Consider the following 72,089-nt stretch of genomic DNA (forward strand, 5'->3'; position numbering starts at 1 on the left):
TCATCTTTCACTGGAGACGTCGAAGTTGTTAATCCAGTAAGTTAAAATTAAACTACAATTATATATACAAAAATGTTTGAAAAGTAATTTATCCCACAATTTTAACTTATATTAAAATACAGAGTTGGATGTTCAAATTATCTAATACTAGTGAAACAACTTGTTATGATTAGTCAAATCAATTGGTTTAATCAAATAATTAATCAAATCAACCACTTTAATTAGCTGCGAGCTATTAATTATTTGTCAAATACTCTATATTTTAAATATTTTTATGTTTATTTTTTAAGTCATAGTAATATGATTTAGAAATCCTTTTTAACAACTCTTGTAATTAATTATGTTGCAATGAAATGTGCAGAAAGCTAAAGTTTATTACAGGGGAGCTAGGCTTTGGAGGGCAATTATGGATGAGTTATTAGCTAAAGGAATGAAAAATGCTAAAACTGTATGATTTTAATAAATTTGCTACATTTTCATTTTTAGTCATTTAAAATAAGAACCTTATACAAATAGTAACTCAAATATTGATCTACAAAGTTGCAAATTGCAATATGCAGGCATTGTTTTCTGGGTGCTCAGCTGGTGGACTGGGAGCTATTCTGCAATGTGATAATTTTCGAGCTTTGTTACCTTCTAGTGCTAAAGTTAAATGTCTGTCTGATGCCGGTTTCTTTATTAATGCGTAGGTACCTTAAAAACCCTTCATCAAGTCTTGTGTATTCTTTAATTTATACACATATGTAAATGTAGCTATAATAGTTAATCGGAAACATCCAATTCATACATCCGACATCCCCTCCAAAATTTAAATTATTGCTTGTCTGTTGCGATTTCCTTATTTATACATAAGTACTAGGGTCAATCGGAAACTATTCTTTATACATATGACTCTCCTAGAACCCGACTCTACTAAGACCCTGCAAACGTGTAACGTGTGCATGGGAGTCTATGTAGATGATGGAATCATAACCTATGTGTGATTTCGCATCGGAAAATTAGAGAGTTGATGGTCAACCAATTGGTTTTAATATGAAATCTCATTGAACTTGTCTTCAATCAACTCTTTTTTTGTGCGGTCTTAGAATGTAGAAACCCAATAACTAATTTATGAGTAGAAACTAATTAATGAAATAGGGGTAATGTTATGTTTGAAATTTATTGTGAAATTTGACTAAAATTTGTCATTTATGACAGCAAAGATGTCTCTGGAGCATCACATATCCAACAAGTATTTGCTGATGTTGTTACAACACATGTATTTTCTTCATTTCTCCTTGACTTCAACAGTCATGCTTTACGTTATATGTCATTATTAGCTAAATTTTGTATGAATTTACTTTTCAACTTCCAATGAAAATCCTGTAAATTTTTTAATTGTCTGTCAGGGTTCTGCAAAAAACTTGCCACCATCCTGCACCTCAAAATTTGATCCTAAACTTGTAAGTAGAAGTATAATAAAGCTTCAGCATGTAATTTTTGTTTTTCCTTTTCCTGTATTTTAATTAGAGGCGTTTAATAGGGCAGGTCGACTCAACGGATTAAGGGTCGGGTCACATTTTAACGGGTCATTAGTGGGTCGAATCAATAATGTAGCGGGTCGTCAACGGGCCTTAGTGTAAAGGGTTGGGTCGGGCGGATAATTATAAGTATTAACTGCAAAAAAAGAATTTACTACTTATTTTTATATTTTTAAATAATATTATTATATACATAACTGGGTTGATCCAAGCGGCCATAAAGTATAATAAAAAAATTATTTTATGAACTTTTAAAAAATAGGTCAAAGTGAGTCGGACTTAAATAGGCTTTGACCGCCCCAGCCCATTTAACATTTGACATGACCCGTCCAACACGGCCCATTGAACACCTCTAATTTTAAGGTATTACCAGATGAAAGCCTAAAGTATACATTATCAAAGGCATTGCAATCCTAGGCGAAAGTTAGTTACAGCCCACCCAATAAAAATAAGGGAAACTCCACATGGTAGCATCAAACTTTCATGAAACGCCAATGCTAGCACTTTTGTAAGATTTTTCCACATAGTAGTATCCTGTTTATGCCTTATCTAACTATCGTAGCATTTTATGTTGAATTCTTGTCAATTTTTGTTTAATTCACCATTTTGACGTTCCTACCCTTATTGAGTTTTAGTTGTTGTCTTTATAGTTTGCCCTGAACATTTGAGAGTGTTGATGAATTAAACGGTAAATTAAACGTCAAAATGGTGAATTAAACATTTGAGAGCATAAAAATGATTTAGGCCTGAAAGAGAATGACTCGGATCCAACAATTGTAGAATAATAGTTTGAAGATGAGTGGAAAAATAGAGCAATAAACAAGAGACACAACAACAATCAACACAATGTGTTTATGAGGTATCTAATGATACTTCCCCCTCAAAAGATGATTACTTTCATTAATTTATTCAACAATACATTAATGACTAACCAAAAACACTTGAGAACAAGCTTTTAAGATAGTGATTCTATTCAACAATGGAGATCACCTACAATCTAATATATAGAAGAAGAAACTCTCTTGGTTCTCAAATCCTAACCTTTCTAATGTGTATTAGCCTTACCACTTACTTCTAGTAATGTTCTAAGACTCTCTTATATAGCCTAGCACATATTAGAAGCCCTATGACCAAATCCTTGAAGCCCAAGGAAATCCCTCAACTAAAACAGAAACTCGTCAGAATACGTGCTAAAGCTCGCTTGACCGACCATGGTCCGCTCGACCACCCGAGCGAACTTCCAGACCCTTCTGTTGAGCTTCAACCACTTGGCTCGACTGGTCGAGCGCTTCCCTTCAGCAGCTTCTGGCTGCTGCTGCCATGCTCGAGTAACCATCACCTCGAGCCTCGCTTTGGTCATGGCACAACAAAGGCAAATTATAAAGACAACAATCAACACTTAATAAGTGTAGAAACATCAAACTGGTGAATTAAACGGAAATTGACAAGAATTTAATGGAAAATGCTACGGGAGTTTGATAAGGCATAAACTGTATGCTACCTTGTGGAAAAATCTAACAAAAGTGTTACTATTGACGTTTCATGAATGTTCGATGCTATCATATGGAATTTCCCTATAAATAAATGAAATTGTACTTTATATTAGAATTTAGAATCATAATACCCATTCGTCTTGCTCTGAACATAATACTATTGATTAAAACCGTAAACTAATTCTAGCAATTTTCGACCCCTCACTTAAAATACTTTTTCGTTATGTTACTATGAAAATTTTCTGCCCCTCCTAACATAAATGCTGACTTTGCGTATACTATCGCTCATTTTGCAGTGCTTGTTCCCTCAGTATGCTGCTAGGGGAATCAAAACACCATTGTTTCTACTGAATGCAGCCTACGACGCATGGCAGGTTCGCTCCAATATTTTTCATAGAACTCGAATTTGAATATTTATCGCGATTTGTACACAACAAGACTCGCATAAGAGGAGAGTTGACTGTACACAATTCGATAAGGTTTTATTTTAAAATCAATTGGTAACAGCCTAATAAAAGGAGTAGTTCATCAAACTTATATGTTAGTCGACCTCTCTTCAATATTTCGATATGGAATCACATATTCGTTATTTTTCTAAATGGTAATAAACATTTAAAAAGTACTAATGTTGTGATAGAATGTCATATCTGTTTGTTGTGATCATGTCTAAAATACTGAAAGTTATTCTGTTAGTTTACTGAATATAAATTGTAATGGGTGAGCTAATTGAACAAGGACTTGTGCAGAATTAGGCATCTCGTACAATTTCTTTACCAAAAATTTGGCTCAGTTGTCTATGTGGTGTCCATGAATGTTGAATATGTTTGATTTTATCTTTCTCCTAAGCATGTGCTCCAAGTTTGTTAGTTTGGCAATGAAACATACACAATTTGCAATTGCTGGGATGGTTTGTCACATACGCCGTATCAATGAATTAAAGATTACTTGCAATAATTCATTCAAGTCTTTCTCACATTGTTATATGGTTTTGGAAGTGTTTGCATATGATAGGATTTGAGCATATTTAACATGTTCAACCGCACAGAACTCTGAAAAATTAGGGCATCAATATTAAATTAGGTAGTATATATTAAGTATTTAAAGATATAAAATTATTATAAATAATAATTTTTGAAATTACACAGGACCTTTAAAGAATTTGTTAATTTTTGATCCGCCCTTATTTTGTACCTTATATTTTTGACGATGGGTCTAGCCCAATTACTCACGAATTACCTAAATCAACGATGAAAATGATCATATATTCTTTCTGTCCCGTCCATTTTGCTATATTTTTTATATTTGATTAAGAATAAATTTCATGAAGTAGTAATAAAATAAAAGTGTATAAACCTCATCAACTGATTTTCTAGCTAAATTATACTCCCTCATATTCTAACCAACTGTCTCATTTGATTTTTGTTATTATTTATCAGTCACTCTTAGTATATAATTTATTTTTCAATCTATAAGTTAAAATATAGTCAACTGGAATCTTGTATAATTTGTTTCACTATAAATTTTATTAACATTAATTTTTTATAATTTTTAACCAAATACAATTAAAAATATTTTGAAATAATGAATCGATAACTTTGCAAAATTAAAAGAAATATTTAAATTTTAATTGCTATTTTCATCATTTAATACCAGCAACTAAATAAATCATTAATAATTCAATTGGTGCAGATAAAGAACATCTTGGCACCAGGTGTTGCTGATCGCCATGGGACATGGCACGATTGCAAGGCTGACATAAAAAAGTGTTCTAATACTCAGCTACAAACCATGCATGGTAAGATTTTCAGATGTACTCCAAAAATATATTTTGGAACAATTGGTAGAATTAATAGTGTAAAAGAAATTGATTGGAAAAAGATTATGAAGAGAAGTTCAACAAGAGTAGATTTTCATTAGAGTGATCTCAATGGTACGACATTTTGTTGATACCCTCTATATTAAATGACTCCCGCCTAAATTGATGCAATTCATAATCTTATACAAATAATGGTCAACTACTATATATAGAAATAGAATAGAGCAAATTATATAAAAATATTATTTAATAAAGATTTTGTAAAATAATTCAGGATTCAGACAAGATTTCTTAGCCGCATTAACATCCTTAGGTGACTCGCCTTCTAGAGGTTATTACATCAACTCTTGCTATAGTCATTGCCAATCAGGAACTCAAGAGACATGGTTAAGGAATGACGCACCCTTACTAAATAACACGGTATGATCGAATCTCTCATTGAATCATATGTGTATTTGTTTTATGTAAAGTGACAGATAATGTTTGCTATCACGAGTCAATCGAAACAATAATTTTATTTATAAGGGTAAAAACGCATAAATATTCGAACTCTCTAAATTAATCATGCCAAGAGCAAGATGAGAGCGCAAATATGTTGGTTCATTCATGAACTTAGGCATTACGTTGTTTTTAACACTTTTTATATGCAATATGTAATTCTTGCAGATGATTTCAAAGGCAGTGGGAGACTGGTTCTATGACAGAAAACCATTTCAGAAGATCGATTGCCCTTACCCATGTGACAAAACCTGTCACAACCGTGTGTTCGAGTAACAACTAACAACTATGGATCGAAGTTTCTCTTCTTTTTGCGCGCATTCAACTCCATGATTGCATAATTTATACACACTATATACTGTATTTTTCAACATATGTATTAATAAGTTAATGGCTCTCAATTGTCATAAATCATGTCACTTAGTATGTTTTCCCATAAATAGCAAACTTAATGTATAATCATCAAATTAATACGAATACAATATTGGCCTTTGGGTTGCTTCATTCTAATCTTACTCCAAAATCATTATATGCAATCTTTTGCAATATTGTTTAACTTCCTATGCAACCTTTTTGGTACTTGGTGTAACCAAAATAGGAAATATAATAAAATAAAGATATTATTTTAAGAATATTATGTTTTAGGAAATTAAGATATGTTTAATATTTAGAATATCAACAAGGTTATTTTATTTCCTAATTATTTAGGTTTAGGTTAATATTTTATTTTCTTATTTTAATCCTTATTATTTGTATAAATAGAGGTAGTACTTCTCATTATTGTTTAATACAAACCAAGTATTCAAAAATCGAAACACAAATCTCAACTTTATTATTTCTGCATTATGATTTTCTACACAAGGTAAGCTCTTGAGGGAAGCTAGTAGCGGACTAATGACTACATAGAAAGATATTGAAAACCAAACACAAGTTGTTCTGAAAAAACAGTTAATGCTCTAACTGATATAAGACTCTATTATCGGTCTTTGCTATGGAATATAAGATCTATATATGAAAATTTTGAAAGCTAAGATTATTCATACAAGAAAATAGTTCATGCAGTCAATTTTTCTTTACTTGAAACTAAACCCGGTAAAAGCTTGTTACATGAATATATGCTGCTACATTTCCTCCATGCTCCTAGGTTCATATATATCTGGTATAGGTTCATATATATATCTGGTATAACTGAATTGCCAGCTCACATGCCAGCTTATTCTTAGCTTCTAGATGCTTGTAATGTATATATATTTTGCTTCTGTAATCATTCACATTCTCATTCAATTAATTCAATAAAAAAGGATCACTCATTCTCTCCTCTCTTTCTCTGCAAAATCCAAGAAATGACTTCCATTGAAGTCAATGTATTGATTCAATATGAAATCAAATAGTTCGACTTTGTCAAAGCTATTCTGACCTTGCTAACCTGATTGAACTTATCCCAAAATATAATTTGCGGGCTGAGTTTTTATCTTTGACCAAATTAATTCAATTGGGTGAATCCAATTTGATTTTTTTTTGTAATATGATTTGGGTAAGGTTGAAAATTTCAATATGGAAATCACTTGTTTAATGATCAATTTCAGGTTGGATCAATCCATATAATATGATTTTTTTTAATGATTGTTATTGATCAATAAATGAATTCCAGTGATGAATGAAGGAGAAAGTTGTGTGATGAGATGAGGAATGAAGGTATATAGATCACTACTCAGATCCCAATCAAATTTTGTGGAAGGATTGTGATATCGTTCATAACTAAAACGACCTTTTTCATTAAGGATATTAAATGGTGGTAATGAGAATGATTTATAATGTAAAATTTTATCAAAAGTTTCGTATCATTCCCATGGTAATGAAACTTTAATCATAAAAAAAAAATTTTGTTTACAAACTTCCATTACCACCTAATACCACCTCTCCCAATGGTAATGCATTGGAATGAATTTTATAAAAAAAAATGGGATGATTAAAATTGGACAACACAGCCATCAAGGTAACTAAAAGATTTTTCAACCAAAATTATACTAGCTTTTCATTCTCATTACTACTGTTTATTACAACAAACGAAACGGGCCGAAAATTGTATCATAACACTATGTTATCAGTTCGATTATAAGTGTCAAATGCCAATAAGTCCAATAAGTCCTGCTAATTTAATTTAGTATTAGAGCCAATGGTTCGATTAAAAATTAAAAAATGGTATGTTTGAACGTGCACTTCGTGTCTTCTCGTTAATATGCTGACATTCATAATAAGTCTAGCATAATTTAACAAAAAATAAAAGAAAAAAAAGAATAAATTTAATGGTTTTTGACGATTTGGACGGAAAAAATCTTAAAAAATTCATAGTTGTAAGAGGCTTAATAATATGAAAGTAGGATTGATGATTAAAAAAGTTAGACATATAATTAATAAAGTTTGACGTACATCATTAAAAAAAAAAATCCGTGTTTCTTCAATTTTACCTAGTTCGACCCTTTTCGATTAGTTTCGTTGCATTTTGGCTCACAGTTTCGTTCTGCTCAAAGTCGCCACTCTATCGTAGACGGCCTCCTTACACCAAGTAAGCCCTAAATGTCAATTTTATCGCATTCCATTTTAACTAATTAATTATTTTCTTATAGCAAACCCTAAATCAAATTACTCAATAATTGTAATTTTGACTTATGTGTTATCTTCAGATGAATTTTTAATCAACAGCAATGAATTTAAGTTAATGCATTGATCGGTTTGTTTTAATTACAAGGTTATTTGGAAAGTAGCCATTGTCGTTGGTATGGCGGAAGACGCTATTTTGGGATATTTGGAGAAGAATGAAGAAATTCCGGATTCTGGAAGTTTTGCTGCGGAAGTTGGAATTGACCATGACGAAATAGTCAATGTCACTAAAAGTCTCAACGGTTATGGACTTGTTGTTGCTCAGGTTTTATTTCTTCCTCTTTTGTTGTACTGAATGGTGGATTAGTGAATTGAATTTTAGTGATCTGGCTAGTTTCTTATAGCTGATTAATTATGATAATTGGAATTTTTTTGGAAGGGAGCCTATTCAAATTCCTTCATTGATAGAAAAATTTGAATTGAGGAGTTACTTTACCAGTTAAAACTTAAAAACCAGCTTAGGACCCTTTGTCGCCACCTTACTAAAACTGAAGCATAGGGGAGCTTATTGGAATTGAGCTAAATTGAGCTAAACTATTTAGAATTGAACCGATTAGATATTAGGAGTATCCAGAAAAAACTAATGACATAGGTATAGTGAAGTATATTAACGATAAGGATAAGAACATTCTATTTCATGCAAGTAAAAACAATAATTCAATTGGAGCTCATGAAGAAGAGATTAAGAAAGATAATTTTTTTATTGAACTCACAAGAATTGCTCTGTGAGATCAAAGTAAAAATGGCACTAAAAAATTAAAGTTCTGTTGAGGCTGAAAGGTGTGTATAATGTAGAATGAAAGTTCTGTGTAATTTGAGGAAAAAAATGCAATTCTTTTGGGAGTTTAGAGGCATTTCAATTTACATACTATGACGCTAATTGACAAAAGAAATTTAGTGTATCTCTGTGCTTTAATTTGGTAATAAAATATTTATTGTCAGCGTTAGCATCAGCCTGTCTGATTCCGTTTAATGAACATGTGTGCGGAGCTCGAGTGTTGATCGCAAAATCTGTCACATTAATTATTAACTTAATTAAAAAAGAGAATGTAGTAAGAAATTTTTTTTAGGACTTACCGTATTCAGCCAGTATATGTTCAACAATTTTGCAGGATATCAAGAGGGAAAAATGGGTACTCACTGATGAAGGAAAACTCTATGCTGATGCAGGCTCTCCTGAAAGTCAATTATTCTCTGCCATACCACCAGAGGGTATCTCACCAGATGAACTTCAGGTTAGCAGCTACTTCTTGCAGTACTTTTGGTACTTTTGGCCAAAAGAGTATTTTTTATTACGATTTTGAAGTGAGTTTCATGTTGGATGCAGAAAAGGGTGGATCCTGCTATTTTCAAGGTTGGGTTTGCGCAGGCTATGAAGAATAAGTGGGTAGAGAGAGGAAAGCAATTAATATCTAGAAAGGTAAAAAGTGTTAACTTAATGTTTGGTAATCAGTATCTAGTATTTACTCAACTCTGCTTCTTTTTGCTATGAATTCAGGTTTGCAACATTCTTGTAGTTCTGAACTTTAATGTTTTGTTTGTTTTGTATACTCCGTTTGTTTGTTTTTATTTTATTTTCTCAACTTCTTTGTCTTTGTTTGTCTTTTTTTTTTTTGGTTTCCTTCTTGTGTAGAGGGAAGATGCTTTGCAAATTAAGAATGATCTTTTGGTTAGTCTTAAAAATTGTAGGAATTGATTAGTTAAGATGTGGGTTTGCTGTGACATTAGTAATGTAGTGTATTAGTCCTTATTGCAAGGGAAGGTAAAGGAAAAAAAATGCATATACAGCTATGTATTCTGTTCTCGTCTCTTTTCTTGCACTTCATGTTGTAATATGCTTGTTAGTACTTGATTTACTATTGTTAACTCTCAATGAGCAATAAGATTGAACATATGATTTCTCCGTTTTACATGTGTTCTTAAACCTTGAAAAATATTCTGCATTGAGAAGTCAACCCACCCACATTTTTTAAATTCAAGAAGGTGCGAAAATTGTGTAAAACTTTTCATCAATGGTAAAAAATTGTTGATATGGTTACTTGAGATGGAGTGTAAAAACAATTGCCATCTTAAAAACCAAAACCGACTCACCTGAAAACAAACCTTTACTAAGTGTTCTTATCATGCTGAGACAGAGGCACACTTCATCATGGTGTCATAATATTCTAGAATTGGGATTTATATGCATTTTTGGTGATGTTTATGTAGTTTGTTTCATGAATCTTACTTTTGTTTTCTATTGTAGATTCAACATGTTCATGACAAGGTCAAGGAGTTTCTTGTACGGATACAAGCTGGGGAGGTGAGATAGCATCTTTATGTTGTCAATCGCTAATGCTTTATGTGATGTGGTCATAGCCTTGGAACTTGGAAGTAGCAAATAGAACGATTACAATCTGTGCATATTTTAATTTTTTTATGATGGTGCTTCTCATTTATGTGAGGCGACGATCTCACAATCATGGGTCAATTTGAAGTAACCTTTTTATTATTACAAAGGACAAGTTCGCGCAGTTTGCACATGTGACCCCCGCCCCCCAATACTGCAAAACAAAGGCTGCGTTAGCGGATTTTAAAGATTTTCAAATTTACCGAACCGATCTGCGTCGTCAATGTATGCCGGTTCAAGGGCTATCTCATGATTTTGGCCGATATTTGGCAGTATGACATTCGCATCACTCACGCCACAACTTCACTGTGTTAGTCCTACAACTGTAATCGTGACCATTACCTTATTTTTGCACAATCCTTTCACCCCCTAGAACTCACTTAGGCCGGAGCTACCTTGTGACATTGAGGTAATGCAATGTTGGACGACCATTTCAATTCCTTACTCCTTTAAGTTTGGTTCTTTTGTTTATACTTTTAGATATTCTTTAATTGGAACATCTACATGATCCACTTGTTCCATTAATTTCTTTTGTTGAATTTCTTTGCAGGTTATTTACTAGTTGATGGGGGTTAGTGTAAATTATTTTTTTGACATGTCTAGGGACTATAGACCTTACCCAGTGTAATTCATCATAGATTGTTGTTTATTGCGATGATAATGGTATATTTTCTACTTAATCTGCTAGCTTTGTGCTTGTTTGGCTTTGATGATCTGTATCTTTTTCTCTTTCTATCTTTAGGGCTTGAAGGAAATTTATGTTACATCTTTCGAGTTGATTTAACTGTTAACTTTCTTGTTTGTAGTTGGTTGAGCGTGAGGAAATTGACGCGCTTAAACGGAGAAAGCTTATCATATCTCAGTAGGGATTGCTCGCTTGCACTTTGTTTTACTTTGACATTATTTAAATGGACATTTAGTATAAGAACATTATGGTAATTATTTTGCTTAATTGTCCATGATGTAAACATATCTATTTTATCTCTTTCTAGGACATGGAAGGGATATTCAATTAGAAAGGGTCCAAACTATGCTCCTAAAAGAAAGAAAGCAGCAACAGATCTGACTCGAGAACATTTGCAAAGGTATTTCAGTCCTATGTTCTACCATAAGAAAGTGTGTTTTTTGCATGTGTATATCTGTGGGTAATGTGTATGGATGTTTATGTGATGTTGCATACATAGAGCACGTAATCAATTTTTCCCTCTAGTAAAGGTTTGATATAGGATAGTAAAAAGGGACATCTTCTGAAGTCTTTTTACGTGTATAAGTTATGTTTAGAATAATAGTGTGGTTCTTGATGGAAAATTTTCTCTTGAATATTTATTTTCTCTGTCTATGAGCAGAACAGTATATATTGCTATATTTCAGCAGGGCGTTGATGCTAGATCTGCAAGATTATATTGAAATTTCTTTATTATTTAAGCAGGGCATTGATGCCATATATTTGCAACATCTTGATCTCTCTAGTAGATAGTTGCTGGATGGTCAAATTATTTGATGAGTTTTGAGTGATGTTTGTATTATGTTTTGTGGATTGTGATCCCTTCCCATTTTTGGTACTGGTTCCCTCCTGTAAATTGTGGCATATTTCTCATTACTTTACTTGCCTTGATTTTCTGTATCTTTAGTTTTTGTGAGTCGACTTCATTTAACCAATTGACATGGTAGAAGACTTGGCCTCCATAGCCTATGTTTGAATTACTAATGTTGGCATTTTGTTTATAGTGGCGCATGGAAAGATTTGGAACTCAAAGAATACAACTTCAATGCCAAGGGTCTGCCGCCTGAGGGTGGTCATTTGCATCCCTTACTCAAGGTTAGGCTGTTGATTTCATCTGTCTGAACTCTGTTGTGCATATTTAATTGACAGCATCTCTATCTTTTTACAATTCTGCAGAGCATTGTTACTTATATTGAATTCAACTTAGAGAACTGAAGAATAATAATTGCATATTGATTGAGGCTGTTTTTTTTTAAAATTGTTTATTGATTGTGTCAATAGTTATGCTCTTGTATCTTGTAAATGACTTTGAGATGCGTGAAAAGGAGCAAAAAAAATCAAAGGAACTATAATTTTTTCTATTGGAGTAAAAGCAAAGGAACAGGAAAATACATTTCTCATATCAGTTGATAAGTTATTGTTTAACTAGTTAGAGAAACTTGAAGGTTCCTGTGCAAAGTATGCAACATAGTGTATGATCTGTTTCTTCAGTGTTATTACAGGCAACAACTGATTGCTTTAGCGAGTTGGATGTGTGCTTATACTAAGTTAAATTTTTTTGGCTTAACGTTTTCCTATAAGATTCTCATTTAGTCATTGTTAACTATTAATATATACTTTTCATCCTCATCTTGTTGAAGTGTTGAACTGTTACCGAGGAATCTTAATTTGAATTACTTTTGTTATCGTTCTTTGTTCAGGTTCGACAACAATTGAAAAATATTTTCCTTCAGATGGGGTAAGATTTTTTTTATCTCTTATTTAGTAGTGTTGTTTTTGTTTGTTCTGTTTTTAATGACTGGTTTTATACTGTATCTTAGTTGAAATTTTCTCGGCTCCTTTAATTTGTCTTTTTTCGGGTGCAGCTTTGAGGAGATGCCTACAAACAATTTTGTTGAAAGCAGGTATTTTGTTTTTTCATTTGGTTTGTGCTATAGTTTTTGTCTTGCTGGTAACTATAATATGGTCCCTCAAATATTTATTATGTTATAGTAAGTAAAATTTAGACTTTTGCATTTGAAGAAAGGCTTTCAGACCTGCCATGTCTAATTCTATAGTTATTCTGAACTTACCATAAGGCACTGTTAATTCATTACTGATAAGTCCCCTATTTTATAGTATGTTTCCATATGTTCAAATACAAGCACCATGGTTTATGACTTCCATCTCCTATTTTCACAAAGATGAAGGTCATCTAATCTCTGTGGGATAGTGAGTTGCATATATGTACTTGCAGGACTCTCAAATGGAGACTAGCATTTAATAAATAGTTCAAGTTGCCCTTTTGGTTTACATCCAGATGTGAAGTATACACATTAAGGAGTGGCCTGTTAAATATTGTTTCTATTGAAAGAAAACTTCAACAATCCATGGTTGGGAAACGAAATTTTTTAATGAACTCTAATTTGTTTGGGGCATTTGCTTCTTTTTACTTGGTGTAGTGAATGACATATACTCACCTTTGTAGTTGATTGTTGGACATATTGAAGATTTTTTACCTAAACCGAGTGGTGCACAGATGGATGAATTTGCTTCATAGTACTAGTTATCATTCCACAAAACAAACACATCTGATGTTAAGATTTCTATGTTTGGAAGTCATTTATCATCACGGGAGTTTGATGAGTGATTTAGGCTATCTTCTTTTTATATGTTCACTTATTTTAGGGAAATAAATTTCAGTTAAGAAAAGTTATAAGCTTAAATTAGATTTGTTAAAGAAAATTATAAGATGTGGAATTTATTTAAATGGAACACACCCTTTGAGATATTCGCATGCTCATCCATAGTCCATACAACTCTCGTCATGAAGCTTCCCGAAAAGATTGTATGATGGTTTTTTCGTTTTGAATGTGGGTGTGAAAGACAATGATTGCAGAACATGGGAATTGGTCCTGTCGTATGGGGATAGCCCAAAATAGAAAATGAGGCTTTTGTTTAGGGATGGGAGAGTATCCCATTAAAAATTGTGCTTCTTGAAGATTGGGTGAGTTTTGGATTTACCGCAATTATGGTCAACTTTGATGATTTGTGTTTTTGAAATTGATGAGTGGATATCCAGGACTTTAGCTTAGTTTCAAAAATTGAACCTTAGGCGCGCGTTCAAGACACACCATATCATAAAAACTATCTTAATAGGCTTAGCGAGGTATGAAAGGCACATGTGTGTATTTTTGTGCTTTTTGTTTTTTTGGTAGAAAAACGTTTTTTTGATAAACTGTCATGGAATAATTACACAGAAAAAGTTATTTCTTTGTTGAAGAGAGAGAAATAAAGGGAAAATAGAATTTACTCTTTTCTTCGAACCAGGGAAACGAGAAAATTTGAAAAATAAAGATTTATCTGTTGTCCTAAAATTAATCGGACTTCTGGTTCACTGCGTCCACCACTAAGTACTTTGTTCTCTTCTCTTATCTTTTGAATTCTTTATTCTTTTTTTCTTCTAGATTCATCTTCTTAACTTTTGGTCATATGGCTTCTTCATTTTTCCATCTTTTTCTTTCTTTCGGTTTTTTCTATTCAATTTTCTTGATAATTAGACCGTTAGGTACCCTCTTGGCTCTTGGGCTATGTTCGTGGCTTAGCGCAACTTTTAGCGAATGCATAGTTCGTTTATGTACATATAATTATGAAAATCATATTGTTGAGTATCAAATATGCTTTAGAATGATTTATAAGCTTTTGAGCTAAAAGTGTGCCTTGCCTACGAAAAGATCGTACTTTTGCATTGCACTCCTCGACTTTAGGACCCATATATGCCTCGCACCTTTTTAAATTAAGGACTTTAGAAAGGCTCAGTACATAAATGTAGACATTAGCAATGGAGTGTTAAATCTTCTGTGGATTTTTCTTCAAAGCCATTTGGTTTTTGTTATCTTTGTTTTTGGCTCCGAGTCCTGTCTATGGTGCCATTAATTAATTATATAAACATTCAATATCCGAATTTCTAAGTGGAGCTTGTATCACCTATTGCTTATTAGCGCATTCCAAATTGCTTTTGTAAAATGTTACACATCAAAGTCACATAGATTGTTTTTCAAAGTTCATGACTTGCTTTCTTATGTGCTTACGATAAAGCTTTGTTCTAAAGAAAGCAGAATACTGTTCTTTTCACCTAATTGGGAGTCACAATTAAACCTAAAGTAGCAACATATTCTTGTTTTGTTTGAGCTTGGAATTTATTTAAGCACCGGAAAATGAAGAATTAATCCTCTTAATTTTCACTTCTAGCTTTTGGAATTTTGACGCCCTCTTCCAGCCACAACAACACCCTGCTCGTGATTCACACGACACTTTTTTTCTGCAAGGTTTGTCTTATTTATTTGTCTTTAATACATTTATTATTGATGTAGCTTTCATCAGTTTATTTTTGTAACTATTTCTCCATCACCAAATAAATTCATCATGTAGTCAGTTTTCCCCGATATATTATGATTTGGGAGACAGGTCCAAAAAAATCTTATAATTCCTTATTTCCATACCCTTTTAGAGCCTGCTTTAATAGGATTTATGTCAGTGGTTAGTGTTGCTATGTTGTAAACATGTAATACCATAAAAACACTATTTTGTGATGTCTAGCTTATTTTATATGACACTCATACTAGAGACTAGAGAGTATTGTTTCATATTGATAGAAAGTATATGATGTGCTGGGATATTACGAATGTTGGCAGGAAGCTATGATACTTATGCATTTATTGATCTATTAGCAGAATGCTTTTGTGACACAATGGGTCATCTTGAGTTTTTTTTTCCATAAAATGACTTCAAAGTTTACGCTGAGGCAGATTTTTGACCTGACCTATTATGGAATCATGTTGGCTACTTACATGTTGCACCATTAGCATTTTCAGAAATTTGTTTTTCTTGCTTATTCAATATGTATTTGCTACTCTGCAGCTCCTTCTACTACAAATTGGCTTCCTGAAGATTATGTCGAGAGGGTAAAGTGTGTTCATGAGTCTGGTGGTTATGGATCCAGAGGGTATATATTTATCTCTTAAAATTTGCCTTTTTACTTCCAATTTAAGCAGGGTTGGATGTACTATCATTTTATTTTTGTGCTGGCCTCCTAGGGTTCTGATATGCATTTTCTGTTTCCCTATGTTTATATATTCAAGAATTAAAATCTTGCTATCTTTGAAAGAGGTCATATCTTAAATATCTGGATGATTTAAATAATTTATCTTTTTTGGATTTCACTAGATTAAACAATTGTTTGGTAAATTACTATTTTGTTTTATGCTTTCCGCCGTATCATCTATGTATGGATAATTTGTTTGTAGGTATGGGTATGACTGGAAACGGGAGGAAGCAAACAAAAATCTTTTGCGTACACATACAACTGCTGTTTCTTCAAGAATGCTATATAAACTTGCACAGGTACTTTATTCTGGTGATGACTTGGGCTTGAACATATTGTTGCTAGCTAAACCATATAAAGTGTTTCTTCTTTTCTATTTAGAATGTTCAGCATCATATGCCCTTAAATTTGCGTCGTATGAGATACTATAATAGACTGGGTCGTCTCCGATAGAGATTCTCGTCAATGGCAGATCGATGACTGGTGTGCTACTAATCTAGACAATAACCCCAAGAATTTGTTGATACAATGTAGTGTAGCAAAAATGTAAGATAGATTGTAAGAGAAATGTAATGGATATTGTATTGATGTGATTCAAGAACTACAAAGATATTGACACAAGCATTCGAGAGTCTTGCACACTCACGAGAATGAGTTTAGAACTCAACATGTAATACAATATTCTCATAAGTTTCTCTACTCCCCCTGCCTTATTTATACTAGTTTTCCCTTCCCTATACTAACTAGCTAACTAATATTTTAATCCCTAAGATACCCTTCTAACCCATATATGACAAGTACTCCTGATTTATGCTGTCCCAGGATAGTAAAACTTTTTCAAGATTAATGTCCATACTACCCCTGCATTTCCTATTCGTGTTTTCACTATTACTAATAGTTTGGAAAGAACTACTTGCACCACTGAAAATTAGTGTAACTGCGACCTTGCCAAACATTGATGTTTACTTGTTTTATAGTGTTTTGACCTAGTCAACAACAAAAAACTATTCAAACTGGTATCTTTATCCCTATCCTTGATGGGTTATATCAACTTAGTTGGAACTATTGATTGAAATGTTGTTCTTGGTTCTTTGCCTCACTTTGTCTCTCTGACTCCCCTTTTTGTTTCTGTCATGAGTTCGTGACCCTTCGTCCTGCTATGCTTCTCTTACAGTTACATGCATCTTGTGCACACTATGCAGAATTCTGAATAAACAGAGTGTATGCATGTACATCTCTACATGACTTGTATACCTTACAGACGTGTGTTTTTATGTGTGTTAATGTATAGCCATGTATCTATGGTAGGTAGATGTATCTGTGATACATGTATATGATTTTTATATCCCCTATCATGGTCTAAGTAATGGGTATGTGTCGAAATGACTAAAAGGTTTCAGACGTGAAAAATTCTTAGGTAGTTGTGATATGATGAATTGTTTTGTAATTTAATTTTTCGCTATGTACTTTGTTGTGCATATTGTGATTATTAATTTTCTTTATGTAATATTTTTGTAAATATATTCCTTCTCTTATGATACTTCATTTTCTGAGCTTGTAGAAACCATTCACTCCCAAGAAATACTTTTCAATAGATCGTGTTTTCAGAAATGAAGCTGTTGACAGGACACATTTGGCTGAATTTCATCAGATAGAAGGTGAACGTAGTTATTAATTTCTTTACACCTTGTTGATTGGGAGTTTGGGACCTTTCACGAGGAATTTTAACATGATCCTGGCTTCCAGCTACTCTTCACTTTAGTAATGAATTTGTGATGAAATTTCTTATTTCCCCGTAGTTTCTGAAAAACTTTTACTTGTAGCATTTTGTCTGCAAATTCTAGTCACCAACTATATTATTTTGCAATTTTTGTATTTTTGAGTAAGTACACTCATCTCAACCAACAAGTTCTACAAGATCGTTTGCTTATTGTATTCGGGTATATATTAAAATCCGTGGTTGAAGTTGTCATTATATACTCTGGCCTATTGCATTGAAACAGAAATAATTTGAATCTTAATAGCTTTCATTTATTGCTCTCTTTTGTTTAGGTCTGGTTTAGCCCTATCAGTAACATATCTGAAGAAATAGTGATTAGCTTCTCTCTTTATCAATTACTAACCTGATTGTGTATTTTCTCTTTTCAGGCCTTATATGTGATCGAGGCCTCACCCTAGGAGATCTTATTGGTGTGCTGTATGATTTTTTCTCTCGTCTAGGTAGGATTTGCATGTTTCTTTGACCTTATTGTCTAGACTGGAAAGATCAAATGACACATGACATTTGTTCAGAGGTTACTTTTGACAGAATTTTGGTCAACTTCCATGAATTTAGAACATCCATTATAAACAAAACTGTGGCAGGTTGCTATCCAGCATATTTGTAGACATTTTGGATAACTTAATATTCAGAAAATGGAAATGTAGCTTTAAAGCTATACTTTGATGTAAAACTGGATGAAGCGTTTCCTTAATTTGTGCAGGAATGACCAAACTTCGTTTCAAGCCTGCTTACAATCCTTACACTGAACCTAGTATGGAAATATTTAGGTAAAAGATTTTCGTAGATTGTTATGATGCATCTAGAATTTGTTCAAGATGTTTACTCTATCTTTAAAATCTTGTTCTCAATTTTACTTCATAGAACTCAGATTTCAGTAACCTGTTTGGCAAGGGATAGATTGTTTACTTCTGCTTATATATTTTTTGATCTTTAATTTGCAGTTACCATGAAGGTTTTGGAAAGTGGGTAGAGATTGGGAATTCTGGCATGTTCAGACCTGAAATGTTGCTTCCCATGGGGCTTCCAGATGATGTCCGTGTAGTTGCATGGGGTTTGTCCCTTGAGAGGTGAGACCAAATGACTAATCGACTTTTCTTAGTTTACCAAACCCTCGTTTCATGTTATTTTTCTGATAATGAGTACTGATTTGCTAAATTATAGCAGCCCACATTTTCTAAGAGCAATGTCTGGCAAAACCAAGTTATGATTTTTATTGCATAAATCTTTTTCTCATATAATACTTGAAAATTGCAAGCTTCATTCTATATTGAAAAGACTAAAAATTCTTTTTAACTTCCTCAATTTCTTGATAAATAATAAAGTATCTGGCAATGTTTATTAATTGAGTTTTCTAGTGCTGCTTTTTCACTTTGCAACAAAAATGACCATCAATAAGTCTATAACTACTAACTACAAAATATGTTGTTAAAATCATACGTGATGAATGAAACATTTCCTGAACCTCAAAAAATATATTCCCTTTTTTTCAACGTTAACGGCACAATAATTTTGAAGTATGGAAACTGGGAATGTTTACATATATTACGTCGGTTTATACAGGCCTACGATGATCTTATATGGAATTGACAACATAAGGGATCTCTTCGGGCACAAGGTATTGACTTGTATACTTGTTAATATAAATACCATTAGTACTGCCATTGTTTGGATTTAGTTGTTGCATTACTGCTTGAAACTATATGATTAACCTGCACAACTAATTCTGGAAAGGCGAGGATTTGTAATCACGCAGTTTTTTTGTACTAACAACTGACTTTTCCTTGCCATTTAGGTTGATCTGGGTCTGATGAAGAAAAATCCCATCTGTCGACTTGGGCTCGAATAAAATTTTAGGTTTTTTGTACTCCAAATACAAATTCTAAAATACTTCATTGGGGTTTGTTTTTGTATGAACTTTCAGCAAGTTGAGTTCGTTTCTTGAGATTTGCCCTTGAGTAACTAGAAATGTTACTTTTTTGACCTTCAGGTTTTGTAATTGATTGTAATATCAAATTTATCATTCATCTATTGTTTATACTATACTTTCTCTGTTCTGAATACTTGCTACATTACGGTTATTGGTTTTATTTATCGTTCAAGTTAATTTTATATATTGCGGCCAACGTATAAGAAATAATATAGTCAGTAGGATCTTGTTTGAATCGTCTAAACGCATATTTTTATAATATTAACTTTTTTATAATTTTTAAAAGTGAATAGTTCAATATATAAATATTCAAAATAACACATTGAATTGTATAAAAAGTCAAATGTAGCAAATATAATGCAACAGTGAAAGTATATGTTTATTCTTAACTAGGGTAAAGTTATATATCTACTATCGATTAGGCGAATACTTAGATAAAATTCACTTAATAACATTGAGTTAATATCGATAAAACGTGTTGCTGGAATAAATAAGGCAGGCTAAATAAGTTGATATAAGAAAATTGCTAGAAAGATAAAAGGGATTATTATTTTTAATAGCAAAATTATAGAGAATTCTTGTCTATTGTTACAAAGTGTAGAACCGCTTCAAACAATAACATTTTACATAATATCGCAATGATCACCTGTACGATACGACACAATCACGACTTATGCGGTTGCGGCCAAATTTGATCTCGACAATCCGCACGTCCCAATACTAGACCTTCCATTTTCATACTTACCAAAGAGAATCAATTTTCTTTGCGTTTCAAAAGAAAACACCATTAACGGAGAAACATGCAGAGACTCCGACAGTTTATCTCTCTAACTCGCCTTTCTCGCGCCTACTCACTACAATGCTATCCTAAAATGGCTTCGTCTTCACCCTCAAACTTACTTCCACTTAGAACTCTCTGGAATGTTCTCGAACATCCACAATCATCTTCTTCATTGCGTTCTCAGTACGCCTCTTGTCTTATCAATTTTACAACTTTCTCTTCTAAAGTTATTGACGATGCTCAAACTCCTGCTGCTATCGACTATCGGTACTTACCCTCAATTTCATTCTCCCCTTTTTGCATTTTGAATTTTCTAGTATTTAATGCTTGATTAGGTTTTTATTTCGCGTTAATTAAATTAAATTAGAAGTTTGTTTCTTGATTGAAAATTGTTTTAGAGCAACTGAATTACTTTTATGAATTAGGGTTTGCATTTGGTTAACATTAAGGGGAAAACAGAAAGATGGTTATTTTTTTAAATTTTGGCAGAGTTTGGAGTAAATTTTGGCTAGTTGATGTTGAACTTTGTGTATGTAATGGGTGTGTAGTTCGATGTGGATATGATAATAATTGATGTGAATACAGTTCTGTACTGCAGGAAGATGAGTTTCATCGGCTAGCTGATTTAACTATCCATCATTTGCTAGAGAAATTGGAGGTATTCCTGTAAAATGTGCTTTTAAGAATATTTTTAAACAAGTTTGTATGAAAGTTGTTAAACAAAAGATACGATAAGGAATTTAAAGATAATGGTTGTTTGGGCTATGTCACTTGGACTCTTCAGTTCCTCAACATTTGATCCTTCATTTTTTGGATAAAATAAGGGGAAATAATTCTAAATTGCTGCCTGATGTTTATGCACGAGTTCATGTAGCATTGGTTGTGCGAGAGTGGAAGAGTTAGCTGAGATTGAGGAGGGTGGGAGCGTGTTACATGGGCAAGGGGCTCTATATTGAAGATTAGAATGTGAAGTTTGGCTTTTCATTCAATCTTGTTGATTACATTGCTTTGTTATTGACTAGAATTAGATGCATGATAGGGCATCAATTGATAAAAGAAATAATTTATTTAAGTGTCAGTGTATGTAAATTTCGTATGTTGCACTGAATTCTGCATTGTGTAAGGTGAGCAATGTGGATAAGCTTGTAATGGTTGCCATGCTTGAAAATTGAAGTCTTGATGATGTGAATGAGTACACTGTTTGAGCATTAATGATATTGATCAAGTTGGTTTGCAAATTTGGAGGTGATTGACTAAGTCTATATTGTAGTAGACTATAAATTAGAGTTAGCATTAAAAGAATATGCAGTGAAACAATTGCTAGAGAATAAGATCCTTGATTAATGGAAATCAAATTATTGGAAAGAGGGGAGGTGAATATGATGGAAGAAGGGGACATTTTCAAGGGCTATGTTTGCATTAATTGTAATCGGTATTGCAGAGTGAGTATGTATGGAGAAGCACATAAAGTGCCTCTATTGAGAGAACATATAAGATTGATTGCATTGTGGAAACTGAATTACTGGAGATAAGGGAGGTGAAGATGGTAGAATAAGGGGTATGTATTTAAGGGCAATGATTTGTAATATTGTAATGGTGTTGGAGAACATTCTTGGGTCTTGGAGTCAATAGATCCTTTTACGCTCAAAATTATGGGAGGCAAGTAGGATGCTTAAATAATTGGTACAGATAGTTGGTTGTTTATTGAAGTTTTTTTTTGTATATGTTAAAAGTCTTGTACCGTCTTGAATTAATTACCATAAGAGACTGTTGGATGGAGATTTTTCTGAAATGGTTGAAATATAGAGAAATTATCTACTACCAGTAGTGGAACTAATGGGGGTTCAGCGATGTCAATTAACATCACTTAAATTTTGGGAAAAAACAAAAAGTTATAAAAGCTATGTTAGCTAAGCTGGTAGAGTAATGGAGTTTTAACCAAAGGGTCTCGGGTTCAAACCCCCTTACACTTTTTTTTTTCTTTTTTTTTTCCTTTTATTCCTCATTTCTAATTTCCAAACCACCCCCTCCCCTCCTGTTTCACCCATTTCCCATATGTCCCGTCCCTTGTTCTTTTCCCATATCCCAATCATTCCCTATCAGTTGGTAGCTCCTTATCCCGTTTCTTGCCTTCACGCACAGCCTTCAGCAGGTGTCCCCACTCCCCACTCCCCAGCCGGCAGCCAAAGCCCAGACGCAATGTCGCACCTGCCAGCCTTCACTCTTTCTCTTCAGCCGACAACCTTTCTCTTTCTCTTGTTTGGTAAATCAATCATCTTTTTGTTGTCTATTTGTTTAAAATTAGGGCTTTTTATTTGTTTATCTATTTTGGTAAATTAGAGCTTGAAAAAAAATTTAGGCTTTCTATTTGTTTACTGTTTAACAATTGTGATTATTGATTAATTAGTTTGATATTTTAAAGTTTGTATACTTGTTTGATTATTGGTAGTTTTAAAAAATTAGGGTTTTTAATTGTTTATCTTTTTAGGTAAATTGTGATTATTGATAGTTTTAAAAAAATTGGGCTTTAAAAAAATCATCTATTTGTTTTATTGTATTTATCGACATCACTTATCCTTTTTTTCTGGTTCCGCCCCTGTCTACTACTATTATTTAAGGAAATGTTAGAAGTGGTGGTAGATATGTTCAAGGAAGTTCTTTGCCTCTTTAGCTTCGCTTCCTATTCCTTCGTTGGATGTGTAAGTTTTGTCTTATTAGAGTTAATTCTTATCCTTCCTTATAAATGAATGTCGCCTCATGTTCTTTTTTCTCCTTGGCATTTGTTTTTTTGGGTATATCTCTATTCTCTGGGGTTGCTTTTTTATGTAAGCTTTTGTTTACTTGAACAAAGTTGGCAGGGGGCTATGTGCTTTGTATGATATGGGATTTCGTTTTTTGGCTATTCAATTGTATTTACAGTTTCCTAATCTATTTCGCGCACATTTTAAAAAGAAAATTGTAATTAGGGGCCTTTACTCCTTTTTACTCTCCTTTCGATTTATGACCATCCTTTCATGCCTGGCAGGAATATGGTGATACTATAGATATTGATGGATTTGATGTAGACTATGGGGTAAGGAATTTGTTTCTACAATAAATTGTCAATGTTTTCTCTGCAGGAGTTGTTAATTGTTATGCAGTTATGCCTATGTTTGCAATTATGTTTTGATCATAATGAAAATGTTAATGCAGAATGAGGTTTTGACCTTAAAACTTGGCAATTTGGGCACTTACGTGGTGAATAAACAGACTCCAAACAGACAAATATGGTTGTCTTCCCCAGTAAGGTAAATGAGAACTTATTGTTTCTGGTTGCATATTCCCTTAATCTGAAATATTAGGGATGTGAACTGCTTTTAAGCATATTAAAAATGTATTTAGTTTAGTTATAATGGGGTGAAAGATCTATAGTTTGGTTTTGGATTATAATGGGTTATATTAAAATGGCTCTTTAAATCATGTGCACTTTTTATTTTTGTGAAGTTGTTGATATGTTTGGTACAAAGGGTCAATTGGACCAATCTCTTTGTTGTCACTACCATACACCCAACCTCTCAAACTCCATCTATGGGAGCCACTTAGTGATATTATATATTGGAAAAAATTAGTTGATGTCATTATAAACTGGCATTAACTAACAGCAGATAGCAATTCCTGGGTACATACTGGGTATTGGAAATAACCTCTTCTGTTGCAGCAAACTCAATTACAGTTGATTCTAGTTCTGTGGATAACCAGAAAGCAGATGTTTCACTTTAGTCTATAGTATATGTATCACTCTTTAGAACTACTATACAAAAACAACATTTCATTTCCTTATGCCTTTGAGTGGAGTTCATCTTGGCTCCCACTCTAGAAGGTGTTTGGGGGTCAAATGTACACAACCTTAACTTTGTAAAAACAAAGTTTGTTTCCAATCGGCACTTGATAACTACCATCATCCGCAGCATCACATACACAATAAAAGCACACAGGTCCATTATGATCTGAAAAGAAAACTATAAACCAAAGAACTATCGACAAGACAACTACTAGATAATCTTTCTAAAGATTTATAGCTAACGCTGCTAGCCGATTTTCCAGTTCTGCAGCGTGTATCTCATTCAATCTATAAATAGGTGTAAATTTCTTATAATTGCTAGTAATTCCACCTTCTCAAGGAAACTTTGTTAGGAGGCACCCTTTATGTATGTTGTTTCGTCAACAGGCACATTCTATTAGAAGATTTGCTGAATGGCACCTTTTACAAATTCCTCTATTATCATTAGACACCTGATTTTTGCGTAACAAATGATTTCATATGTTAGATTTGTTTTGGTTCTTGTAGCGGACCCCATATCCTGTGACTAAGGGTTCAGCATTGTTGTTTACTTTTGACTTTACAGATATTCCCTTCAACTCAACATCTCTCATGGGTTTGCCCCTATTCCATGACAACCTGCAACGACCAATACCTTTGCCATGAAAAACTACCTCAGTTCTTGTTAACAATACTTACTCATGTATTGTATTATGACATGTCCTGATGAAGTTGCATTGCTAAAAAATTTTTTAGAGCATGATTGATATTTTCCCAACATCCTCACTTGGAATAACTTGAGGCTTCGTTCATTTGTTCTATAAATTTAAGCACTTAATTTCTATTTCTTATTATGACAAAAGTTCTCTCAACTTGTTTTTGATTGTACATTGAAACTTGTAAATCTGATGCAGTGGTCCTTCAAGATTTGACTGGGATCCCAGCTCTAGCGCGTGGGTGTATCGTCGAAATAAAGCAAATTTATATCGAATTTTAGAGAATGAGCTGGAGCAACTGTGTGGTGAACCTGTTTGCCTCTGATAATTTGCCTTAGTATTAAAGGGTACCTTCCCTTTCCTTATCCTTTTATTTTGCTTCTAGTGTCAATTTATTTTCACAAGAGACTCAATGTATAATTGTTTCAACTTTCAACTAGTCGAAATTTTAGGTGCTGGCTAAGTTTTAGTTCTATAGATGTGCATCTTTTGGTAAGTTCTATTTCTATTTTTGAGGACGCGAATTGACTTATGAAATCCAACTTATTACTTATTTATTTGTACCCAATTGTTTTGAGGATTATGAAAAAACTATTAATCAAGTGATTTTCATCAGACAAGCACTTGTATCGATTGACCGTGCTTCATGATCTTTAAGATTACTTGAACGTATTTTTACATGTGAGTTGCATGAAATATTTGCAAGACTAGTTCCAGAGAACTAAAGATACAAGGATACTATGAGTAATTTTTATGTTTCCTTTCTAAGACTAGTTCCAGTCATCACCATCAGTGGAAAAAAGCAATGTATAGCCAACTAGGGAAAAATGTAATTTATTTTCCATTTGTTTTTTTTTTTCTTTTGTAACTTGTTCCTCTTCCTAATTTATATTTATATACTCTTAATTGTACATATTTTCTAATTTGTCTCCAAACAAAAATTACATTCTCTCCTTTAATAATACACATATTAACCAATATGCAATAAATTGAAAAAAAAAATTAAGTGCAATATTATGATGAAAAACCTACAGCGTTGGAGTTGTGGTCCTTGAATTAATTTTTGAGAGGAAGAACTTGGGATTGTTCACACCTGGAAGAGAGCAGTCTTATTATGAAAGATGGCAGAGGAGAGTCACTTGCCAAATATCCCAGCACCACCACAAGAAGATCTTTGCATTAAGCCACATATCCTATGGATGTGGTTTAGGCATCACTCACATTTTCAGAATTAAGGAAAAAAAAAAAAACTAATTTTAGATCATAAAAGCTCTCATATATACATAGACTAATTTGTCAATTACTCCTTTATTTTCATGAAACTCCTTTCAACCATTTGATATTTGCTAGTTTGCTACTAATCACAAAGTACTTATATACATTCACATATATATGAAAAGATTTAACACACATATTGTACTTGACACACTTAATCTTGCGAATCGCAATACACTTTATGTTAATACTTTTACAACAATACGGGTCATATTGATTACTATTGGTGTTACAAGCTGACACCACATAAGGTGAGATTATTCATGGCTAAGTGTTACAAGTTAACACTACATAAAGGTGAGATTATTTATGGCTAATCAAATGTAGAGATTATTATTGGAAATTCGTAAAATACTACTTATACTATATTTGGGTAATTTTTCCTAAGTTTTATTAGTTCAAACAACATCGTTTAATCAGTTAGTTTAAAAGTCATTTAACAAATACTTTTTAGAACATCCCAAAAATTTATAAAAACTAATAAAAAAGTTATACACCATACACATCCAAATTTGTCTTGGGAAGAGAACCGTCTAAAAGGGCAATTGAAATGAACCTCATCTAGCAAACACCCAAACATAATGAGCAAATAAGAGACTGGATTTATGTAGGGCAATTAGCGGTGGATAGAAAACCCGTCTACGGGAAAATTGTACTCCATGTAGGGAAGGAAACATTGAAAAAAATAAGATTTTTTAATAATTTTAATCAAAAAATAAGCTTTGGTAAAACTTTATTCCCAAAATAAGCGTCCGTACATTCAAACCTAGGCTTGGTGTATACTCGTACTTACTAACAGTGAAATGAAAGAATTGGTCAAAATTTATAGTCAAGGGATATGTCACTGTTACTAACAGCGAAATAAAGGTTGACTGGTCAAACCCCTATGTCGCTGTTAGTGACAGCGACATATCCCCTTGACTAAAAATTTTGACTTTTATTGATCTTTTTGTATGATTTAAACTAATCGTTGTCAAATTGAAAAATAGCCGTTATGAAGTTGAAAATAGCCGTTGTTATTATGTTCTATAAATAACTTCATTATCTCCCTACTTCATTGTATCCAAACTCCATCATTCTTGTTCTAGTTAATCGATTTTAAAGGTAACATAAAGTATTATGTTAGTATTATTCTCAATTTATAAATGTCAATATTATTTTTGAATGTTTACTCATGTTACTATATCATAAGTAACATATTATTTTGTATGATTAAATTCATACTGCATTCTTGGCGGAATGATTCATCGTCGAAAACTCGGAGTATTTAACATCATTTCATTCATAATAACGTGTGATAATACGATAAAAATATATACATCTACATATATATTACAAATTATACACAAAAGTCCAAATGATACAAATATTGAATATGTACAAAATGTCAATAATGTTCAATATATACAAACAGTATACTAATGCTAATCCTCCTCTTGTACCCTGTCTAACTGTGATGGTTTACAACGCCTCCTACAATAGTAAGAGGTCGTCGCATGACGCTCGGGTAAAGGAGGTGATTGATACTGTGATGATCTAGCACCCTGTGATGACCCGGCGGCCGACACCATAGTCGGGGCACGTTAAGTCTACCTCCTAAAGATGAACGTCGGCATGATGAGGAGATGACCCCTGCTCGTCCATAGTGGTGTCGAGCACAGCGACTTCTGGAATAAAGTGTTGAAACTGTGTTCCTAGGAGTATGCCTTATGCAATCTCCTGTACAAGCTCCTCTTGGGTGGAGCTGATGACAGATGCAATGCCCTGTGCCTGCATTAAGACTGAAGTATTAATGAAATGTATAACATGCACTAGTGGAAAAAACCTTATTTGCTGCGGTTTTTTGGCCATAATTTGCTGCGATTTTGGCCCAAAGCAATAGTGATAGCAGCAAATGGCCTATTTTAAATGCTGCGGTTTAAAACCGCAGCAATAAAAGGGCATTATTTGCTGCGGGTTACCCAAAACTATTTGCTGCGGTTTTCTTGTGGCCCGCAACAAATACTCTTAACTATTTGCAGCGGTTTTGGATGGCCCACAGCAAATAGTTTTTTTTTTTCCTTTTTTCGTTTAATACTAATAATAATTAAAGTCCTAAAAAATCTATACTGATTACAATTTACCAAGAACAAAAATTAGCAAGATACACGGCAATCTTGTCTTTTAATTCGCGCATTTCTCCATTTCTCAAAGGGCGTGTTTCCCTTAGAATGTCGTATAAAACCTATAATATAATATAAAATTAAAGATTAATAAACATTAGATTTTACCAATAATAATATAGTAAATATATATATTATAATTTAAGAACGTAACAAATACTTATGGCATCTATATTTTCGACTCCAACCTCCTTCATGGATTTTATAATATCGTCCATGTATTTCAGCGTGTAGTAGCCGCAATCAACAAAATTAGAAGGTTGTTGAAAGCACTAAGAGAAAATAGATGTTAGTGCCAAAAAAGCTTAAAAACGCATAAAATCGCAACTTAATTAACACGTAATTTCTAACATATGACTATGATTTACAATTCTAACTACTTCAACACAATAATATATACCAAATAGTGTTGTGTGCCAAGTTTCGTGCAAAACAAACTAAGTTTGAGCTACTTTATGCGCAAAAGTGCCAAAAACGCTTAAAAACGCTTAAAAACCCTTAAAATCGAAACTTAACACGTAATTTCTAGAATATGAATATGATTTACAATTCTAACCACTTCAACACAATAATATATACCAAATATGTTGTGTGCTAAGTTTTGTGCAAAACAAACCAAGTTTGAGCTACTTTATGCGCAAAAGTTCCAAAAACGCTTAAAAACCCTTAAAATCGCAACTTAACATGATCTACTCCCTCCTCATCGACATTCTCTTCATCTGTCTCATACCCATCAACATGATCTACTACATCCTTATTGACATCAGCCACATTATTGACGTCCTCAACAACACTTTTCTCTTTGTAAACTCCCTCCTCACCATGCCAAACCCAAACATGATATTGAAGCCTAAACCCACGTCGAAGTATGTGCTCTCTAAGGATATCAAAACTATCTACCTTTGATACATTGCCACAAGTGACACATGGGCAATGAAAAGCAACTCCCCCCGTTCTAACTTGATGTTCAACCGCAATACTACAAAATTCTAATACGCCATCAATAAATTCTGACGATTCAATGCTTCCATACATCCAAGAACGATCTTTTGTCATCCTAATTAGTGTGATTAATTAATTCAAAACAAAATTAATACACAACTTTTAAACATATATACTTATTTATAACAAACATATTTAACCCTAAAAATATATACTTATTTATAGCAAATCTATTTAACCCTAAATATACATACTTCATATTCTAATTCTATACTTCATACTTCAATATTAAGCACTATATTGTAAATAAAATCATATTCTAATTCTAATAGTTAAAGACATAACTGTAACAACAAACCACATTTTTAACAAATTACACAAATATTTAACAAACTAATAACATAAACTTGAATAATGTAACATTGGCAAATAAATTGATATCTTTAGCATTAAATTACTAAAGTACATGTTAAACAATAAAGATATAAACTTGCAAATTAGTAAAATAAATATAATTACCTTGATTTCGTGGGTTATGTTATCTACAATGAAAAACAGAGAAACAAAATTAGTATACAAACAGTTGCCCTAATTTTCGAGTGTTTTCATGAATATCTTGCAAAACTTAAATGCTTAACAAATTAAAAAGAGAAAAAATACCTTAATGTCGTGGGTTTTGAAGATGAACAAGACCAAAGTATTAAATTTCGTGGGTTTATGAACCAAGAAGATGAAGAACATGTGTTTGAAGAAACTGTTACACAGTGTTTTTCGAGTGTTTTTCAAACCAGTGGTATTTCAGTTACTACTACGTTTATGAAGATGAAGCAGTTTTTTCAATGGGTTTGTATGATAGAATACAACGTAGTAGTCGAGTTTGTGAAATGAAACGTTGAATAATGGCGGGTTTTAATTTTGTGTGAAAAACTTATTTGCTGCGGGCTCATGTAAAACCGCAGCAGTTAATTGATTTTTTTTTCTAAATTCTTTTTGCTATTTAATGCTGCGGTTTGCTGCGTCTAAGGAAAACCGCAGCAAATGACAAGCAGCAAATAAGGTTTTTTCCACTAGTGATGTCAGTTCTATGGATAATAATCAACGTTGAAGAATACTTACAAAGTGTGTCATTGTCGGTGCTGTGGGAGCGTACTAGGCTGCCGCGATGATACCCCGTGGTGTCATCCATCGACGAGTGATGGAGAAGAACCACGACATGTAATCCGCCTAAGTAGGTGCGCCTACAGCCTCGATCGGCGCACCTTGGGCCAACAGCTCCAGCCTGTGATCCCAACGAGCTATATGGCGCCAGTTGATCTCCAACCAGTTCTTGGGCTCCCGACCCTTGCGTGAGCTATGATGGAGATCCGCCACTGTGTCACAAGGCGGCGGGATGCCCTGGACCATCCCAAATTGGCGCAGTACGCGCTCAAGGAGATGCACTTCGACTATGTCGAAGCATATCAAAGGTACAGAGGCTCTCCACGCCCCTGACAAGATCCCTGAGTGCTGAGGCAATGTAGCATATGCCTTAGCGGGGTAAGGATCCCATCGAAACTACACGTGAAAATGTAATTAATAAATTACGCAATATGATAGCTACAAGACAAGTTATAGTGAAATTTTTACCTGGTCAGCTCGAAGTAGATCGAGTTGATTGCTGTAGAACCCCACGCCCGATCCTGTGTGGGTCCTTGTACGTCTATCAAAGAACCACCGCGATCCATGCGGCACGTGTGGGGGAGGAAGAATTGGTGGCGCAAATGCACCACGTCCCACACTCCTCATCGGTTGTCCAATGAGAATGTGCTCCCACGCCCAAAGCTGTGAATTACAGATATAAGTAAGTAAACGACTCTTAAAAATATATTCAATCAAGTCAAACACTTTCATGAATCCGAGGGCGGAGCAAAGATATTCTTTGAATTCAGAGACGGAGTAAAAATATATTCTATAAAAGTGACATATTGCTAGAGTATATAGTATATTATGGAGATTTAATCATTAGTTTAAGTTTTTGTTGACATAGTTCTTAGATATATAGTATCAAAAACTAACGTGTTGAAAAGTCATAGATTCGATACTCATCCACATCCTACCGCTCATTTTAAAGTGAAATATTTAGCAGAAAGCATTAGTTAATTGCATGATATAACATGAGGCTTCAATAGAGCTGTGATGTAAACAAGAAAAGTGATACAAGGTACAATATTCATGCATCAATTAATTAGAATGTCTAATATGCGTCTTACCATGAGATGAACTTATAATATCAGTCTAATTCTTTAATTGATCACTTTAAATTATTAAAAATAATCAATTTAAAACCGTAAGTGATCGCTTTAAGATTATACGTGATCATTTTTAGATTATAAGTGTCAATTAGGAGAATTCAATAAAGATATTCTCACTCATTTGAGAATTTATGATAAATTATAATACGAAATTATACATTATATAATTCATAAAACTAATAAAACCAAATAATTATTACATATATAATTCAATAATTGTTATGTATAAGCTATTTTTAAACAAGCTGCAATCAGCTATCAACTGTTTTCCAAATGGCCCTTTCTAAAATAAGCTAGACTTGAAGACTTAAAGAGTAAAGTTCGAAACTAGAGAGTCTAGGAGTTGGTACAAGCAACAAAGGTTTTTGTTTTTTCACAACAATTCCAAATTTCTCAGACAAATCAACCTGAGTAACACCCTTGGGTAACTCCCATTGAAAACCATGCAGTAAAGAAGCCAACACAAGAATGGACATCCTCTCAGCAAGTGGAATACCAGCACATATTCTCCTCCCAGACCCGAATGGAAGGAACTGAAAATGGTTACCCAAATAGTCAATCACTGCAGCACTAGACCCGTTTAAAAACCTCTCGGGTCTAAACAGTAACGGATCTTCCCAAAGTTGTGGGTCCCTGTGAATGGTGTATATATTAAGAAAAACACTAGCACCCTTTGATATGCTGTATCCTCCTATTGTTGAAGCCTTGCTTGGAGAATGTGGAACAAGGAGTGGAACTGGAGGGTGCAAACGAAGAACCTCTTTTATAACTGCATTTAAGTACTTTAACTTGGGTATATCACTTTCCTCAACTCTAGTGTTTAGTCCCACCATCTCTCTTAGTTCTTCTTGGACTTTTTCAAGTACTTTTGGATGTTGTAGTATCTCCGCCATCGCCCATTCAACCATTGAAATTGATGTATCGGTTCCCCCAATTATGACATCCTGATAAATAAAAGAGTATATCTTGTATAAGGTTGTTTAGAATACAAAAAACAGAAATAAAAGAAAAAAGACATTATTTTTTGTTCACCAATTATCTTAGTATCTGAGCCGACGGCTTCCGATCAACTGAAAACAAAAAAAAATAGTCTTCCAAAAAAATACAATTTGCGGGTTCGCAAAAATACAATGCCCACCAATTTAAAAAAAATGGAATCACATGTGAGGGGCATTGTTGTAAAATAACCCACATGTGATCTCACTTCGAATAATTAGAGAAGTTGACTAACATATACTAGATGGGTTACTCCTTATACCAATTGGTTTTAGAATCAAACTCATCAGTTTATGTGCATCTAGCTCTCTTCTTATGCAAGCCTAAATTTATCAAGCATCACCGCATAGTGAGACATGTTCATTCAATTTAATCAACTTAATCGGACTATCAAGATAAATGAAAAATTAGACTTACCATGAGCATACCCTTCACTTGAGGCAAGGTCAATGATCTTTTAGGATCTTCACCTTTGGTAAGCGTCAAAAGATAACCCAAGAAATGATTTTGTTCATTATATACTCCATTAACACAATGATTTATAGCTAAATCAAATATTTGTCCACTCCTCCTTGAAATCCTCTTCATCTGGCTTGCAATTCCCTGTAAATCAAACCAAGCAAGCAAAGGAAACAAGTCTGAAACATTTGGTGTTCCTAAAAGTTCAAGTTGTTTATTTACATTACTTCTAAACTCTGAATTAATCACAGAACAGCCCTTATCATCCTCTTCGAATACATCCCCCCATACCATACTCATTATCGAGCTCATAAGCGTACCAAAAACTACTTCACCTATATCAACAACACCCTTACTAGTACTAGCCTTATAAATTTCTTTTAACATTTTATTTACATGTTGTTTTCTGAGATTATAGGTAGCATCGAGGTTAGAACGACTAAGCATTTCGCTTGCGAATATTTTCCTCATTTTCCTCCATTCATCGTTATAATCTGCGAAAGCGATATCAAGTGAACCAAACATGACGCTTTGTGCTGCTATATTTGGTACTCGGTTAGCAAATATTGCATCTTGTTCTTTAACAACTTGTTGGACTAGAGATGGTGAGCTGATTATGATGCATTCTTGTTTTCCAAGCCAGATTCTGAATATTGGGCCGTATTTATTGGCTAGATCTTTGAAACCGTGATGGAGATTTGGATTCAAGAATGGGAGATATCCGATTAATGGTAGGCCTCGAGGTCCTGGAGGTGGTGGTGGAGGTGGAGCGTTCTGATGGTTACGTTTCTTTGTCAGGAAAACGAAGCACAGAATTGTAAACAAAGGGACTAGGGTGGTTAAGATGTTTCGACAAGTTTCATCGGATTTTTTGTTGGTAGTCCACCACCATGACCATAAGCTGCTGGCTCCTACTGGGAACATGCTTACTTGCTTATGGTTTGGAAATGAAGAAATAAGATAGGTTGGTTGGCCTTAGTAAATTATACATTTCATGATTGGTTATATTTATACAGAAAGAGCTACTCTTGTGAGAGGGTTATCTCTTGGCGAGACGAAACAACTAGTCCGAATGCTACTAATTTGTCGTGTCTCATATTATCTCACGATAAAACTGTCACATACAAGAATTTGTGATATAAAAATTATGTCACATTTATGATTCAATGAGCTCAAAATAAAATATGTGGCAGCAAGCTAGGCAATTAAATGACAATATCTAATATGTGGTCGTGAATTCTAGCTTCAAACTTATATTACCTGATATTTTTTGTTGGGGCTAAGCTTCAATGGTACATCATAATCACTAGACGGACATGGACTCCTATCATTGGAATAATCTGGGTGGAGATTAGTCATTTGTGGTGAACTTTATAAACAACTTCTCGTCTTTTATGTATCAATCAATCAGTTCTTTGAAATTGCTTTATCTTTCATTATATATTCAACTATTGTTAATTTGTTATAGACTTATAGTATATTATCCCTAATTCTATTCATATTGAATCTTAGGAAATAAATTATACTCCTTCCGAACCAATTTAGATATCTCATTTTCTTGGGCACGGTTATTAAGGATGGTGTGGGGTCAATTAAAAAGGGTAAGTAGTAAAGGGTAAGTAGTGAAGGGTAGTTAGGTAAGTAAGGTATATGGGGGTATATTCGTAATTACTTGTGTGAACTAAGGATATTTAGGTAAAAAAAATTTGACAAAAATAGAAATGGGACAACTAAACAGACTTTGCCAAATAAGAAAATGGGACAACTATATTGGTTCGGAGGAGGGAGTATTTGATATTTTGTTTTATAGTAAGTAAATTAAATATGAAAGTATTGTGAACATATAATTGAGGCCCAGAGGTGTTCATTCGGGTTATCGAGTCGGTTTTGGACGGGTGTCATTCGGTTTAGTTGTATTTCAGATCGGTTATTTTTCGGATGCGTATTACGGCGGGTCACACTCGGGTCATGTCGATTAGTCACGGTTCAGTTGAAGATCAGTTATTTGAGCTATCGGGTTAGCATCGGTTCGGTGTCGGTTGACGTTCGTGTCGAATAGTCAATCGGTCTCGGACTGTCATCGATTAATAATTGGTTCGGTTTTACTGGGTACAGATCGGGTTTGGGTATTATTTTCCAGTAGAATTCGGCTACGAATTAATAATTACTATAAATCGAGTCAATATCAAATTAAGTTGTTCACATTTTTTAATTGCTGATAAGATTCCCCTTAGTTAAGGCAAAGTAGTTAAAATGCAAATCAATTAGTGATTATTACTTTATTACTTTTACTTGTTTGACTGTAAATTAAAATTAAAGTTTTATCATTTTTCATCTAAATTGATTAAAAATAGTTAAATAAACATTGACCATTGATTATTAACTCTAAATATGTGAAACCATGTATGTATAAAATTTAATTTATTAAAATTTCTATTACTTTATTAGATTAACTAATAAGATGATTGAATATGAATCGATCATACTTCTATGTTAAAAATTGATTCAAGTTTATGGCATTTCGATTAAAAATTCGTTTGGGTTAAGTCGGTTTTAGCCGGATCAAGTTCAGTTTTGAGCATGATTCGGGTCGGGTATGACTCGGGTCGGTCACTATTAGTTTCGGGTAATCTTGGTTAACGATTATATGTTGGTTATAAAAATCGGTCACAGTTTGGGTTTGATTTTACGATTTTCGGTCGTAAATCGGTTCGGGTACAACTTCAGTTCGGATAATATCGGTTCGATAAACCTAAAAAAGAAACATATTTTCGGATCGGTTAACTTTCGGTTTCGGTTCGAATTTTCAGGTCGGATCACATTTTAACAGCTCTATTGAGGCCCTTTGATATAGGACCCCTCAGCGATCAGATACCTTGCACAATCTCAAAATCACTCATATTCCTTGTTTTACTTTTATATTCATTCCCTTCCCCTTTCCCCGCCATGGCTCCCTATGCATACTGGTGCACGATATAAATCTTCATTAGGTTAATTTGAATTGTAAGACATTTTTATACTTGTTAAAAATGTTATTTAGAAGTATGTTTTATCAATGTGCATTCATTGGGTGATGCCTTATTTTCCCACAACATTCTCATGCTAAATAGACATTAATACATATACCTTTGAGATTTGAGAATCAGTAATACTAAAACTACTAAAACTATTATTTCCCTCGTTCTTCGTTGCGTTTTCAACTCGTGGGCAAACCGTAAAACATCCTCCTAATGTTCTACCCTTTCTGTCATCAATAAAGGAACCCCTTGACAACCCTTTACTACTAACGGCCCGTTTGGTAAAAGGTATAAATGGTGGCAATGGTAATGGAAATGTTAGTGTAATTTCGATAAGAATATCTCTTGATAAATTGTATGACTATACTTATCTTCCTTCAACAAGCTCATTTTCTTCACAAAATACATTCTAATGCATTACGATTTAAACATGTGGTATTAGGCGATAATGAAAAATTCTGAACAAAAAATTTTTTATGATCAAAATTTCATTATCATGGTAATAACAAAATACATATTATGAAAATTTACACAACAAATCATTTTCATTACCATCAATTAGTACCATTAACCAAATGGGTCATAACTAGTTTTTAGAAGTTGACATTCTAAAAGGGGTTCTATCCATATCATTTATCACTACTTTTTGAGATGTACATATATTTTGCCAGGGAGTGGAAACTTCAAGTATAAGATCAGAAATATCGCAGTTAATACTTGTACAAGTTGTTATGTTTAATACTTAATAGGCCAAATGAACTTAGCATAGGTGTTTCAGTATCTGAATTTGATGATGAATTGCAAATGATTTCATACCAGGGATCAGATTAGCAATTGGTACCAATCCCAAATGGGAATGGGATTTTTATGGCTGAATTTTGGCAGGTTTCCGTACATCCTGGCTTTTTTATTGGTATCCTTGGTGTAGGATTATATGATGTTAGGAGAAAGTGCTCCTATAAGATAAAATATTGATCGATAGGTGAAAAGTTCTGAGATCTTTTTCAAAATTTGATTTGATACGAAAAACTGAACCAAAATCTGAAAGTTAATTTTAGTGTTAAATAGATGTTACAATGAGAGCCATGATATTGTCTAAAGAGCCATACCTTAGTGTTTCAAATCGCGTTTTTGTATGATTTTGGATATGAAATGTTTAAATTACAGGATAAGTTGCACGTTTCGCACTTTAAAAGTTTTTAGGAGGAATCAGTTTAGAATGTTATAATAGTCTGAATTTTTTGAAAAAACGAGAACAATATGTGAAAGAAGACAAATGAATTGAAATATAGTGAGCCCAAGGAAGAACTAGTAGATGCAATTCAATGGATGTTTCCTGGTTGTTGTTGATAAAGTAAGACGATCTCAAAAAATATGCAAGTTTAGTGGAATTCCACAAAGATTAGGAAAGATTAATCCATTTTAGACCCATGATTAAAATCATCAACTTTGATCATAAAAATATTGATCAAGTCAAAAAAATATAGTTGTTATGGCAAGAGGTTGATAATAATAAAGTTATGCGTCAAACAGTTGACAGTTGGACTTTAATAGTTATTTTTCGACCATGAATTGTTAAAAGAGTGGAGTATTATTTTTATAAGAGTATATTTCTTCAGGTTGCATAAAAGAAAAAATAGATAAATTTTAAAAAATTTGTGTGTTTATAAATATTTTAAGTATCTATTTTAATTTTTAGAAACGAATTACTCAAACTAAAGCGAATAATATAATATTGATTAATTAGATCAATTGTGGACCAAGTACAAATAAATAAATGGGGTTGTGGCGTAGTTGGCTAGCGCGTAGGTCTCATAGCTAAGTTGGGTGATCCTGAGGTCGAGAGTTCGAGCCTCTCTCACCCCAATGCTTTTTGAAAAGTGAAGTCCTCAAAAATTTATGAGTATTTATTTAAGCTTGTTCGGAATTGAATTTTACTCATTTATTTTTAGTCAACTTTCGCTAATTTTAGTAATTTGTAATCATGGACAATTTTATTGTGAACGTTGCCCAAATTTGGGATCATAGCTATACAAAATATTCAATTTAAGGGTAGGGAGTGTAGAAGGAAAATTTGAGGGGACGAGAGGGTATACGTTAAAGTTGAATATTTTTTCTTTTAGGGTTGTGGTTTTGGTGTTGTTGTCTAGAGAAAAAGCTACGAAGGTGAAATTGATTCAGGAAATGGGGTTACAAACCAGTATTAAGGATAATACTGGTGTCGATTTCTAGGTTCATTGGGCAGGGATTTCGTTTGTACATCGGGGAGGAAATGTCGGTGTAAAAGATTATAAATTATTACTTTAAAGTCATAAATGATTATCTTAAGACTGTAAACGTATATTGAATTAGTGCTATAGAGATGTACTTACCGTGGCTATAAATTTGTCATAACGCATATCACAAAATGGATATCTCATACAACTCATGTTTAATCTAAGTACAGCTTCCACCTATACTATAGCCCAAAGCCCAAAGCCCAAAGCTCAAAGACCAAAGCCCGAAGCCCAAATCTAAAGCTCAAAGACCAAAGCCCGAAGCCCAAATCTAAAGCTCAGAGCCCAAATGGACTGAGTTAAACGCACCTTCCTCCTAGAAAAGTCTAGCAAATTCATAGAATCTATTCACATAAATTTGTGTAATTCTAATTATATGCTTGTGCTCAATGGTTATGCGTACCAAGCACATTTTGACTTTGAATTAAAACGTGCTAGGATTCAGTCCGTTTTGTATGAGATCGTCTTACAGTGAGACAACCATAAAATAAAAAGCCCATAAACTAAAAATTTATATTATTGAGTTATTTAACCCAAGTATGAAACATGTCTCACGATGAGACCGTCTCATAGAAGAATTTGTGGCTAGGATTTCGTTTGGCCCAAGAATTAAACGAGCCTGAAACGCGTTTGGCCCATGGTCCAAATGCGTCGCCCAATTTGTGTTGGATTTTAAATACTAGAAAACATTGTATTTTCTCGATCCAAATGGACGTAGCTCAATTATTGTCTGAAGACAATAATCTTTTAACAACTAGTCTTCTATAAGAATGTATTACTATGAGATGAGAAATTAAATAAGTTATGTTTCTATTTGATTATTTTAAGATTATAAGTAATTATTTTAAAATTGTAGATGATTATTTTAATTAATGTCATCAGTTTAAGATAATAAATGTACATTGGGCTAATTTAATAGGGATGCTTTCAACATGAGACCGTATATTTTAAATGATTATTTAATTCAATTTTACTGAGAGGGATATATGCAAGACTAAGCTAAAAAGAGAGAATAAGCAACGAAGAGTGACTAGGTAGGTAAGGGTAAAAATGTAATTGAAAGTGCTAGAAAACTAAAATGGTGACGTCAAAATTAAAATGATGAACACAAATTTATGATAATGTTCAGATTAAGTTACATTTTCATGTGAGAGTATCTATCTGATGTACTTTTATGAGTATTTATTTGATCCATTTTTTTTTGAAAGCATTTTTACTTATTAGCTAGAGAAGAGGTGTTTATTTGAATTATCGAATCGGTTCAAATTTAGCTTTTCTGTTCATATTGGTTTTTAATAATAGTAAATCTATTTTGAAATATGCTTAAAGTCCTATTCAGTTATAAGGTCGGGTCGTATGGTCTATATTAAATACCTCTAGGCGTGCTTTTAGACATGTACAAGGCAATGTTTGATCATGCAGAGTTTCCTAAATTAAGGGGCCTTAAATATTGATCTGTATTGTTTATTATATTGTTTTCACTTTAGTTCGAAACTAGGTTAGTACCTATGTAATACTCGGTAATACTAATTTTTTCCAAAATACTTTTGAAACTTTTATAAAAATTAGCGTGGCACAAGTCGGTGAATAAAATTTTCATTAATTTATAAGAATGGTTCAATATGTACTAGTGATCAGTATATTAATACAAAATATGATGATGCATGGCCAGTGAGGTAAATACTAAAAATAATAATTTCAATAATTTTAATAATAAAATTATGGCAATTTGGAAATTTTCAAAACAAAGTGACACATATATTTTTGAATGAAATTGATGTTGGCATCTTTTATTTTAGTTATAAAATATTAAAACGTATACCATGAGCCTGAATTTTCTTCTATTTGGGTCCTAATAAATCCGGTTCAAGGATAGTAAAAACTCACAATAAGACTTTAAAAACACAAAATAGCAACTGGACAATCTATAACGACCAAATGGCTACCAAATACGTTTGGTCACTATACAGACCATCGCAATAGTAAAGTGCTATTATATGTGGTCGCCAATGGTAGCCATCTGATCGTGATACTTGTACTTTTGTTTATTTTACACGCATTTTAAATTAGGGAAATTTGCAAAGAAACACCTTTTAAAACCACTTTTTTGTAAAGAAACACCTTTTATAATTTTTTTTGTAAAAAAACACCTTTTAAGAGACTTTTTTTAAAAAAAACACCTTAAATCAGTTTCCGGTGACTTTTGTCAACTTTCCGGCGTTGACTATGCCAGTCAACGCCGGAAAGTTTACCAAAGTCACCGGAAACTGATTTAAGGTGTTTTTTTTTAAAAAAAAGTCTCTTAAAAGGTGTTTTTTTACAAAAAAAATTATAAAAGGTGTTTCTTTATAAAAAAGGGTTTTAAAAGGTATTTCTTTGCAAATTTCCCTAATTATTATTATTATTAATTTTTTAAAAAAATTTTTTTTTAATTTTTTTTATATAATAATAAAAATAAATTTTTTTTAAAAAAAATAATATTAATAATAAAAATAAAAACAAAAATTTTAAAAAAAGTTAAAAAAAATTTTAAAAAATTAATAATAATAATAATAATAATAATAAATATTATTATTCTTATTTTTTTTTAAAAAAATATTTTTTTAATTTAATTTTTATTTTTAATTTTATTATTATTATTATTTTTTTAAATTATTATTATTGTTATTTTATATTTTTTTATACTTTTTATTTTTTTTATTATTATTAAATTTTTTAAATTTTTTTTAACTTTTTTTTAAATTTTTGTTTTTATTTTTATTTTTATTTTTATTATTAATATTATTTTTTTAAAAAAAATTTATTTTTATTATTATATAAAAAAAATAAAAAAAAATTTTAAAAAAATTAATAATAATAATAATAAGGGAAATTTGCAAAGAAACACCTTTTAAAACCCTTTTTTGTAAAGAAACACCTTTTATAATTTTTTTTGTAAAAAAACACCTTTTAAAAGACTTTTTTTAAAAAAAAAACACCTTAAATCAGTTTCCGGTGACTTTTGTGAACTTTCCGGCGTTGACTGATAGTCAACGCCGGAAAGTTGACAAAAGTCACCGGAAACTGATTTAAGGTGTCTTTTTTAAAAAAAAGTCTCTTAAAAGGTGTTTTTTTACAAAAAAAAAAATTATAAAAGGTGTTTCTTTGCAAAAAAGGGGTTTTAAAAGGTGTTTTTTTGCAAATTTCCCTTTAAATTATGCCTAAAAATGAAATAATTAAATTTTCTGCTACACATTTGTGAGAGACCGTCTCTTAATGACAACGCCTCGAACAAGGACAAATTTGAATTTTTCTTTATAATTGGTACCAATTGGGTTCTTTAACTATATATATCGAGTACGTCTCACAATGAGAATATATCATACAATAAATTGTGTTTAATAAATGTAAAATAATATTCCCTCCGAACCAATTTAGTTGTCTCATTTTCTTATTTGGCAAAGTCTTTTTAATTGTCCAATTTCTATTTTTGTCATTTTTTTTAATACCTAAATATCCTTAGTTCACACAAGTAATTACGAATATAACCCCATATACCTTACTTATCCAACTACCCTTCACTACTTACCCTTTACTACTTCCCTTTTTAATGGACCCACACCATCCTTAATAACCGTGCCTAAGCAAATGAAACATTTAAATTAATTTGGAGGGAGTATAAACTAATATTTGAATTCCCTAAATTGTAAGCAGCATGTGCGATTAAATTCCTTACATATATCCAGTACCATCCTAAAATCAGTTATTAGAACTTTAGTGTCATCTTATTCATTGTCGTCCATTATCAATGACAATACACGGCAATAACTTTTTTTTTTTTTTTGTGCTTTTGACTTAAAATCCCACGAACAAAATAGACTATATATAGTTGCATAAAATGAATGTCAAATATTAATTATTCGCTGTCAAAACATTTACATAATTGTTTACAGATGGCGAAATACTAAAACTTTAGAAACGAAGCTTCAAGTTCAATATGACCCACTAAAATACAATCTATATTAACGTCATTATTATGATTATACTAGTAATTATTATCATAATTATTATTATTATTTTGCTATTATCTTATAAAAATGGGTTACTAATTATGGCCCTTTAGAAGCTGCCTCCTTCCTGGCACAATCCCACTCTGGCACTTTGCCCACTTTCTTTTGTGTTATATATGTACGTTAATTTACGTGTTTTCTTCTCCATAACATAAAATCATATAAAAATATATAAATTAATAAAATAATATTAGTATTTTGATCATTACTCTTCTTACTTTGCCACCCAAACTGGTCTTGTTTACGAAGTGGGGATTTGGGAATCATTATAACTCTACCAACCTTCATTCCTTGGACCCACCATTGTGGAGAGTATGCCTTGCCCTTCTTGTGAGTGGCTCAATTTTCTACGTACTCGTAATTACAAGTATTTTTACTGAATCATTTGCATGTATAAGATAAATACCCCACTATACGTTAGAGTAATAATATTTGAATCAAAATTTTTTTACATTTTTAATTAAGTAGTCCTATATCAGTGGGACAGAAGTCATACATTAGAGTATATAACATATTCTAAGACCTCAACCATCAACTTAGACTTCTAGTTGAGTTTTCTTTTACATGGTATCAGAGCCAACGTGACAAAAGGTTACGGGTTCAAATCTCAACCACCCCTCATTTAAAGTGATATATTTCTGCACATGTGCGCATCCACACTTCTAGCACAATGAGCTCTGTGTGAGGAAACGTGTTTATATAAGATATCCTGAAGCCTTAACCATCAGTTTAACCTTTTAGTTGAATTGGTTCTTTGACAGCATATTTATTTCATATGTGCATGTTAGAAAGTATAAATTTATATAATATTTCAAATTTTTTTTTTTTGAATTTAGAACTTGAATTACAAGTAATCCAACTAAAAAATTCAATATAAAATCTTATTATTATAACAGTCTTGTACAGTCGAATCTCCAATATATTCTGAATAGCCTTAGAATACTGAAAATCGACAAAGTTACTTATAATGTCATGATAAAAAAAATATGAATATATGCATACATAAAATCTTCTACGTATTTACATGTGGTTTTTTTTATGCTCTACACATTTCGATAACATTGAAGATACGATACATGAAATTTTTTACTTCTTATTTTACATATTAAAAGAAATATGTTATAATTTTTTGAAAAGGTTTAACATAAAAAGGTAATATGTAACCAATTAGTACATAACATGCATCATGCTAACATGATCATTAGGTATGGTTCATCATGAACTATATTAGGTCCCTCGTTGATTTGTGGTGCACAACATAAACCATATGCGGGCGCTTGATTTTATTTGTCAACTCATAGGCCCAACTTCAATTTCTTGGTTTGTCACGGTCGGATTCCGCTGCTCCACCACGTCCCCCCTACCTCCCCTTAAAGCAAAACTAAAATTGTAGTTTTTTTTTTAAATTATTTGTAAAGCTATTCTAGTGAGAGATCGTTTTCCGGTAAGACGAAATCATAATAAAGAGCCCGCATACTATTAATTGGTATTAGTTGGAGTGTTGGACTATTCTACACATGTATAGAGAGTGTCTAATAATATGACTGTCTGATACGAAAATTTAAGTAATATTTATAATTGAATGACCGCGCCTCTTAAGAAGTAATTTTGCTATATTGCCTATGTACGCTCCATGCCCACTAATAATGAAGAGAGAAAACAAGGCTAGAAGATCAAAAGAAAAACATATAAGATTTTCAGAGATTAGGTCTTGAAAAAACATATAACTTCGATATATTTATTTTTTATTAATAATTTAGAATAATATATATATATTATTGATTTTACTGGATAATTTTATTTATAGTTAGGTTGGTTATTTTGTCTTGGTAGTTAGTGATCTACTTAGTGCGTGGAGTAATGGGTAAAAAAAATAGTGAGATCAGGCTCTCATATTTTTAATTAGTTATAGTTATTTTGATCTGGTATTACAAATTGTGACAATATCAACAATATAGTCACTTAGTTTTTTCTCTAAATTTCTGTCTTTTTTTATTTTATTATAAAATCAACAGCTATAAGCAAATATTAAATAATTTTATAGGCGAATAATTAATATAAACTAAATAATTTTTAAAAATTAGGAGAGTGAATAAGAATTTTACCATCAATATTTTTTAGTAATTTCAAATAATTTCATATTCATATTTATTCACTAATTAATATTCAAATTTGTACATAGGATGAATGCGAAATTCACATACCCAATTGTATTTCTACTTTTTAGCTATTTTCATTCATTCCCATTGTATGTCAAGTTGGACTTTCCCAAATAAGAAACGTGTCCCAAGCAAAACATAAAATACGGAAAGGGCCAAGGGGTCGGTCACGCTATAAGCTAGATAGGTACACTTTAGAGTATATATGTTCACTACGTACCTGGCCTACCACCAATCTACTACCCAGTGCCCATGTATAATTATATTGTGTGAATTCTTCATATGATATACTTTACTTTAATGTTTTAGTAGTAGACGAGCTAAATGCGGCCGTCCACGCTTATCGACATATTGTCACTATTCATTATTCGTATATACATTATCGGCCCGTTTGGTAAACGATATTAAATAATAGAAATAGAAATGAGTTGTAGTACAGTGTAAATTTTCATAATTTGTATCATGTTATTTCCATGATAATAAAAGTTTGATCATAAATAAGTTTTTTTTTTCTCAATTTTCCATTACCGCATAATACCACATGCAAGGTTATAAGGATCGGGAATCTACTTAGGATCGTTGACCGGGTAAAATCAAAATCGGTAGAATTGGATCCTAGGATTATGCGATCCTACAAATATGCATTAATGGGCTTTGGATTACTGATTATCAATTATATTTGTTATTTTTTTTAAGTTTTAAAATGTAAGTAAAACCTTATTTGACTTTATCTCTTAAGTTTTTTTCAAAAAATACGTTTAATAATCATTTTTAAACAACAAATCAAGAAAAACTTGAATTTTATAAAAATATTAATATAATTATTTTAAGTTTTTATTTACACGTAGTGAAATCTGTATTATATGAAAATATTTTACAATTGCAACTACCCATGTAGAATCGGATCGTTGGATCAAGAGATCGTACAATCGTGTTATGATCCTACTACCTAAATTCTTGAGCTATTCTTACTAAAATTACACTAATTTACCATTACCATTATCATTCACACCATTTAGTACCAATTACTAAACGGGTCGTATCTTCTCCGTCTTATTTGATTTGCAAATCTTTTAAAAATTGAAATTGGTGGAAAATTAAAAAATAATATATTTTATGAATAAAATTTTAAAAAAGAGAGTGACAATCATTACTAAAAGAGAAAATAATATAACAGAGTATCAGAAAAAAATCTAAGCATGTTCAACATATTCGAATGCATAGGCCCCAAAAAATTACGTATATATAATAAGGATTTTGAGATACAAAATTATTAGAAAAATATCATAATTTTTTAAATTACACTGAATATTTAAAAATTTATTAAATTTTAGTCCGCATCTAAAATTAATAAAAGTTTATAAATGGAGGTGGGGATGGTGAAAATTTAGAATAAATTAATCACTTTATCTCTTTATCAATCAATATAATAAACACAAGGTTTTGATTTATATTTAATATTTTGGTTGTGTATTAAAGTAATAATTGGAGTTTTGGGGTTACATGGTCCTGCAACTCAAAATGGAGTGACATATGTTGTTGATGCAAGAAATAAGAAGATAAAAGAATGTCAAGTTTTTAATGAAAGATCAAATGATTCAACATTCCACTTACTACGAAACAGTATCTTAGCACCTCCTTTTTGTTTGTAGGAAAGCCAGGTCATTACTCCACAAATTTTGAAGGTTTTCTTGTAGTGGGACCATCACATGTCCTTTTTGCTGGGCATGCTTTACATGGTTTTATTCACCTTTTTGCTCACTATTCCCTCTATTCTTGAGCATAGGGCGGTTTTAGGTCAATTTAAGGTGTCTGACTGTTTAAGTCAATAAAATTTTTATAATAAAGATAAATGACAAAATGTTCAAATACTAAACTAATTTATAATTTTGTTGTTTAGTTATGTTGAATTTGTAATTCATACAAATGATCCATAGGTTTTTGAATAAGCCTGCAAGGTGTTACATTCCAAAATATACGTTACATGACATGTGTAATTTTTTGAGTAAAAATTATTTCTTATTATGTGCAATGGCAATTATGAGCAAGCTAGGCACCACAAGGATAATTGCTCAACTAGGAGCTTCATCTGATAAAATTGAGTGAGATGCCCTAAGAGTATGTTCTCTCTATGTAATTTAAACCTTGATAATATAGTAAAGTAATCGAAATAATTGGACTGAGAATTAATGAATTGAAAGAACAAAACCTTATAGAAGTCATTCTAGTCATAAAATTTGCTTAAAAAAATTAGCTCATTTAAGTTTTGATCAAATCCAAGCACAATTTATAGTAGTAAATGTTGCAAGGAAAAGTGAATTTTTATAGCATTTTGGAAGAAATGTCTCAAGTGCTATTGAGATATATAGTGATATAGGAACATATTAGAAGGAGTACCATATAAGATGAAATATAAATTCTTGTATGAGATGGTCTCTTTCAGAGTCCCACCTTATACATGGGTTAAGTAGTTCATCTCATACATATTATGTGAATATATACACCTTATTTAAGATTGTTTCACTGAGGGCCGCTCAAGATATTGTGCAACAAAACTTTTTAAGAAAAAAGGCACCATTAATTGTCCACAATAAGTTTACAAAATGTCAAATTGAAATAGTAATTAAGTAATTTCAAATTCAAGTATATATAATATAGCTTAGGATGAGGTTGATATCATTTTAAAAGCATATTTTTGTAACTTATTTGTATAACATAAAATATATATTTTTTCTTTCCAAGACAATTTAAATATAAATAGCTTCATCAATTAATTAGCAAAGATTAATAATTATGTGGGCTTTTTTAAATTATATTTTTTGTATATATTTCATCAGCCTTTTATCATGCTTAGGTAAGCTAAAAATGGTTGAACAGTGATGTATGAGTTAAGCTTGTGTCCTGAATAATTTCATCAGTGAATAAGTGTACTCTCGCTACTAAGCAACCACACTAATGTGATCATCACGACTTACATATTTATTCAACTAAGTGGGCAAAGTAGGTACTTACAATTAATTTTTTATAATCTTTGTACTTCATTTTCATCATCCATTGGAAACAAAAACATGTCCTATGATTAGTAGTCAGTAGATAGTCCATGTGTTTACATTTTAAGTAGTTTTTTATGGTGTGTTTTTAGTCAATATATTCATTATAACCAACCTAATACCCCACTTAAAAATAGGGTTTGAATGAGGGAAGATAATTAATAACTCGTACCCGTAACTCCTATAGAGAGAGCTAGAGGAAGGTGATCGATTTGAGTCAAAATATCACTGATTATAAATATTCATTTTTCAAGAATAATTATTTTAGTAGTCTTATATGTACTTGGTCTATATTATATTAAAATACACCTATAATCTTATAATAGAGAATATTTTCCAACAATTGGACTTGATTGTACTTATCAAGTGAAAGTGCTTACTATTTTAATACTTTTTAAGATTGATGCTCAGTGAAATAGTATGAATGTAACACCCCAAGATTTTAATGACGTAATTATTTAATATTTTAATAGTTTTTAAAGATTTTACAATTATATTTAATTATTTCTGAATTAGTTTTAATGAAATTCTTGCATACATGAATTTAAATGTTAACTTATATATAAATATTAAAAATATAGTTACGATTTCTTAAATAAAGAGGTTCAAATTAAAATTATTAATTTATTAAAATGTGTGAGCCCACGAAGGTGAGTCTCTTAGTAGGGTCTCACAAGAAAATGAATCGAGATAAAAATAAATAAATAAATAAACCTAATAATATATAAACATAATAATAATAATAATAATAACAATAATAATAATAATAATAATGATAATAATAATAATAATAATAATAATAATAATAATAATAATAATAAACCCATGAAACCCTAAATGCTCAAAACCTAGACGTCACTCTCCTTCCTCCTTCCTCCTTCTTTCCCTCTTCTCCTCTTGCACCGCCAATGAGTAGCCGCGCCACCACCAGCCTGCTGTACGGCCCCACAGAAACGTCGGCTTCTCTTCCCTCCTCCACGGCAGCAACTAGCAGCAGCCAGTTTCCCTTCCCTCCTCCACGACAGCAATCAGCCGCACACCAACAGCCCTCCACGAGCGTAGTGGCGCCTTTGTGCGCACCACCATCTTTGTGCTCCACACCACCACAACAACCACCTATACTCTCACCCATTTCTAATTCCCCTTTGTAAGACATCTCACCTTCCTCTAATTGATTTTCCTTCTTGTTTTAATTGGGATTTTTATCAAGTTTATGATTCTTATGATGATTTTGTATTATTTCTTTCTTTTATTTATTGAATCTTGCTATGAGTAAGAGTTGGATTTATGAATTGAATATATTTATGAATTAAGGTTTAAAGTATGAATATAAATAAAAGTTGTACTACTTTTGTGTTCAGGGATGTTTTATAACTTTAATAAATTGGTATAAGATTTGAATATTTGATTATATTGTGAACGTGATAAATGTAGAATAGATGGTTGAAGTTATTAGTCCCAAAAGTGGGTGTTAATTGTCACTTGTATTGTTAAAAAAAATGATGGTGGTTATTGTTTATATTATTGAGTATTATTGCTAGTTAATTATGTTACAATCGTAGCTATTAGAGTTAAATTTTATCGTTGTAGAAGTCGAAAGAAACTATTGTTATTATTGTTACTAATTATTAGAGGAAGTGTTTCTTTTCGTGTTCTTTGCCATTGTGAGTAATTTTGTATGTTTATTAGTATTAGTGTTGTTGTATAAGTGTTGTTATTTGTTGATGACATGATATAGTGATAGGGTTTTGTTACTCGAGTCCCATAGGTTTAAAGAAATGGTCTTAACGTACACTTTGTTGTTGTAAAATCTTATTTGATCCTTAGTTTAGTGGATGTAAAAGCTTCTTTGATTATTGAGTTAATGTTATAACTTATGAACAAATATAGGTTGAGTAATGTGAATTGGTTTAGTATGCGTTAGAATAAGTGGAAGTTACTTTGAATGGGTGAATGATAGCTTCTTGTAGGTGTTAGATGCTCTTAAGTGGAGACAAGTAGGCTTATTAGTTCTATTCCTATCTTGTATAGGTTCCCAGTTCATAAGAGAAACGTAGAACTTAGTTGGGTGATTTTTGTAACTTGTGGTTGCGCAGTGACCCTTGCAGGGACGTACACGTAGTAATTAGTTATTATATTCATCGTTTCAAAGTATTATCAATATTACATGATTATATGCATTGCATTAGAATTATAGAACGCCAGAAAGTAATACATGCTAGTGATTAGTCGTGATATAGGCATGTAGAATAAAAGTCTTAGGAGACTATGAAAACAGATTTCTAAATAGTAGAGAACACACCATGGTTGTGCATGGTATCGAAGTGATTTCCTACTTACTGAGCCTTGATTTATGATTAGTTGGCGTGACTCAACTGGATCATGTCCGGTTGATTTAGTAGTCCCCTAGGTGAGGTCCAACGGGACCACCGTAAGGGGGGTATGAGCATGCTTGGGTCAGTGGGCATCGGATGCCCGATACCGCCCCTTGATCGAGGTATTACCATGTAGGCCTTACAAACCCCAATATGGTGACCTCTTCACTGGTTTAGTACCCTAGTGTGTTAGTTTTTCCCGAAGGTAGGACCCGAGAGGGTCAGTTGGAGGGGGCATGAGCTCATACTTTGCCATGGGCGCCGGATGGCCAATAACGCCCTTGGCCGTGTCACTATGCCATGAATAGAGAAAGGATCCACTACCTTTAAATATACTCGAGAGATTAGTAGTTTGAAAGAGAAATTATGAGTAACTAGAGGTGTTTAGACAGATGAGTTGACTCGTTATTGCCATACTATATCGTTGTCTATAGTTTTGTTCAATGACTTCAATTGTTATAAGTTCATTAATTACTGACGTGTATGTGTTTGTTGTTGTATGCTCATGACTCTCTATGATGTTCCCTGCTATGGCACATCTGACTATGGTCATTATGTTGAGCAGCAGGAGGATCATAGCTTGACATGATAGGTATAGGAGCTTCTTTTGCTTTGCATTGGTGGAAAAAGAGGAGTACGGTCGTAACAATTGTGTACAAGTTGTCTAATGCTTGTAGCTTCTATATTACTTGTAAAGTTTTCTTTTGGGATTGTATAATTTCTTTTGTATGGAGCCATGTGACTGCTTGTATGATCCATAGTTCCGCTGCGTAGTTTTTGGATGTACAATAGTGAGAATACTCCTTTAGTATCCGTCAGATCGATGCATTAACACTGGAACCACGATCCTCGTTAGAGTTGATGATTTGAGAAGTCGAGGATGATTCTTTTCATCGTGATGTATTCTTGAAGGCATTAAAGGCCTTAGATTATTTTAGTTATGTTATCCATTTATATATCCTTCTTAAATCCTCAGTTTTCAGCAAAGATGCTGCCGACATTTCCACTTACTCACCTTTTTAATTAATCTGTAGCGTTATTCTAATTATTTTCCCTTTTCTTTTTATGTAACACCCGAATTTCCTCCCTTCCTTCACGATTCTGGTTTTGTTAAAGGGGTTGGAAATTCAGGGGTGTTACAATGAACTAAGTACATACACTAGTGGAAGAAAACGTATCTGCTGCTATACATGTGCTACGGTTTTATTTATACGCAACATTTTAATAGAAAAAAAAATTGAGAAAAAAAAATTCATCAAATGCTGCGGTTTTTGAAAATGCCCGCAGTAAATAGTCATTGAAGAAATCAAATGTTGCGGTTCTTTGTATGACCGCAGCAAATAATATGATTATATGCTGCGGTTTTTCCTTTGACCGCAACAATTGACCAATTTAAAAACGCGCCTTTTAACGTATACTTTCATAAACGAACCCTACTGTTTCATAATCCACAAACACATGCACAGCATTTCCTCTTCTTCTTCCTTCGAAATTTCTCAAACTTCAAACGATTGTTCTTCTGAACTCCAAACTTTGAATTTTCATAAACCCTACTTGTTCATCATCTACTCGACTATTCTTCTTCTCCCACAACTTTCACTGTTCATCATTCTTCAAAACCCTTTAAAACCAAAAGCATTTGGTCTTGTTCATCTTCAAAACTCTCGAATTAAGGTATTATTTCTCTTTTTAAATTCTCAAACCTTTTAAGTTTTTTGCAAGTTCAATACATACGAAAATTAGGGCTAATTTTTTTGTTTTTCTTTGTAGATTATTACATAACCCACGAAATCAAGGTAATTTCTACTTGTTTTGTAAATTTACAAGTTTATATTTTTATTGTTTCACTTGTAATTTAGTAATTTAGTTAAAAATGTGGTTTGTTAATTATTTGCATATTTAGTAATTATTTGTGAATGTGGTTTGTGTGGTTTGTTAATTATTTGCATCTTTTGTTAAAAAGGTGGTTTGTTGTTATACTTGTCTTTAATTATTAGCATTGGAATACTTATATTTCTAAGGTTAAATGATTTAATATTATTATTTACATTCTAAATATAATTTTATTTACAATGTAGTGCTTAATATTGAAGTATGAAGTATATAATTAGAATATGTTTGGTTATATAGAATTAGAATATGCTTGGTTATATAGAATTAGAATGTGAAGTATATGAAGTATGAAGTATACAATGTTAATTATTCAAAGTATATATTTTTAGGGTTAAATATGTTTGTTATAAATAAGTGTATATGTTTAAAAGTTGTGTATTAATTTTGTTTTGAATTAATTAATCACACTAATTAGGATGACAAAAGATCGTTCTTGGATGTATGGAAGCATTGAATCGTCAAAATTTATTGATGGCGTATTAGAATTTTGTAGTATTGCGATTGAACATCAAGTTAGAACGAGGGGAGTTGGTTTTTATTGCCCATGTGTCACTTGTGGCAATATATCACAGGTAGATAGTGTTGATATCCTTAGGGAGCACATACTTCGACGTGGTTTTAGGCCTCAATATCATGTTTGGATTTGACATGGTGAGGAGGGAGTTTACAAAGAGAAAAGTGTTGTTGAGGACGTCAATAATGTGGCTGATGTCAATGAGGATGTAGTAGATCATGTTGATGAGTATGAGACAGATGAAGAGAATGTTGATGAGGATGTGGATCGTGTTGATGAGATGATGGAGGGAGTCGAGGATGAGTTAGGAAAACGTCCTTGTATTTTTGACTTGTTGATAGAGGCTTCTCAAAAGCCTTTGTACCCTAGATGTACAAAGTTCACCAAACTAACAGTAGCGTTGTCAATTTTCAAAAGTCAAAATTCAATTGGAGTGACGCTAGTTTCACAATGTTATTAGAAGCGTTAGGTGAGATGCTTCCTGAGGGAAATGAACTTCCAAAGTCGACATATTAAAATAGGCCATCAGTTGCTATCACTATTGCTTGGGGCCAAAACAACAGCATAGTATGTTCAAAAAACCGCAGTAAATGAGGTTTTTTCCACAAGTGATACAAGACTTTCTGTATTGTAGTTTGTAGTAGCTTTTAACGACTTAGGTATCATTTTATACCCATGATGACCCAAGCGTTATATGTTTAAGGAAATTTCCATAACTCCCTAGAAAATAGAGATAATTTAAGTTGAAATGGGATGAGTTGGAAAGAAGCCAATATTCATACGAGAGATAAAATGTATTAAAATTAAAATAGAGTAATAGAGTTTAATTAAAAAAAGTGGGTCTTATCTCAATTAAAACAAGCATTTTTTATCTTAAATAAAATTTTGAATTCGATTCTCACAAACTCTCCCCTTCCCCCGGCTACCCAGTAATAAAGAAAATCGAGTTCACAATTACTTTAAGCTATGATTAAAAGATCACCGAGAATTTCAAAGCCAATGGGCAATGAAGTTGTAAAAAAAGATGACTGTTTTAGTCTTTTTATTTTCTTGCTTAAACCGCAATTTATGAATGTATATTCTTTTATTTTATGAAATTTGCTTATATCCTTCAATAGTTGAGTGGTACTTCTATAATTAGTAATGGAATACTCTAATTCAGTAGCTTGTACTGATTTTATTATTGAATTGGTTTCTTAGCGCATACAATAATATCTATTTTCACAACCTAATTATACCCAAACCCAAGGGAAAGCTAGTTTAAAACGTTTTTTACAAAATAAATTATTGAAAAAAATTTTAGCTAGAGTTTTAAACTTAATTTGTACATTTTAAAAATTAATACATAAATTATTTTGTTCGAAAAGAAGCTAGATTTTAAAAGAAGCTTATCCTTTTGAGTAATATTGACCACATTTCTCTGTCACACTATTCCAAGAAAGTACGAGTATTGATAGTCCGTCATCTTCATTCGTTCAGACCCATATTGAATTGCTGATGATGATATATTAGAAAAAAATATATACTTCTTGTGTAAGAGTTTCGATTAAAACCCAAAGAAAAAAAATGTTATTTCATATCTAGGGAAGCTACCATCTAATGATAATTAGTTTTATTGTTGTTAGTAAAAAATTGATTTTTTTTTTATCACACCCCTTGCATAAAAAAACATTATCCATTCCATAATCACTTTCACAAACAACAAAATCTCATTTATATATCATGAGTGATACTTGTAAAATATGGTGACCTGAAATGTGGTGATATAGCCAAATTACGAAATTGATAAAATCTGTGATGGGGCATGATCCGTTTATACTCCTTTACTATTTATACCCTCCACTATGAAGTAGTAAATTATTTCAAATTAATATTTTTAAGAGAATGGTTACTTTTATAAGAATAAAATAAAAAAATAAATTATGTGAATGATTTAAAGAAATAAGAAATGTGCCAATGATTATCCAAGAAAGTATTAGAAATTATTTTCATCTATAAAATGTAATCCCTCCGATGCACTATTAATGTCTCATTTACTTTTTGGACACTATTTATCTCTTACTCGATCTTAGTTTGTATTTTATTAGTAATCTTCAAGTTAAAACATAGTTTAAGGGGATCTTGTTTGATTCTCTATGCAAGGATTATTTATATCAACTTTTCATAATTTTTAATTATTTGAGATATTAATAATTAAATAAGTGCATTGGATAGAGCGTATAGAGCAAATGAGACATTAGTAGTAAATTGGAGGGAGTATAAAATTCATTCAAATAATTAACAATAAAAGATGTAGCAAATAACGAATTAGGGGCCAAAATTAAAGAAAAATATAGTCTCTAATTCATTATGCGATCAAACTATCAATAATAATAGATTAGAATTTAAATTTGACTAACTGAGTTAATATTTCATACGGTTTTTATTAATTAGTCGGTGAATAAATATGTCAAAATTTAGTTAAGTCAGTTTTAAATTGATACTAAAATTTAACTCATGAATTAGCCAGTTAAGAGTATATGAATCTTTTACTGCTACTGCTGTAAATTCTTTTAAGTATCATACATATATTTTTTTGTCAAAACTTGAAAATCAATTCTTTCAAATCAAATTTTAAACTTTTAATAGTAGAATATTGATCAAACTCGGTCAAAATTGATGGAAAAACAATTATATGGAGTTTTGTTGATTCATTTTAAATTGGATAAAAAATTGACAAATTTATAATTTGATCATCTTTCGATTATACATGGTGCTACGTACTAAAAAAAATATAGAGAGTATTTGATTACTGAGTTTATAGGGGTTTTTTTAGCTAGTTGGGTTATAAATTAATAAATATGATCAAACGAGCTAAAAATAATGTTTGATAACTCAGCTTAATAAATGAGTTTATTGAGCAAAATTGACTAATTTGAACAAGTTGCATAAAACAACGTGTTAAAACAAAATTAGCTAATAATATTAATCGGTCAAATCAACTACGTTTTTGAAACAAATTACAGACTATCAACCGTTGTCAAACTCCCCGTATAATGTCATCAAATAGGTTGTGCATTTTATATACTAAAGTTAAGGTGTGTTTTGTTAGTGGCAAACTTAGGTAGTCGGAAAGCCACAAATTATTATTCAATCAATAAAGTTTTGAAGCATTATAAAGTGGTATGACAAGCATTCTAAGTGTTAATTATGAAGATAACCTAGTTTGGACAACCACCAATTAAGTTTATTTCATATCTTTTTTATGCAATTAATTTGATTTGTTTTATGTTTCTTTTCCTCGTTTTTTTATTTTTCTCTTTATAGTGTGTAGACAAAAACCATTACTTTTTTACTAATGACTATAGCATTAATTTTATTATGCATTTAGCTTTAGTTTACTATTTTGTTGGGTGGAATTCATCCTTTATTTAAATAATTGTATTTTTTTTAGGCGTCTCATACTAAGATCATTTTTATTGAGCTAATCCATATACATTTAGATTATTAAAATAATCATTATAATTTTAAAGTGATTAATTAGAAAAAGAACTAATTATATGAATCTGTTTCATAATAAGACAGTCACATATAAGACTTTCTATAGAGAAATATATAATTAAATCATTTGATACAATTGGATCCAAGGATGTAGATAATATTATTTCTGAATAATGTTATAAACCAAGTCTCTACTAAATTCTCCTTGTAAATAATACATGCTCAGATTTATTTTTTTTCCTTCCGTTCGGTGCATACGAGTCAAAATGAGTGTTACAATAAGAGATGATATTCTATTAAGAATAATTATTAATGTGGAGAATAAATAATGATTATTATCGTTTCAAACCATATAAAAGAGTAAAGAGATTTTATATAAAGAAAAGGGGAAAAGGTTACAATGAGAGAAAAGAGTATCAATGTGTGAGACAAGTTTATATAAAGAATATAAATTAAAAATTAGCCATTTTAATATATAATAAAATAGATGTTTTAATTGATTTAATTACACTATATAGCCCATTTAAATTTGTCATATAAAGAGACAGTCTTAAATGAAAACTATAAATAGTTAATCAATAAAGGTAATTATTTATTATTTGAATGAAATACGATTTTAGGTATTATATTGTCAAAGTATATAACGTATTATAAGATCTAAATCTGAGTTTATGATATTAATTGAGTTGATTTCTAGACATAGATTTTCAATGTCTAAAAAGTTAATCAATATTCAATAAAGCTATTAGCATAGCATATCATCAAATTTTAAATACGAAACAAAAAATTATAGTTAAAGCTAGTAATTATTAGCATTTAGAAATCATGAATTCTTAAATACAAAAGAAATACTTAATAATCCGCAATATAATACAAAAGCTAGTATGAAACAGGAATATATATATTATTATTATTATTCATCATGGTAGTAGGTACATATTTTATGTACAAAGGCTTTCCTTTGCACAGGAAGACCATGCCCATAGGCCGCCTCATCAACTTTTCCAACGATAATTTACAAACAAATAAAAGAAAAAAAAAATTAAAATTAAAAGAGCACTATTTTCAGTTTTTCACTATGGTGTATCACTTTTTTGCTATGGTATGATTCTCACCGATGGTTGGCTAAAAACAACCACTAGAGAATTTCCAAACACAAATTGCAAAAAAAATAAATAAAGTGAAAATACGCTACATTCGCAGCACGTACGTATGCCATACATACATGTACATATATAATTATTTTCACCGTTATCTTGTTTACTTAATTTACTCTCATAAGTTTTAATATTAATCCGTTTCACTAATTAATTATCGTAAATCATTGCTTGTTCTCCATGTCGAGCACGTCCAATGTGTTCATAATCTCGATGTCAGTAAAGCAATCAAGCGCGAAATCTTGGATGCCAAAATCTTGACAATCAAACAACCAAGAACAATTGTCATCCCATGTAGGCAAATTAATGGTACTAGCAACATTATTGCTTGATACACAATTTTGTTCACTATTGTATGTGTAGGGCAACTCCAAAGGCGTTACGTCATTATCGTCCCATAAGCAACTCACTAGCTCATTATCGATAATGCTAATGCTGTCAATTAAGCTTGAATTAGATTGATCAGAATTAACACTTGAAGTATTTTCTGTTGGAGGACTATTGTTGATAATTTCACTTGACATTAAATTTATGATCGCCATACTATCGATTGGATCACTGTTAGTCGTATCTAAGGACGATGATTGGGTTTGATTAAGGGAATCGGCTGTGCTAATATCGGAATTAGTGTTGTTATTAGAAGACGAAGAGGATTGGTTTGGAATGTTTTGAGTCTTTGGCGGTTGATCTTTATTTAATGGTTCATGTGTAATAGGGTCAATTCCCATCTTGATAAGCTTCTTTTTGATATGTGTGTTCCAATGATTTTTGATTTCGTTGTCGGTTCTTCCGGGCAATCTTGCAGCAATCTTAGACCACCTGATAGATGATTAACACCGGCATTAATTAGTTACGTAAATCACAAAGATTTAACATATTTTTAATATATAATAATTTGTCATTATCAAACATATTGAAATGTTCATTATTAAAGAGAAAAAGAATATAGGTATAGAGAAAAGCATATTCGAAAAGCCTCCAAAGTAAAAACAGCCAAAAAAATGAAATAAAGGAATTAAATAGGCAAGCTTTTCAAAAGAAATGTTGTTATTTATATAGTGTAATATTATATTGCGCCAAGAAGTCATGGTTTTTGATAAGCTTTAGAAGAAACTATGTACTAGTTAGTTGTCATGTTCAAGCAAAAGTTAGGTGATTGTTTTACTTAAAAGTTACTTCAATAAAGGCTACTTATTCTACAAAAACATTGAAAATCACCATCAATTTGATGTAACACTTTTTCTCAAATTAAAATATTAATTAATTAACACTATTAGCATAGTAATTAATTTCAAATAATGATAATATAATATTATCACACTTATACGAACAAACAAAGATGCCATGTTTTAGAAACAAATTTGTATTAATCAACCATTACCATAAAGTATTTCCTTGATTCATGAAATGACTTCTTGCAAGTTTCAAATATTTCAAAATACATAAATTTTCCTAATAAAATAATAAAGGATATTTACTTTGCACTTAATTACAAAGACCTTTTATATATTTTTTTATTAATTTTTATAGTATTTTTCTTATTATCCATAATTATTATAATCAGTTTATGCATCATCCTCATAAAAACTATATAGGATCAAAATTTGAGATAAGTTAGATACCAGCAGATCATACTCTTATCAAAATTCCGCTAAAACCCCATTTGAAAATCATTTCTAAAATTGATCCAACATAACACATTTTGGAAAATCATGTTAAATGCAAACATACCTATTTCCAAGTCGAGCATGAAGATCAATAACCAATTGTTCTTCTGAATCACTAAGAAGTCCTCTTTTCAAGTCGGGTCGAAGATAATTCGTCCACCGGAGACGGCAACTTTTACCGCATCGCCGGAGACCGGCAAGTTTAGGGACAGCCCTCCAACAACATTGGCCATTAGTGAGGATAAAATTGATAAGTTTTTTATCTTCCTCAGCAGTCCAAGGACCTTTCTTAACCCCTAACTTGTCACAACATGGTTGTCTACCCATGACTAAAGAAACAACAACTCTTATAAGCTCAAAAAAAAAAGAGTTATTAAGATTGCAAATGAGTAATAAAATTGAGTATTGCACCAACCTTTATATAAAGGGTGACTTTCCCTACTTCTAAGGTCTACCAACATATTTATAATTTAAATTAGAGAGTGTTTGGGAGGTAAAAAATTGGACCCCACTTAAGGTTTTTTCATGAAAGGTGCTTGGGAACAGCAATCTAACTTCTTCTGGTGTTTTAAGCATTTGGACCCACACAATAGTGCTAATTGGGGCTACCCAACTAAAGAGCTCCCAAATAAGCATGTCTTTTCCAAAAGGGACTTTTTCTTTTTTTCTAAATTTTTTATTGAGGGTATGGGAGCCATTCGAGTCATAATTTTCCAAAAATTTAATAACAATTAATAAAACATTTTGATAAATAATACTAGAGAATACAAAATAGATTGTTTTGATTGTTATATTATAATTTAGTGTTAATTATTTAAGTATTTCCTCCTATTTAATCTATTTATTAAATTCTGTTTTACAGATTAAAAATACAAGATGAATTAAAAGTGATAGATAAATAATGACTACATTTTATATAATTTTATTTTATTGTTTTTATCTATTCTTATTTTCGTTTTTTGTTCATCTTCATTTTCTTGTGTTTTAGCACACTAAATAAAATTATATCCTCAACGCCTTATTCTCATTGATATGTTGCATCTGAATAGAAACATATAAAAGGATGAAGAGCTATATTTATGGGTTCTTCTTGTATAAAACTATAGTCATTTTGTCAATTAACATGTAACTCGTCAATAATTGTACGAATATGTATTATTTTTAAAGATATTAAGTCAAGTTGTGATCTATATAAGTCAAAATCAAGTTATTTATAAAGACTATTATTTATAAAGGACTATGTACGTCATACTACTTTGAATTAATTCAATTTATACACCTATAATTACAAACTTCTAAAGTGTGGAGTACTTTGTAACATAAAAAATCAATGGACACAAAATTATTTAGGCTAAGAAACTTCAACTGAAATAAAATTAAATTATTAATTAGAGATAAAATTATTAATTAACAACGAATAATATGAAAGAATTTTTTTTAAAATAAAGCATTATTGACAACAATCAATGTATTTATGTTGAAATTTATGATACACTCGCTTTTTTCATAGGCTATTTAGTCAGAGAACCAACTCAACTACATATTTAAGTAAATTGTTGAAGATTCACTATATCTTATCTACTATAACACGCCTCCGCATGCAAAAGCGTTTTGAACTAGAAGTGTAGATGCAAGACATGCTCTCCTCATACATAGTGCTAAATATTCCACTTGAAATATATAATATTATAATTTGTAATATTTAGTCATATTGGCTTCTGATATCATATTAAAATACCATATTAAAAAATCAATTCAATTAAAAGTATAAGTTAATTGTTAAAATTCCGGATATACTTTATCATAATAAATAATAAATATTTTTATGTGTGAACAAAACATTTTTTTCAATAATGTAATAAGTGTACACAATACTCTTTTTCCAAACTTTTTATTTTAAAAAATCATTCTTCCTTCTCAATACCCTTATTTCAACATACAATCGCACTCTCTCCGTTTTTGAAGTATACTCAAAGATGCCATCACCCATTTCGTCATCCCCACGTTTTCAATAGCTTTTTGTTGTTACATTCTTTGCTAAAGAGTCCAATGTAATAAGGTGTTACTAAGTAACCATGGTTAGTGCCTTGACCCAACACCATGGTCAGCATAATCTTTGGGAGATAATCAACTATCACTTTCATGATATCACCTTATCTTCTATGAGTCTGTTTGGGCAATTGATTGCTCCAAGACCATACTTCTATTTTTTTTAGTATGCTATTAATCTATAATATTAATTAATTAATAACTTCAAAAACTTTAGCTTGCATTGTCTTAGAATCATCACCTAGATTCGTCCTTATTTTGCAATGTTTGATACTCACTACTTAAAATATGATTAATTTTTTATTATTATAACAATTGTCTTGCTATTTTTTAAATTTAAAAAAATAATATCTCAGCTTATAAGTTAAATTGATTTATTTTAAAATTGTATAAAACGTTAAAAGTACAACTTGAATTATTTGAGACTCGTCAGGAGTATAAGTTGGGCACTTTGAAGTTGTGCAAAATGTTAGAAGTACAAGTTCATATTGTTAGATAACATCATAGATAGATGGTTTATATTGTCATTAACAAGATTTGAATGAAGTATACGTAGTTTTGGATACGTGTAAGATATTTGATTGTATAAAATTTTTTAATAATTTAGAGGCAGAAAAAAATTCTTTTTCAATAGTTTACATTTCTTATTTAATTTACTTTAGTATGAGAATCAGATTTTATTTGAATCGTTAGAGTATATACGATTTTTCTCAAGAGAAACTGTGTTTGATTTTCTTAACCCCTACCCTTTTCATTTCCTTAGTCTATCCAATACCCCCCATCAAAAAAATCTGCTTACTAGTATTTCTCCCCTCCTCAAAACGTAAAACAAACAAAAGCTAACAATTGTTGTATTTGTTCTGCCTCTTAAAAAGTGCACATGTATTACCTCTCTTCTGAAATACTTGCTACATAAGTGTATTGGCATTATTCAATAATTAAGTTTATTTATTATATTGCGGCTAATGTATAAGAAAAAATATAGTTAAGTGAAATTTAGTTTGAATCGTCTAATCGTGTATTTTCATATATATTAAATTTTTATAATTTATAGTTATAGATAACTTGGGATATAAATAATTAAAATGACGTATTAAAATGTGTATCAAAGTGAAATATAGAAAGTATAATAGAACGTATAAACTATAATTATGGAGCCTACAACATACATTTATATTAAGCTAAGTTTGTGAAGTAAAAGACATTTATCTTTGGCAAAATAAAATTAAAATTTTGTAAGTAATTATGAAGCAAAAATTTCAAAGATAAATTTTCACAAGCAACAACAATAGACATAGATAAATAAAATGCAATATTAGTAAGGAAATATTGTTGCATGGTATAATCAAATTTGTCACAATCTCTTCCTTTTTAAGATAAGTGTCTAAATTCCGCTTATGTAATACACTATTATTCCTATGAATTGATTCTCTATCATAGTCATTTAGGCTCATTTAATTTTGACATAGTAACTAATTAGATAGTGCTCGTGCAATACACGACTTTATCAAATTTTCTGACATATTTGTATATTATAGTTCTATTTTGTTTCACTCTGAATAGTTGTATACATTACTTACATTATATCATATTTTGCATTGTGCGCAGTATAATTATATTTATACTTTTGTTTTTTTATTTAAATAAAAGAGCAAATGGTTTGTACCCTGAGTACAATACGAAATTATGAGTTTTTTAATAAAAAATAACATACTAATTTTTGCTAACAAAAATAACTATTACATTAATTTATAGAAGTGTTAAATATTATTACTATTAATAACACACTTTAAAATAAAATATAAACACATAGAAATATGTAAAATTATTTTTTAGTTTAAACAACAAAGATATTTTTTTTTCATAAAAAATATAAGTGACTTACATAAAGATAGTCACAACCTAAATTACATTAGAATTAATCATTGCATTTAAGTAACCAAGAGTATAAATAACGAAAATAAATCCTAATAAAAGTATATTATGTTTTAACCATCTTAAAATATCCAATACACTTAATAATATTTATTTAATAAATAAATAAAATTGAAAACATATTATAAACAATTGAAATAAATGAAATATAATAGGAGTATATAGTTTTCTAATAGTAAAAGCAACAAAAAATTCATAAGAATAATAATATACTCAAAATAAGAAAGTAGTAAGTTAAAGATAATCATAATAACAATGACATCATTATTAAATTTTAGAGGAAAATTTTTTAATGAGAAAGTGACACATAAGCAATATTAAAAGGTGATGATGTCAATTGTATTTTGTTTTAGTAATAGTTATAGATTAAACAATTATGTATATTAAATTAAACTAATGTTATATATTGAAATAAGAGAGATAATAAAAAAAGTACAATATTACTATTATGCTCCACTCTTTGAGTTGTCTCCTCCTCGCCTACAATTTTGTTCACTTTTCTCTCCACTAGGTCACACTCTGTAACTTATACATTCTAAATTTAATGTTAATGTGTACTGTTTTAGTGTGCAGATAATTCATATAAAACTAATTCATTCTAAATTTAATATTAGTGTGTACTCTTTTAGTGTGCACATAGTTTCATATAAAACTAATTCGATAAATTAATAGCATAACAATGGGTATTTGGTTTTTTATCCTTCTCCTTACTCCTCAAACTTTAGACTCCAATTTAGTTAGAATTTCTAAAAAATAAAGAATATTTGAACAATTGATCTTTTAGTCATAAAAATATTAACTTTACTATAATAATAATTATGCGATATTTATTATATAGTTATTACAGTTACCATAAAATAAATATTATATTGGAGAAAAAAAGATTTTTAGAAGGGCGCACAACAACTACTTCAACCGTAATAAAGTTTCACCACTGCAAACAACGTCAGAAGTGAAGCAAAAAGTATATGAATTCTGTTTTACTTTGTGATGTTTGATCAAATTTAACAAAAAAAATTTAATGTTGATAGGTCTTAAACCCTTAGCCATTCATTGTCATCGAAAGATACATCACCAACTGAGCTACGCTTGACTAATTATGAACTATAAGAAGCCTGTTAATATATGAGGCAAGGGCGGACAAAGATTTTGGAGATCCTATTTATTTTTGAGATATCTTTCAATATGGGGCCCTTCATTATATCAAAGATATTTGTTTCTCTACTTCAAGAAAAATAATTTAAGATAAAATATATTGTAACGTTAATCTAGAATTACTTCAAATATAAAAAAGTTTACAATCTAATTACTTAGAAAGTGTGGCTTAAAATTGGCCCTCAATTGCATCATATAATATTTGAGTCCATTTAAAAATATGATCGAGTTAATACAAGTAAATTACTTTCACAAATGTGAAATTTTATGTTATTTTCTGAATTTATGGTGTGTTAATCAGTTTATTGAACGTAGATATCATATAACATTTTATCATTGCAAAGTTATTCCTAAAACGGTTAAGATAAATAATTACAAACAATAGTACAAAATTTAATTTAATTTTGCTTTTGTTAGAAATAATCCGCATACAAACTCAAGCAAGTTCATTACTAAAACTAATAGATAGTAATAAGAGTTACTTTTTAAATTTATAATATGACATGTCCTTTTTTTTATCTGATGTAGAACAACTTATATATAGATAATAATGCGCATTTAAGTCTTTTCATATCCACATTATGTATAATTTTTAAAGATAAAAAATATTGGGAAAATCACTATTCATTTAATTCAACGCCTATCGTACTTCTTTCCTCTATCATTATCATTAAATTAATTTTGATAACAGAAATTTGACAAGTAAAATAAGTGAGCATACTTGGTCAATGACATCTTATTCATAAATTTAAATGCTAATAAACAGAGATGGACTTGTCAAGTAGAGTCGACCATCTAGATTAAGAGGAAAATGGGACGACTAATAAAGTCATCATGAAATAATTTTTATGCTTGGCTTTAAAGGCAGTCATCACAGAATTAACCTCTAATTTAATAAAAAAGAAAAATTAATTTTTAATTTTTATTTTATCGATAATATTATAGTTGTTGGCTTTAAAAGCCAACCATCACAAAATCACTCTCAAATTTTCATAGATTCCCTTAATTTGATAATATAATAACTTAGGAGTATGATATGAACATTTCAATGGTCAAATATAGTTAGTGATGACCACGGTTCGGGTTGGGCCGATTCAAAACCTATCACGGACGGTTCCGGCTTCGGGACGGTTTTCAAATGGTTCAAGACTGGTTTGGTTTCGGGTAACCCGCTCCGTGGCCATCGCTAAGTATAGTAATGTACTACAAACATGGGCGAAGCTACATGGGGGGTTGGGGAGGCCCGACCCCCTTGTTGAAAATGTGATCCCTGGTAAATTTGACTTCGGTCCTCCTTACTAAGATGACATATAGTTTATAAAGAGTAAAAATATAACAAAAATTACATAGCTCAATGGTTGGACTAACACATTTGTAATCTAAGGTTAAGGGATCAAACCCTAATTTAAACTATTATTTTTATAGACAAATATATTTATATGATTCAAGTTCATTTCAGTCTATATGATTTTAATATTTTTATAGCTTAACTAGTGTTTAATGATTTGTGCGGGTCATTGCTGATTTCGGGTTAGGTGTTTTGGGTGGGTTTGAAATCGGATTTTGTGTCCATATTGTTTTTACATAATTGTAAATCATTTTTAAATTCGATTCAAATCGAATTCGGTTACAATGTTGTGTAAATTTCGGATCATCATATCAGTTCTGAACACTTTATATTATAAATAATTTTTTAGCATATCGACAATTTAGTTAACTTGAACAAGTTCATCTTTCTAAAATGGATGGAATACACTTGTAGGCAGCTAATGGCCTTATGGCCATTATAGGCGTATAACTTTAGGCTTATTGCACCCTTTCCCCCACACGGCCAGACGGAAAAGCACGCATAGCAATTAGCATGCGTGTACATCTTCAGGAACCTAAACAACCAATGAACTTGGTTAGATAAGATTCTTACTTTTATGCATTGGCCACATATAATTAGTTAGTGCATATATGTTGGGTTAGTGGCCCCACCGAGCTACATATGTTTGACACTTGTAAATCCTCATATTTCTAGATTGTTCCAATAATGCTTAATCCAAATTCTTGCTAAATTTATTTGTGAAGTCACTCATTTATCTTCAATTTTAAATATAAATTAATTAGCTATTTATAAGTATATACTTTGACTTGCTACATAAGTGAAAAACATTTGTCGCAAAGTTTTTCATCCATTCTAAATATTTGCTACATTGTGATTATGATACTATTTATATAAATTATGATTAATATTTAAGAAAAAAATATAATTAAGTGGATTTAATAGAAACAATGTATTTTGATATTAATTATTTGGCTATTTATTTGAAACTGATAATATACCCACTCAATATATATTAATATTACAAATTTAAATTAGTTATCCAAATCACCTAATTAAATTTCAATTGAACAACCCATTAAAACAATGATGTGTGATTAATTCAAAAAATATGAAAATAACATATATAGCCCTAAGTACTGTATATAATAAAAAAATATTATTTTTTATCTATGTAATTTATTTTTGCTTAAAAAAATAAGAATTTAATTATACTTTATTAGTTTACTATTTATTATTTTTTGGGAAGTTAAAATAATTATTAAACATTAATTATTTTTCAATTTCTAAATTAGGTGTTCTTGGAAAGTTAAAATTATTGATAATAAAGAAAATTTGTTGATTGTTATAAACATATTCTCTTAAAAAAAATTTGCAAAATGTTATACGACTATATGATAAGCTAGCTAGGTGTACATGTTATGAATTGAATGCTTATTTAATGCTTAATGTTTATTTCTTGTTCCAGGGTTTAGTTTGTACATAATAAATTTTATAAATTAAAAAATATGCTATTACAATTTTTAGTATATTGACTCTCATAAATCCTAACAGAGAAGAAAATCAAGCTATAGATAGGTTCAAGGTTACAATACCATTTTGTATTTACAAATAACAGAAGCACAATACTTGTAGAATTTTAGAAGGGAAGGAAAGTCTAATGGTCATTATTTAAGCAAAACTCGTTTGAATACTTTGATTGGAACCCTCATAAACTCTATAAGTACCTCATTAGAAAATAGATTATCGAATTTTTATAGTTGAAAATTTTTATTTGTAAAATAGGAATATTACAAATTATCTATGAATAAAATTTTGATATACTCGAAAGTCTATAAGTTTGTGATATATAAGCTCCAAGTTTCGACCTGTCTGCAATGTGCCTAAGCTAAGGCATGCAACAATAAGAGAAGACTTGTTCGTGAAGTGATCTTTCGGAAAGCTTCTTTGGCGACGCTTATGTCAATTAGAGAGTTTAGTATATATGAAGGCTAGACTTGAATTCAAAAAAGGCAAAGGACGTGTTTAGAGAGAGAGTAGAGATAAAGTGAAGCTATGAGCGTGATTATGTAATACTAGGTAGGTGAAATGTCACATCAAAATAGGTATATATTATAGGACTACAAAAGAGACTAATAGGAATTGATAATATATTAATGTGGTGTGTTTTTTATGGACAAAGGGGGTGTGGGTTTCAGCGAATGATAAATGATATACGGTGAGTTGACCGTTTGTTCCGTCACATGGGGTCATGGATCAATGATTGGCTTGTTAAAGTTATTTCATTTATGATAGAACTTTTTTGGCTTCATATAGTGATTGAATTAAATTGTTTTTTTAGGCTTTTTGATGGCTTTCAAATGATCTTTTAATATGAGATAATCTAGCCTATAATAGTCCCCCTCCTATAACAAGGCCGTACTCCCTCCATACCAATTTAATTGCTCCAAATGGTAATTTATTACTTTTTGGAGTTGAAGTTTGGGTATTGATTTATAATATTAATTTGCTAACTAATTAAGGAAGTTTCTTTGACATCAAGTCAAATGCTATCCTTCCTACTAATTATGGTCATATATCCAATATTCCATAGAGCAGCATACACTACGTACTGACTACTGATCAACTTTTGCACTACTTCTAATATCATTTACACAACTTAATGTACTAAGAACAATTTTGGTTGTGTTGTGAATGGGCTATAGCAATGGTGAAGAAATAAACAACAATTAAATTTAAAGAACAACCACAAAAATAGAGCACAATAATGGACAATTAAAAACAACAAAATATATGAGGTATCCCTCTCAAAACAAGTATCTTATCATTAATATACTCAACTATACATTAATGACTCACCTTACAAGTTTCAAGATCAATCTCGCAAAGCAAAGACCTCACCTTTAATGGTGGTCTCTCACAAAATCACTAATACAATGAAGAACTCTCTTGGATAAACCCTAGTTGCTTCTAGTATATTAGCTTTACTCACATAACCCTAATGATGATCTTAGACTCCTTATATAGTCGTAAAACACATAGGAAATACTAGGACAAAAGGGCTTAAAGCCCAAACAAAATCGGACATTAAACAAAAACATTATGTTTCGCGTGGCTAAACTTCGCTCGGGCGAGCGATCTTGCTCGTGTGGTCGAGCAATAGTCCAGTACTCAACTGGATCATCTCTGAAGCTTTGCTCGAGCCACTGCTCAACTTGTTCCACTTAGCTCGGCTGGTCGAGCACCTCATGCTTCAACCTTGCCTTCATCAAGGCACATCAAATCATCATCATTAATCATTTTATTAAGTGACCCAAACCTTAGCACTCTATACCCGTGGCACACCTCACACCACTCTCAAGTGTGTAAGATATGGCATGAGCTGCAAGGTGCTAAAAGTCATCATCAATAACGTGGGAATTGGCTCTTGATTCAACAGAGTGATATATTGAGAGGGGCAAACATTTAGATCATAAATTTGGGTTAAAAAACAAAAGACAAAATTTGAACTCTTAACCTTTTAGTTATAATTAAAATATTAAATTTAACACTAATATAACCATTATTACAATTTTTAAAGGTTGTCATTTAATAAATGTTAGTAAAAAAAGTTTTGGGGGCCAAGTCCTCTCCCGCCACCATGAAGTTTCTGTTATTGAAATTGACCTATTGTTTGAAGTTTATTATTTATTTGTATTAAATGATTTATCTCTGAAAAATACTGAGTTTTCTAAGTTTATTGTTTATTTTGTTTTAAAGAATTTGATAATAATGTCAACAATAACAAAAAAGACAATCTTAATCCCATAAGATTGCAATGTATTAAATTAATAAACCATATTTTATTGGGATAATTAATGAAAATATATTCTTGAAAAAAATTGATCATCTTAATTATTATACAATGGCAAGCTGACATCAGACAATATTGGGAGCAGTTAAAAACCCCAAATTGAAGATTTTGACTTGGGTTAATGGTTTGGGTGCCACTGCCACAATATTCAGTGTGGAGGCAGATTTTGATTTGGATTAATTGTTTGGGTAACACAAAATTCCTTGTGGAACCCACTAATGCCAATCTTGCTAGACTTGCTGTCCTTGGCAAGTCTTTGTAATATATCCTAGCCATGTTAATGTTTTTTCCAAAGTAACTAATGTTAGTTTCTGTGTTTTTGGATTAATACTCAAAATGACATCTTATAAGAAAAATATTACGATTAGAGTTCATTCGAATTGAATGTAAATATTTTAGGTAATAAAAAAGTTAAACTAATGAAATAAAGGTAAGAAGAGATGAAAATAAAGTAATTGAAATATCAGTAATTTAGGGGTATAATGAGAATAAACTAAAAAAGAAAAAAAAAGAAGAATAATTTCTCTTATTTGAAGGAAAATTATCTCCTCTCTCTTAGGATAATTTTATACTGCAAAATAAGAAACTAATTGTTATTTTATCAATTTTTTATTACTTTCTAACTAATTATAACAATTAAATTTTTTAATCTTTTATCTAACTAACTTTATATTCCTATTTTAATTTTTATTAACCACTTAAATATTTACACTCAATCTAAGCTAACTCAAATTGTAATCTCAAAGTAAAAGTAGGTAGCTTGCATTTTTTTCTGCTAATTAACTAATTATAAAATGCTAACGAATTGTTAATTGTTGTACGCATGTTTGACGATATGCAGCAATTTCAATCAATTTCTTCAACAATCTATTACCTAATTGCTTCATGTTTAATTAAATTTGCATAGTTAGCCAGATACATGTATTATGAAACAAGAGCCACTAGAATTTATAATTAAAAAATAAGAAAACTATTAATTTAATGGAATTTTTTTTTTATAGGTATATGTAAACGAATGGCAGTAACCATATGATGACTTGCATGCCCATAAGACTATACACCTAATACAGAATCTAAGATTTTAATGTCTACGACTTGTATACTACAACCATACTTGTTTTAAATGGATTAATTAATCGTCGATCAACATATTATCTTACTAAATTTTTAAGTCACTTTTAGCAAAATTAAGTTGAAGATAAAATGGATACACTTATTAAATAGTTGAATGGACATATTTCAAAACATAAAACATAAAAAAGGATTAGGCGTCTTAGATTTTGGAAATAAGATGAAAGTGTATTATTTAAAATGATTTGAGCATGTACAACGATTGTGTATTAATCAACAATAAATATAGATAATTGGAATCGGTGGGACTTAATAAGAGGGAGAGGAAGGTTGAGGGTGACATGAAAAGCATATATGGAAAAGGAAATCAAAATTTTAGAGTATAGGCCAAGAAAGTAGAAAATCAAAATGATCAAAGAGAATTCACATATATTGACAATCACTATGACTCGTCTATTAGTTTATGTAATAAATTTTAATCTTTTAAGATTAAGACTTTGACATTATTATTGTTTTTTATCTTTTCGTTTCATATAATTTTTTATGAAGGGGTTTATTGATTTGTAGTTTTTGTATAAGACTTGAACATGTTTCGATACCATATAAATCCCCATAATTGAATTTATGTGTACTAAAAAACTTGGATCAAACACAAGCAGCTAAACATAGCTATATGATGCCACGTGAAGGTTTCTATTTACTATAATAAACATAGCTTCCAAAAACTGTGAAAATAATTTAGGAAAATCTTTTCCAATAAAAGATATAATTAATTAGGCTTATTATTTCAAAATGTTTTTAAAAAAGTACATATAATAGTAGATATATTGAATGTATCATTTTATTTTATTTTTTTAAAGTGAAACACTGCTACAAGTATTCGAACCTGTGACCATGTGCTCATTCTAATTAATTTTACTTAATTTAGAAGATCCTCAATCACAAATTTTGTTAATTATAAAGATCAAATCTATTTGAATATCTATTACAGGAGTATCATTTATTTGCAAATAGCATGCTAAAAGTATAATAATGCCACATTAGAACTTAACATCGTATAATTCTACTGCATGTGGTAAAGGGCTATGAAACTTTTATTTGTTATTTTATAACAAAATTATTAAATTTTGTGATATTAATGAATTTTTTAACTAATTTTTTAAGTGATTGTTATTTTTTAAAAAACAAAACGACTATTTAAATATTTATTTTTTTAAAATAATGTGACCAGACTGATTAAAACGTTATTTATTGTTTGAAACATAAAAGTGGTCCTAATTATTACCTCAATTACAAGAAAAGTATTGAGTGGCATTGCTTATAAGATTAAACATTATGTCTGGTAAAACTTGAGGGATTACTACTACTACTAAATCAGTTACATGTCTCAATATCCTTACAACTGGCCGGGATAACTTGGGATTGTGTTCATATTTTGTAGTTGCTTGAACGTACGTCTACCATTTGTTTAGTGTATACATATTTGCTACATTTTACATTGCATGCTCTTTAAGATTACCAAATTTAAGTACTTCTTGGTCCTACGAAAGCTCCGTTCAACATTCATGCTCCTTATGAAAGCATGCTGAATTTTATCTTTGTGAACATAACATCAATTGCATGTACTACCCTTTTGTCTAACTTCTAGCTCTTTGTTTATGGAAAGTACTACATACTCAATTGTTTCTTTTGTTTATGTTATTTTTTAAAAAAAATATAATAATAATCATCATCATACTCAGTGTAT

At 31.1% G+C, this 72,089-nt stretch overlaps 5 protein-coding genes across 6 annotated transcripts in view; 3 read left to right on the forward strand and 2 right to left on the reverse strand.

The window, feature by feature from the left end:
- Positions 1-5,831, forward strand: part of LOC130801204 (pectin acetylesterase 8-like) — an 8,191-nt gene extending 2,360 nt beyond the window's left edge. The window contains exons 5-13 of one of the 2 annotated variants that reach the window (XM_057664997.1): positions 1-36; positions 362-448; positions 561-685; positions 1,198-1,258; positions 1,389-1,442; positions 3,310-3,387; positions 4,703-4,808; positions 5,104-5,249; positions 5,496-5,831. The exon at positions 1-36 is cut by the window's left edge and continues 44 nt beyond it. In XM_057664997.1, the coding sequence (XP_057520980.1) occupies positions 1-36; positions 362-448; positions 561-685; positions 1,198-1,258; positions 1,389-1,442; positions 3,310-3,387; positions 4,703-4,808; positions 5,104-5,249; positions 5,496-5,603 (801 nt within the window). In that variant the 3' untranslated portion in view covers positions 5,604-5,831. The remainder of the gene's footprint in view (positions 37-361; positions 449-560; positions 686-1,197; positions 1,259-1,388; positions 1,443-3,309; positions 3,388-4,702; positions 4,809-5,103; positions 5,250-5,495) is intronic. The other variant, XM_057664998.1, reaches the window with a different exon arrangement.
- Positions 5,832-7,748: 1,917 nt separating this feature from the next.
- LOC130801205 (phenylalanine--tRNA ligase alpha subunit, cytoplasmic-like) lies at positions 7,749-20,027 on the forward strand. Its single transcript, XM_057664999.1, has 19 exons — positions 7,749-7,893; positions 8,077-8,253; positions 9,101-9,223; positions 9,316-9,408; positions 10,234-10,290; positions 11,184-11,239; positions 11,370-11,462; positions 12,106-12,196; positions 12,802-12,839; positions 12,967-13,005; positions 15,332-15,408; positions 16,001-16,085; positions 16,387-16,483; positions 17,746-17,842; positions 18,333-18,404; positions 18,668-18,734; positions 18,909-19,034; positions 19,528-19,582; positions 19,760-20,027. Exons 2-19 carry the CDS (start codon positions 8,107-8,109, stop codon positions 19,811-19,813), a joined length of 1,467 nt encoding a protein of 488 aa, XP_057520982.1. The 5' UTR covers positions 7,749-7,893; positions 8,077-8,106; the 3' UTR covers positions 19,814-20,027.
- Positions 20,028-20,502: 475 nt separating this feature from the next.
- On the forward strand, positions 20,503-27,413 carry LOC130801206 (frataxin, mitochondrial). The gene is made up of 5 exons (XM_057665000.1): positions 20,503-20,942; positions 21,261-21,333; positions 23,701-23,748; positions 23,868-23,962; positions 25,389-27,413. Exons 1-5 carry the CDS (start codon positions 20,695-20,697, stop codon positions 25,513-25,515), a joined length of 591 nt encoding a protein of 196 aa, XP_057520983.1. The 5' UTR covers positions 20,503-20,694; the 3' UTR covers positions 25,516-27,413.
- A 4,554-nt stretch (positions 27,414-31,967) lies between these two features.
- LOC130801207 (flavonoid 3'-monooxygenase-like) lies at positions 31,968-34,464 on the reverse strand. Its single transcript, XM_057665001.1, has 2 exons — positions 33,274-34,464; positions 31,968-32,804 (listed from the first exon to the last, which is right to left on the reverse strand). The coding sequence occupies exons 1-2, from the start codon at positions 34,237-34,239 to the stop codon at positions 32,154-32,156; spliced, it is 1,617 nt and encodes a 538-aa protein (XP_057520984.1). The 5' UTR covers positions 34,240-34,464; the 3' UTR covers positions 31,968-32,153.
- Positions 34,465-56,995: 22,531 nt separating this feature from the next.
- On the reverse strand, positions 56,996-59,426 carry LOC130801209 (MYB-like transcription factor ODO1). Its single transcript, XM_057665002.1, has 2 exons — positions 59,017-59,426; positions 56,996-58,104 (listed from the first exon to the last, which is right to left on the reverse strand). Exons 1-2 carry the CDS (start codon positions 59,277-59,279, stop codon positions 57,450-57,452), a joined length of 918 nt encoding a protein of 305 aa, XP_057520985.1. The 5' UTR covers positions 59,280-59,426; the 3' UTR covers positions 56,996-57,449.
- Positions 59,427-72,089: the final 12,663 nt, after the last annotated feature.

Source organism: Amaranthus tricolor, chromosome 15 (assembly GCF_026212465.1).
Source record: "Amaranthus tricolor cultivar Red isolate AtriRed21 chromosome 15, ASM2621246v1, whole genome shotgun sequence".
In the NCBI taxonomy this organism is placed as follows: Eukaryota; Viridiplantae; Streptophyta; class Magnoliopsida; order Caryophyllales; family Amaranthaceae; genus Amaranthus; species Amaranthus tricolor.

Coding starts and splice junctions, on each gene's coding strand:
- LOC130801205 (XM_057664999.1), top strand. CDS start 8,107: ATGGCGGAAGACGCTATTTTGGGATATTTGGAGAAGAATGAAGAAATT. Junction 17,843..18,332: donor TGAATTTCATCAGATAGAAG/GTGAACGTAGTT, acceptor TTCTCTTTTCAG/GCCTTATATGTGATCGAGGC. Junction 18,735..18,908: donor CCTAGTATGGAAATATTTAG/GTAAAAGATTTT, acceptor TTTAATTTGCAG/TTACCATGAAGGTTTTGGAA.
- LOC130801206 (XM_057665000.1), top strand. CDS start 20,695: ATGCAGAGACTCCGACAGTTTATCTCTCTAACTCGCCTTTCTCGCGCC. Junction 20,943..21,260: donor CCTGCTGCTATCGACTATCG/GTACTTACCCTC, acceptor ATGTGAATACAG/TTCTGTACTGCAGGAAGATG. Junction 23,963..25,388: donor TGGTTGTCTTCCCCAGTAAG/GTAAATGAGAAC, acceptor AATCTGATGCAG/TGGTCCTTCAAGATTTGACT.
- LOC130801207 (XM_057665001.1), bottom strand. CDS start 34,239: ATGTTCCCAGTAGGAGCCAGCAGCTTATGGTCATGGTGGTGGACTACC. Junction 32,805..33,273: donor AAGTGAAGGGTATGCTCATG/GTAAGTCTAATT, acceptor TTTATTTATCAG/GATGTCATAATTGGGGGAAC.
- LOC130801209 (XM_057665002.1), bottom strand. CDS start 59,279: ATGGGTAGACAACCATGTTGTGACAAGTTAGGGGTTAAGAAAGGTCCT. Junction 58,105..59,016: donor CATGCTCGACTTGGAAATAG/GTATGTTTGCAT, acceptor ATCATCTATCAG/GTGGTCTAAGATTGCTGCAA.